The sequence below is a fragment of the Arachis hypogaea genome, chromosome 2 (assembly GCF_003086295.3).
Source record: "Arachis hypogaea cultivar Tifrunner chromosome 2, arahy.Tifrunner.gnm2.J5K5, whole genome shotgun sequence".
Taxonomy (NCBI): domain Eukaryota; kingdom Viridiplantae; phylum Streptophyta; class Magnoliopsida; order Fabales; family Fabaceae; genus Arachis; species Arachis hypogaea.
The window spans coordinates 95,754,085-95,826,173 of record NC_092037.1 but is presented as its reverse complement, the minus strand read 5'-3'; the positions used below and the strand labels follow the sequence as shown (position 1 = coordinate 95,826,173).

The window sequence follows — 72,089 nt, the reverse complement described above, 5'->3', positions numbered from 1 at the left end:
AGAACAAGGTGCGAGCAAAAGAATATAGCGGAGCAGAGCAAACCTCGGCGTGAGCAGAAGAACATGGTGGAGCAAAGCAGAACTCGATGCGAGGAGAAGAACACAGCGGAGCAGAACAACACGGCAGAGTAGATCAGAACTCGGCAGAGCAGAGAGAAACGCAGAATGCGCACATCAGTGTTGTGAAATTGGGGAAATTGTGTTAGGGTTGGGGTTAGGGATTTAAGTTATTCATGATTTTGATTCTGAACGCCGTCCAAGCGTTCGTCTGGGAGAGATCGGAGACCAACGCGCCTCCGCAATCAACCATGAAACTCACATGCGCCGCCCGAGCAAGCCTCCATGGAGCTGGCACATCCACTCGAAAGAACATTCCAGAACAAACTCGAAGGCTCGATCCCTAACGGCGGTGAAGAAATCACTGAATTCGGTAATAAATGAGGTAAATCGAAGCGAGCCACAACATGAACAAAGCATATGAGATCGAATTTCGCTCCTCAAACCACAGTAACTAGCAGCAGCAGCAAAAGAGAAAACAATAACAAGGACAACAGAAAAGAAGAAGGAAGAGTATCACGATTTAGTAACAGGAGTGAACCAGGTGATGAATGTATGCTATGCTGCTTAAAATATTTAGAGGGAAGCGTAAAATTTTAAAAGAAAATATTGAATTGTTTTAGGCAACGATTATAATGAGAAGTCTAATAAAAAATTAAAAGCATCCTTGTAAAGGGTAACATATGAAGACCATAAGCGTTGCTTGATTAATTTACTAAAGTAACGCTTTTTACATGTTTTCTAATTGATCAAAGAGAACGCTTATGACACGTTGGTTAATAAAGAGTTACAATAGCCTTATTCTTTTGCAATAAATTTTAAAAGTTGTTTTTGATTATTATAGGCAACATTTTTTAAGTGTTGTCTGTACTATATGTTGCGATAGCTCAAAAATGTTGTAGTGTCTCTCTCTACTTTTATTACTGCTTTTTTTTTCACCTCCACTAATCCACGATTTATGTACAATACTCTGCCCTTTCTTTTGATTTTCTCTCTCTACTTTTATTATTGCTTTTTATTTCAACCTTATTAATCCACTATGTATGCACAATATTCTGCCTTTTCTTTTAATTATTTTATCTCTCTACTTTTATTACTGCTCTTTATCACCCCACATTAACTTTTTAAAATTTACATCTTTTAAATTTTAAATTTTTATTTTAGAAGATAAAATATAATTTTTTATTTTTAAATAATTTTTTTATATATTTTTTTAATCTTACCTATGAAATAAATAATAAAAGATTATATTTTTTTTCTAAAATAAAATTCAAAATTTATAAAGATTTAACTTCAATTCTATAATAATCAAAATTGCAGCAATTTCTGTATCGTAACTTAAGTGTTCTTCTCATCATGTTTATTTGTTCATAAGTATTTTGAACAAATACATGTTTTTGTTTTTATGTATTCTATGATAAAAATAAACAAATGGAGAATTAATGAAATAAAAAGTTACTACAAAATTAAAACTTTATTACTCTTTCTAATCCAAAATAAATGTTCAGTTTTTAAATTTAATTTTGTCTAAAATAATTAATTCACTTTTTTATTAATGATTTTATTAAATAAAAAAAAGAAAATAATTGGTACGAATTGAAGAAGTACTGGAATAAAGTAAGTGAGATACTATTCTATTTGGTTGCTGAGTTAATTTTTATTTAATACTAGTGTATATTCTCATATTCGGTATAGAATAATACATAAAATTATATAAAAAATTTTATTAAAAAATTAAATAAAAATATATATATATAATAATAATTATTATAAATATTTTATAAAATTATAATGTTAAAAAAGACACACAAAATAACAATGTTATTCCTAATAATGATATTTGTTCATACCCTGGTCCAATAATAAGGGCCCAGGTCCAAATAAAGGGCCTGATCTAAAGAATTAAGCCTAGCTAAGCACCGGCCTTCGTATAAGAAGTCGGTGCCGTCCACGACCTGCTCTAAAGAAGTCGGGCACGAGATTAGTTGGCAGATAAACACTCATTCAAATAAGTGACCACCCCTAAAATCTCTCTAACCGCTTCATCAAGCCATATCTTAACCTCCCTAAGATAATGGGACGGTTAGCACCCTAAAGATATGGCACTACTCCAACGGTGGTTATTGGCTCACCACTATAAATACACTGACACCCCTCAGGTATCTCTAAGCCCAATACTCTCTAGACCTGCTCATACTCTTGCTAACTTAGGCATCGGAGTGTCTTTGCAGGTACCACCCCCTCTCTCTCCTCGTACGAACAAGTCGGACGGAGTCCCCGAGTTGCACATTCATTCGGGAATCTCCTCCTCCACACCCTTGGGCCAACCCACGCCATCCACTCTATTAATCTCTGGTTACCTACCGTAACATTGGCGCCGTTGCCGGGGACCCGAGAGATCATCCATCGATGGCGGACAGATCCCACGAAGAAGGCCATGTGGAGACAGATTCTGAACAAGAGAATCTGGACACAGGCAATAACAATGCGGACCTCGCCCTCCACCAGGAAGTTGACAATCAGCATAGAGAAGACACCTCCGGAGTAAAGAACCCGAAGGTAAATTCCTCAGAAGGGCGCGAATCAGAAAAAGGAGGACCATCCCATGCAACTGAACTCATGGTACTAATCCACAGCCGCCTGGAACAGCTAGAACACGAGCGGGAGCGGCAAAAGGAAATCGAAAAGAGCCTAAAAGAGGAGATGGAACGACGAAAAGAGTTGGAAAGAAAACTCTTGAAGTTAGAATCCTCCCTCAAAGGTCGTAACTCCCGTGATGAACAAGAAGAGCTGCCTTTAGGTGGGGAGGATCCTTTTAGCGAGGACATAATGAGAGGAAAGGTTCCGAAGAACTTTAAAAGCCCTGACATGGACCTTTACGATGGAACCACGGATCCAAAGCATCACCTGAGTAATTTCAAAAGTCGGATGTATCTAGCCGATGCTTCCGACGCTACGCGATGCAAAGCTTTTCCGACCACTCTATCAAAAGCAGCGATGAAGTGGTTCGACAGCCTCCCCCCGAGGTCGGTTACTAGCTTTGAAGACCTCTCAAGGAAGTTTTTGATGAGGTTCTCAATCCAGAAAGACAAGGTGAAACATGCACCGAGCCTCCTGGGAATAAAACAGGAGGTCGGAGAATCTTTACGAGCCTATATGGAAAGGTTCAACAAAGCTTGTTTGGAGATCCAAGACCTGCCCACAGAGACAGTCATAATGGGGTTAGTCAATGGGCTCAGAGAAGGTCCCTTCTCACAGTCCATATCTAAAAGACACCCCGTTTCTCTAAGTGATGTACAAGAAAGAGCTGAAAAGTACATCAATATGGAGGAGAATGCCAAATTAAGAGACCTGAGTTGGCGACCTGGACCCCCTCCCCCAACTAAAGAGAGGGAAAGGGAAGCTAAGAAAAAGGAAGAACTCGGTCTCGAGAGGCCAAGGAAATATCACTCTTATACTCCCCTAAAAGTTTCCATAGTGGATGTATACAGAGAAATTTGCAACACTGAAAGATTGCCACCCCCTAGACCCATTAAGAATAAAAAAGGGGGGAGCCGCAACGATTATTGCGAGTACCATAAAATATATGGTCACTCCACAAACGACTGCTACGACCTCAAGAATGTGATAGAAAAGCTGGCTAGAGAAGGTCGGCTTGATAGATATCTCATAGAAAGATCGGACAGTCATGGAAAGAGAAAGCGAGATGATATGGATAGAAGAGACCCACCACCGCAGACCCCAGAGAGACATATCCATATGATCTCAGGAGGATTTGCGGGAGGGGGACTCACCAAATCCTCTCGCAAAAGACATCTCAAAAGAGTCTACCAGGTCGGGGAAGAGTCACCCGACCTTTCTACCATTTCATTCACAAAAGAAGATGGGCAAGGAATAATCCCTGGGCACGATGATCCAGTGGTAATAACTATGATCCTAGCAAATGCCCATCTCCACAGAACCCTAGTAGACCAAGGAAGCTCGGCGGACATTCTTTTCAAGCCTGCTTTCGACAAGCTAGGGTTAGATGAGAAAGAGTTAAGAGCCTACCCCGACACCCTATACGGATTAGGGGACACGCCAATAAAACCACTAGGGTTTTTGCCCCTTCACACCACTTTTGGAAAAGGGGAAAAATCAAAGACTCTGAGCATAGACTTTATAGTCATCGACGTGGGGTCAGCATATAATGCCCTAATCGGCAGAGCTACCCTTAATCGGCTCGGAGCTGTGGTATCCACTCCCCACCTCTGCATGAAATTCCCGACCTCAGCGGGGATAGCCACGGTAAGGGGAGACCAGAAATTGGCAAGGAAATGCTACAATGAAAGCCTAAATCTGAGAGGAAAGGGCAAAGAAGTTCACACAATAGAGCTCGGCGGCGCAAGGGCCAGAGAAGAGCTGCGACCACAACCGGGAGGAAGAACCGAAGAGATACAGGTCGGTAACGAGGAAGGAAAAAACACTTATATAGGAGCCAACCTAGGGGAAACTCTAAAACAAGGGCTGGCCGAACTCCTAAAAGATAATTCCGACCTCTTCGCCTGGAAGGCCTCTGACATGCCGGGGATTGACCCCGAGCTCATGTCCCACAAGCTCTCGGTCTACCCAGGGTCCCGACCTGTACAACAAAGAAGACGCAAGCTCGTCCCAGAACGAGCCCTAATAGTAGAAGAGCAAGTACAGGCGCTCTTGGAAGCCGGCTTTATCAGAGAAGTCAAGTACCCAACATGGCTGGCCAATGTAGTGCTAGTCAAAAAGCAGAATGGCAAATGGAGAATGTGTGTCGACTATACCGACTTAAATAAGGCATGTCCCAAGGACCCTTATCCCTTGCCAAGTATTGATACCCTAGTGGACTCTAGCTCAGGGTACCAATACTTATCGTTCATGGATGCCTACTCGGGATATAATCAAATCCCGATGTATGAGCCAGACCAGGAGAAAACGTCATTCATCACACCCAGAGCTAATTTCTGCTACGTGGTCATGCCATTCGGATTGAAGAATGCAGGAGCCACATATCAAAGGTTGATGAATAAAGTGTTTTCCCCTCACCTAGGGACCCTAATGGAAGTATACGTCGACGACATGCTGGTAAAAACCCAGAAGGAAGTCAACCTCTTGTCCGACCTCTCACAAGTCTTTGATACCATAAGGCTGCATGGGATGAGACTAAATCCCGCAAAATGCGCCTTCGCGGTAGAGGCAGGAAAGTGTCAACCATGTCAGATGCATGCAAATTTCCACGTAGCTCCACCAGAAGAGCTCATCAGTATCACTTCTCCATGGCCTTTCGCAAAATGGGGAATGGATTTGTTAGGTCCTTTTCCCCAAGCGCCAGGACAAGTCAAATACCTGATCGTGGGGATAGATTACTTCACAAAGTGGATAGAAGCAGAACCATTGGCCACCATCACCGCTCAAAGAAGTCGCAGGTTCCTCTACAAAAATATCATCACAAGATATGGGATACCTTATTCCATTACTACAGACAATGGAACCCAATTCACCGACGCCACCTTTAGAAGCTTAGTGGCCAGTATGAAAATCAAACATCAGTTCACCTCGGTAGAGCACCCACAAGCCAATGGGCAAGCCGAGGCAGCCAACAAAGTCATACTGGCAGGGCTAAAGAAGATACTACAGGAAGCAAAAGGAGCTTGGGCTGAAGAGCTCCCTCAGGTGCTATGGGCTTACAGGACAACTCCCCAATCTGCCACGGGAGAAACACCTTTCTGACTAGTCTATGGCGTAGAAGCCATGATACCAATAGAAATCAATGAGCAAAGCCCAAGGGTAGTTCTCCATGACGAGGTCGGAAATGTACGGGGACACAAAGAGGAGCTCGACTTACTCCCCGAAGTCCGAGAAGATGCCCAGATAAGAGAAGCAGCCTTGAAACAAAGGATGACTACAAGGTACAACAAAAAAGTCATTCGAAGAACATTCGCCCCTGATGACTTGGTCTTAATCAGAAACGACATTGGAGTCAACAAATCAGGAGAAGGAAAGCTCGCCGCAAATTGGAAGGGACCATACAAAGTCAATGAAGTTTTAGGAAAAGGTTATTATAAAGTAACCGACCTGAACGGCACTGAATTACCAAGGTCATGGCATGCTTGTAATATGAAAAGGTACTACAGTTAAAAGCGAACTCTACTCCCTGATGTACTCTTTTCCCAACTTCATGATTTTTTCCCAAAAGGGTTTTTTCTGAAGAAGGGTTTTTAACGAGGCATCATAGTAGAGGCTAAGGGAAGATAGGCTAAAAAAAACCCTTAGTAGCAAGAAGGTACCTCCCCAATAAATAAAGATCTTTTTCATCTACAATATCTCTTATAAAATCCTTTTTATTTTTTTTATAAGTCTTTCTATGAAACGCACCGACTTAAGCTCGACAAAACGTGAAAATCCCATGAACCGACCTAGATGGTCGTCAGGATAAAACGACAAGGTACAAGTCGGTGTAAAGAGGTTATAAAAGTTGAACGTGAAAACTCGGGAACAATCCGACTCACAAGTCAAAATGAGAACCCGAGTAGAAAAACTCGGAAATACTCCGACCCGTAAATCGGAGCGAAGAACCGAGTATAAGAGAAACGTATCGCAAAAATAACCTAAGTCATAAGAACTCGCTAAAACAAAGTTGAGTATAGGGGTAACAAAAAGAGATTGGAAAACCTAGGAAAGGTTTAAAAACTGTCCCAAAGGTCCTTAAACAAGAAGCTCAGAAAAACAAACTAGCCAAAAGGGAAGGTTTGCAAAAGATCAAGGGAACATCAAAAAACCAAAAAGCATGCACGCATAAGGTAATCTAAACCCTTATCCCAAAAGGGTATCCATTTTGTTAACTCAAAAACCCTCGTCAAAAAAGGGGGTACTTTTTAAATATTTTGTTTACGGCCTGGGAAGACCAGAAGAAATTGTTCAAACTGCACAACTGATGAGCGGATAATTTATACGCTTTTTGGCATTGTTTTTAGTATGTTTTTAGTATGATCTAGTTAGTTTTTAGTATATTTTTATTAGTTTTTAGTTAAAATTCACTTTTCTGGACTTTACTATGAGTTTGTGTGTTTTTCTGTGATTTCAGGTATTTTCTGGCTGAAATTGAGGGTCCTGAGCAAAAATCTGATTCAGAGACTGAAAAGGACTGCAGATGCTGTTGGATTCTGACCTCCCTGCACTCGAAGTGGATTTTCTGGAGCTACAGAAGCCCAATTGGCGCGCTCTTAACGGCATTGGAAAGTAGACATCCAGGGCTTTCCAGCAATGTATAATAGTTCATACTTTGCCCGAGATTTGATGGCCCAAACCGGCGTGGCAAATCAGCCTCAGAAATTCCAGCGTTTAACGCTGGAACTGGCATAAAAATTGGAGTTAAACGCCCAAACTGGCATGAAAGCTGGCGTTTAACTCCAGAATTAGTCTCTACACACGAAAGCTTCAATGCTCAGCCCAAGCACACACTAAGTGGACCCAGAAGTGGATTTTTACGTCATTTACTCATTTCTGTATACCCTAGGTTACTAGCTTACTATTAATAGGATCTTTTGACATTGTATCTGTACCTCATGACACTTTACACGTTTCTCATTGTATCTTTTACAGCATGAGTCTCTAAACCCCATGGTTGGGGGTGAGGAGCTCTGCTGTGTCTTGATGGATTAATGCAATTACTGCTATTTTTCATTCAATCATGCTTGCTTCCATTCTAAGATATCACTTGTTCTTAACCCGGATGAATGTGATGATCCGTGACACTCATCATCATTCTCAACTATGAACGTGTGCCTGACAACCACCTCCGTTCTACCTTAGATTAAGTAGATATCTCTTGGATTCCTTAACCAGAATCTTCGTGGTTTAGGCTAGAACTGATGGCGGCATTCAAGAGAATCCGGAAGGTCTAAACCTTGTCTGTGGTATTCTGAGTAGGATTCAATGATTGAATGACTGTGACGAGCTTCAAACTCCTGAGGGCGGGGCGTTAGTGACAGACGCAAAAGAATCACTGGATTCTATTCCGGCCTGATTGAGAACCGACAGATGGATAGCCGTGCCGTGACAGGGTGCGTTGAACATTTCCACTGAGAGGATGGGAGGCAGCCACTGACAACGGTGAAACCCTTGCATACAGCTTGCCAAGGAAGGAGCCTTGCATGCTTGAAGAAGAAGACAGTAGGAAAGCAGAGATTCAGAAGATGGAGCATCTCCAAAACCTCAACTTGTTCTCCATTACTGCAAAACAAGTACTTATTTCATGTTCTTTTACTTTTCACAATCAACCCTGATAATTATTGATATCCTGACTAAGATTTACAAGATAACCATAGCTTGCTTCAAGCCGACAATCTTCGTGGGATCGACCCTTACTCACGTAAGGTATTACTTGGACGACCCAGTGCACTTGCTGGTTAATTGTGCGGAATTGCAAAAGTGTGATTGCAATTTCGTGCACCAAGTTTTTGGCGCCGTTGCCGGGGATTGTTGAGTTTGGACAACTGACGGCTTATCTTGTTGCTTAGATTAGGACTGTTTTATTTTTGTTGGTTTAGAGTCTTTTAGTTGAGTCTAGTTTCATATTCTAAGTTTGGTGTCCTCTTTGTGTTTTTCCCTTAAAATTTTCGAAAAATTAGTGTTTGATTTTCTAAAAATTTTAAGTTTGGTGTCATTTTGTTGTTTCTCTCTTTCCTCTTTTCAAAAATCAAATCTTTTTCATAAAAATTTTTCAATCATATCTTTCTAATTGCTAATCTCAAAATCTTTTTAATTAACTAATTGATTCAGTTTTCAATTTGCTTTGATCTTATTTTCTTTTAATTTTCGAATTTTTTTTTATTTTCCTTTCATTTTTTTATTTTGTTTTGTTTTATTTTGTTTTGTTTTGTTTTTTTTTCGGTTAATTCAAAAAAAAATTAAAAATACTTTGCTTGTGAATTCATATCATATTCCCTTTCTCCATCATGGACCTAAGTGGAATTGAGCAGTCCAGAAGGACTTTGGGGTCATATGCTAACCCCATTACAGCTGCATACGGGAGTAGCATCTGTACACCTCCCATCAAAGCAAGCAGCTTTGAGCTAAATCCTCAACTCATTATCATAGTGCAGCAAAATTGCCAGTATTCCGGTCTTCCACAGGAAGAGCCTACTGAGTTTCTGGCACAGTTCTTACAAATTGCTGACACAGTACATGATAAAGAGGTGGATCAGGATGTCTACAGACTATTACTGTTTCTATTTGCTGTAAAAGATCAAGCTAAAAGGTGGTTGAATAACCAACCTACAGCAAGCATAAAAACATGGAAACAGTTATCAGACAAATTCCTGAATCACTTTTACCCTCCAAAGAGGATGACACAGCTAAGGCTGGACATCCAAGGCTTTAAACAAGAGGATAATGAATCCCTTTATAATGCCTGGGAGAGGTATAGAGGTATGCTAAGAAAATGCCCCTCTGAAATGTTTTTAGAGTGGGTACAGTTAGACATCTTCTACTATGGGCTTACTGAAAAAGCTCAGATGTCTTTAGACCACTCAGCTGGTGGATCTATACACATGAGGAAGACAATTGAAGAGGCTCAAGAGCTTATAGACACTGTTGCTAGAAATCAATATTTGTACTCTAGCAATGAGTTTTCTCCAAAAGAGGAAGTCATGACAGTAGTCACTGATCCTAATCCTCAAGAACAGATGATTGAGCTTAATCAACAATTGCTCCTGATGACAGAACAGTTAGCAGAATTTAAAGAGATGCTCCATGAAACTAAAGTTGCTAACAAGAACATAGAACTGCAGTTGAATCAAGCAAAACAGCAGATATCTAAACAGATAACAGAAGAATGTCAAGCAGTTTAACTGAGGAGTGGGAAGACACTGAATAACACTGCTCAAAAGAGCAAAAAGCCAAATAAGAAACAATTGACAGAGGATAACCAAACCACTGTTCAAAATCCCTCTGAGGACAGTAAGAGCCCAGAGAGGAACACTTTTGGCGTTCAAACGCCAGAAAAGGGGGGAAAGCTGGCGTTAAACGCCCATTCCCTGCCCAGTTCTGGCGTTCAAACGCCAGAAAAGGGGGAAAAGTTGGCGTTAAACGCCCATTTTCCACCCAATCCTGGCGTTCAGACGCCAAGGGAAGATTAGACACCTGAGAGTGCTGACAGTAATCCCTCTAACAAGGCTTCTTCAACCACTTCTGTAAGGAATAAACCTGCAGCATCTAAAGTTGAAGACTATAAAGCCAAGATGCCTTATCCTCAAAAACTCCACCAAGCGGAACATGATAAGCAATTTGCCCGCTTTGCAGACTATCTAAGGACTCTTGAAATAAAGATTCCGTTTGCAGAGGCACTTGAGCAAATACCTTCTTATGCTAAGTTCATGAAAGAAATCTTAAGTCATAAGAAGGATTGGAGAGAAACTGAAAAAGTGTTTCTCACTGAAGAATGCAGTGCAGTCATTCTGAAAAGCTTACCAGAAAAGCTTCAAGATCCAGGAAGCTTTATGATACCATGCACATTAGAAGGTGCTTGCACCAAGACAGCCCTATGTGATCTTGGAGCAAGCATCAATCTAATACCTGCATCCACTATCAGAAAGCTTGGGTTGACTGGAGAAGTCAAACCAACCCGAATATGCCTCCAACTTGCTGATGGCTCCATTAAATATCCATCAGGCATAATAGAGGATATGATTGTCAAGGTTGGGCCATTCGCCTTTCCAACTGACTTTGTGGTGCTGGAAATGGAGGAGCACAAGAGTGCAACTCTCATTCTAGGAAGACCTTTCCTAGCAACTGGACGAACTCTCATTGATGTACAAAAAGGGGAAGTAACCCTGAGAGTCAATGAGGATGAGTTCAAGTTGAATGCTGTAAAAGCTATGCAGCATCCAGACACACCAAATGACTGCATGGGCGCTGACATTATTGACTCTCTGGTAGAAGAGATCAATATGACTGAAAGCCTAGAATCAGAGCTTGAGGACATCTTCAAAGATGCTCAACCTGATCAAGAAGAATCAGAGGAAACAAAGGAATTTTCGAAAATTCCTCAGGAGGAGGATAAGCCTCCCAAACCTGAACTCAAACCACTACCACCATCCCTGAAGTATGCATTTCTGGGAGAGGGTAACACTTTTCCAGTGATTATAAGCTCTGCTTTAAATCCACAGGAAGAGGAAGCACTGATTCAAGTGCTAAGGACACACAAGACAGCTCTTGGGTGGTCCATAAGTGATCTTAAGGGCATTAGCCCAGCTAGATGCATGCACAAGATCCTGTTGGAGGATAATGCAAACCAGTGGTCCAACCACAAAGGAGGCTAAATCCAGCCATGAAGGAGGTGGTGCAGAAAGAGGTCACTAAATTACTAGAGGCTGGGATTATTTATCCTATTTCTGATAGCCCCTGGGTGAGCCCTGTCCAAGTTGTCCCCAAAAAGGGAGGCATGACAGTGGTTCATAATGAAAAAAATGAACTGGTTCCTACAAGAACAGTCACAGGGTGGCGTATGTGTATTGACTACAGAAGGCTCAATACAGCCACCAGAAAGGATCATTTTCCTTTACCATTCATAGACCAAATGCTAGAAAGACTAGCTGGTCATGATTATTACTGCTTTTTGGATGGCTATTCAGGTTACAACCAAATTGCAGTAGATCCTCAGGACCAAGAGAAAACAGCATTCACTTGCCCTTTTGGCGTGTTTGCCTACAGGAGGATGCCTTTTGGTCTGTGTAATGCTCCTGCAACCTTTCAGAGTTGCATGTTATCCATCTTCTCTGATATGGTGGAGAAATTCCTGGAAGTCTTCATGGACGACTTCTCAGTATATGGAGACTCATTCAGCTCCTGTCTTAATCACCTAGCACTTGTCCTGAAAAGGTGCCAAGAGACTAACCTGGTTTTAAACTGGGAGAAATGTCACTTTATGGTGACTGAGGGAATTGTCCTTGGGCACAAAATTTCAAGCAGGGGAATAGAGGTGGATAAGGCAAAGGTAGAGGTAATTGAAAAATTACCACCACCTGCCAATGTTAAGGCAATCAGAAGCTTTCTGGGGCATGCAGGATTCTACAGAAGGTTTATAAAGGATTTTTCGAAAATTGCAAAACCTTTGAGTAACCTGCTAGCTGCTGACACACCATTTGTGTTTGACACACAGTGTCTGCAGGCATTTGAGACCCTGAAAGCTAAGCTGGTCACTGCACCAGTCATCTCTGCACCAGATTGGGCATTGCCATTTGAACTAATGTGTGATGCCAGTGACCATGCCATTGGTGCAGTGTTGGGACAGAGGCATAACAAGCTTCTGCACGTCATTTATTATGCCAGCCGTGTTCTAAATGACACACAGAAGAATTACACAACCACAGAAAAAGAGTTACTTGCAGTGGTCTATGCCATTGACAAGTTTAGATCCTATCTAGTGGGATCCAAAGTGGTTGTGTACACTGACCATGCTGCTCTTAAATACTTACTCACAAAGCAGGATTCAAAACCCAGGCTTATAAGATGAGTGTTGCTTCTGCAAGAGTTTGATATAGAAATAAGAGACAGAAAGGGGACAGAGAACCAAGTAGCTGATCATCTGTCCCGAATAGAACCAGTAGCTAGGGCGTCCCTCCCTTCTACTGAGATCTCTGAGACTTTCCCAGATGAGCAACTCTTTGCCATTCAGGAAGCTCCATGGTTTGCAGATATTGCAAATTATAAAGCTGTGAGGTTCATACCTCAGGAGTACAGCAGAGTGCAAAGAAAGAAATTAATTTCAGATGCCAAGTACTACCTATGGGATGAGCCATATCTCTTTAAGAGATGCGCAGACGGAATGATCCGCAGATGTGTACCCAGAGAAGAAGCACAAAGGATCCTATGGCACTGCCATGGATCACAGTATGGAGGACATTTCGGAAGTGAGCGAACAGCCACTAAAGTCCTCCAATGTGGCTTCTACTGGCCTACTCTCTATAAAGATGCCCGAGAGTTTGTGCGTAACTGTGACAGTTGACAAAGAGCTGGTAACTTGCCTCACGGATATGCCATGCCTCAACAAGGGATATTAAAGATTGAATTGTTTGATGTATGGGGAATTGACTTCATGGGTCCATTCCCACCATCATACTCAAACACTTACATTCTGGTGGCAGTGGACTATGTATCTAAGTGGGTAGAAGCAATTGCTACACCCACTAATGATACCAAGACCGTGCTAAAATTCCTCCAGAAACACATCTTCAGCAGGTTTGGTGTTCCCAGAGTACTAATCAGTGACGGGGGCACTCATTTCTGCAATAGACAGCTATACTCTGCTATGGTTAGATATGGAATTAGCCACAAAGTGGCAACTTCGTATCATCCACAGACAAATGGGCAAGCTGAAGTCTCTAACAGAGAGCTAAAAAGAATCCTAGAACGGACTGTGATGGCCCGAAGAAAGGATTGGGCAAAGAGCTTGGATGATGCTCTGTGGGCATACAGAACAGCATTCAAGACTCCTATAGGAACCTCTCCATACCAACTGGTGTATGGGAAGGCCTGTCATCTGCCCGTGGAACTGGAACATAAAGCCTACTGGGCAACCAGATTCCTAAACATGGATGCTCAGTTAGCTGGTGAAAAAAGATTGCTCCAGCTAAATGAGCTAGAGGAGTTCAGACTCAATGCCTTTGAAAATGCAAAAATTTATAAAGAAAAGGCAAAGAAGTGGCATGACAAAAAGTTGTCATCCAGAGTCTTTGAGCCAGGACAAAAAGTTCTGCTCTTCAACTCTAGGCTCAAATTGTTTCCAGGAAAACTCAAATCCCGGTGGAGGGGTCCGTATGTGATTACAGGAGTGTTACCATATGGATATGTTGAGCTTCAGGATATTGATTCTGACAAAAAGTTCATTGTTAATGGACAGAGAATCAAACATTATCTTGAAGGTAATTTTGAGCAGGAATGCTCAAAACTGAGACTTGAGTGATTCTCAGTGAAGGTCCAGCTAAAGACAGTAAAGAAGCGCTTGCTGGGAGGCAACCCAATCATTAGTAGGTTATATGTTTTGTTTTCACAAAGGCAAGTATCAAAAAGGAAGGAATTCACAGAGTTACAGAAGGATTCAGTGCAAAAAGCAGAGAAAAAGAGCTTACTGGCGAAAAAATGCCAGTAAGGGGCATTTTGGGCGTTAAACGCCAGAATGGGCACCATTCTGGGCGTTTAACGCCAGGTGTGCAGCATCCTGGGCGTTTAGCAAAACGCCCAGTGATAAAGGAATTCTGGCGTTTAACGCCCAGCCAGGGCACCTGGCTGGGCGTTAAACGCCCACAATGGGCAACAAATGGGCGTTAAACGCCAGAATGGATGCCATTCTGGGCGTTTAACGCCAGAAAGGTGGGGGACCAAGATTTTGATTTTCAATCAAATTTTTTTAAATTTTCCTTTTCTTACCCATACTTTTCTACATAAATACATCTCAACCTTTCATCATTCACCTTCAAATCTTCAAAAATCAAAATCATTCTTCAAATCTCTCTCAAATCAATCCCATATCTTACTCAAAAACTCACTCTTTTCTCAAATTCTCTCCATATCTTCTCAAATCTCCTTTCAATTTTTTTCAAAATCTCCTTCCCCCCTTATAAAAACACGTTCGGCCCCTCATTCCCCCACACCATTCCAATTTGCTCTTCTCCTCTCTCTCTTTTTTCCTTTCTTTTGCTTGAGGACAAGCAAACCTCTAAGTTTGGTGTGCTTTTCCGTGATCATTGAGCCAAGATTCATCAAAATCATGGCTCCTAAGGGAAAATAAACCAATTTAAGAGGAAAGAAAGAGAATAATCCAAAGAATCTTTGGAATCAAGAGAAGTTCTTAACCAAAGAACATGAAGACCATTATCACAAAATAATGGGTCTGAGGTCAGTGATCCCGGAAGTTAAATTTGATCTGAAAGAAGATGAATATCCGGGGATCCAAGAGCAAATTCGAAACAGAGGATGGGAAGTTCTAACCAATCCTGAGATAAAGGTTGGAAGAAATATAGTTCAGGAATTCTACTCAAATCTGTGGCTAACAGATAAGCAGAGAATGACTGGAACTGCTTACCATACTTACAGAACCATGGTCAGAGGGAAAGTTATGTACTTCCATCTGGACAAAATAAGAGAAATCTTCAAATTGCCTCAACTGCAAGATGATCCTGAATCCTTTAATAGGAGAATGGTGAGAGCAGATAAAGGGTTGGATCAAGTTCTAGAGGACATATGCCTCCCTGGAACTAAGTGGATAACCAATTCAAAGGGTGTCCCAAACCAACTCAAGAGGGGAGACCTCAAACCAATTGCAAGAGGTTGGCTAGACTTTATTGGGCGTTCCATACTGCCCACTAGCAACCGTTCTGAGGTCACTATCAAGAGAGCAGTGATGATTCATTGCATTATGCTTGGAAAAGAAGTGGAGGTTCATCATGTGATTGCTTGTGAGATCTACACAATTGCAAATAAGAATTCCACTGAAGCCAAATTGGCTTACCCAAGCTTGATCTCCTTGCTCTGTAAAGAGGCTGGGGTAAAGATGGGAGTAGATGAGTTCATACCCATTGAACATCCAATCACCAAGAAGTCAATGGAAGGACAAATGCAAGACAACTCTATCAAGAGGAGGGCGCAAGAATTCCTCCCTGAATTCCCAAAAATTGACTACTGGACCAGCCTAGAAGCATCTATCACCAAGTTGCAAGAGACTATGGAGCAACTTAAGGAAGAACAGCAGAATCAGAACTGCATGCTCTGCAAATTGCTGAAGGAACAAGAGAAGCAGGGGCGTGAACTTCAAGAACTGAAACGCCAAAAATTCTCCCCTCAATTTGAGGGAGCATCCACTTCTCAAAATCAAGGTTGTTGAGTCCTAACTCTGTGAAAACCTCTATCATTAGAAGCCTATTTAAAATTTTTGCTTTCTTTTTTTGTAGTCTCATTTTATATCTATTTTTGAGTCTTGTTCTTAATTCATAATTAATAAAATTTAAAATTCATGTCTTAAAGCTATGAATGTCCTGTGAATCCATCACCTCTCTTAAATGAAAAATGCTTTAATCACAAAAGAACAAGAAGTACAGGGTTTCGAATTTATCCTTGAAACTAGTTGAATTAGTTTGATGTGGTGACAATGCTTTTTGTTTTTCGAATGAATGCTTGAACAGTGCATATGTCTTTTGAATTTGTTGTTTTGAGAATGTTAAAATTGTTCGCTCTTGAAAGAATGAGGGAAAAAGAGAACTGTTATTGAGGATCTAAAAAAATCATCAGATTGATTCTTGAAGCAAGAAAAAGCAGTGAATACAAAAAATAAGAAAAAAAAAAGAAGAAAAAAAAATTTTGAAAAAAAAAGAGAAGAAAAGAAAAAGAAATAAATAAAGTTGTGATCCAAGGCAAAAAGAGTGTGCTTAAGAACCCTGGACACCTCTAATTGGGGACTCTAGCAAAGCTGAGTCACAATCTGAAAAGGTTCACCCAATTATGTGTCTGTGGCATGTATGTATCCGGTGGTAATACTGGAAGACAGAGTGCTTTGGGCCACAGCCAAGACTCATACACTAGCTATGTTCAAGAATCATTATACTTAACTAGGAGAATCAATAACACTATCTGAGTTCTAAGTTCTTATAGATGCCAATCATTCTAAACTTCAAAGGATAGAGTGAGATGCCAAAACTGTTCGGAAGCAAAAAGCTACTAGTCCCGCTCATCTAGTTGGAGCTAAGTTTCCTTGATATTTTGGAGTCTATAGTATATTCTCTTCTTTTTATCCTAATTTGATTTTCAGTTGCTTGGGGACAAGCAACAATTTAAGTTTGGTGTTGTGATGAGCGGATAATTTATACGCATTTTGGCATTGTTTTTAGTATGTTTTTAGTATGATCTAGTTAGTTTTTAGTATATTTTTATTAGTTTTTAGTTAAAATTCACTTTTCTGGACTTTACTATGAGTTTGTGTATTTTTCTGTGATTTCAGGTATTTTCTGGCTGAAATTGAGGGTCCTGAGCAAAAATCTGATTCAGAGACTGAAAAGGATTGCAGATGCTGTTGGATTCTGACCTCCCTGCACTCGAAGTGGATTTTATGGAGCTACAGAAGCCCAATTGGCGCGCTCTCAACGGCATTGGAAAGTAGACATCCAGGGCTTTCCAGCAATGTATAATAGTCCATACTTTGCCCGATATTTGATGGCCCAAACCGGCGTGGTAAATCAGCCTCAGAAATTCCAGCGTTTAACGCTGGAACTGGCATAAAAATTGGAGTTAAACGCCCAAACTGGCATGAAAGCTGGCGTTTAACTCCAGAATTAGTCTCTACACACGAAAGCTTCAATGCTCAGCCCAAGCACACACTAAATGGACCCAGAAGTGGATTTTTACGTCATTTACTCATTTCTGTATACCCTAGGTTACTAGCTTACTATTAATAGGATCTTTTGACATTGTATCTGTACCTCATGACACTTTACACATTTCTCATTGTATCTTTTACAGCATGAGTCTCTAAACCCCATGGTTGGGGTGAGGAGCTCTGCTGTGTCTTGATGGATTAATGCAATTACTGCTGTTTTTCATTCAATCATGCTTGCTTCCATTCTAAGATATCACTTGTTCTTAACCCGGATGAATGTGATGATCCGTGACACTCATCATCATTCTCAACTATGAACGTGTGCCTGACAACCACCTCCGTTCTACCTTAGATTAAGTAGATATCTCTTGGATTCCTTTACCAGAATCTTCGTGGTTTAGGCTAGAACTGATGGCGGCATTCAAGAGAATCCGGAAGGTCTAAACCTTGTCTGTGGTATTCTGAGTAGGATTCAATGATTGAATGACTGTGACGAGCTTCAAACTCCTGAGGGCGGGGCGTTAGTGACAGACGCAAAAGAATCACTGGATTCTATTCCGGCCTGATTGAGAACCGACAGATGGATAGCCGTGCCGTGACAGGGTGCGTTGAACATTTCCACTGAGAGGATGGGAGGTAGCCACTGACAACGGTGAAACCCTTGCATACAGCTTGCCATGGAAGGAGCCTTGCATGCTTGAAGAAGAAGACAGTAAGAAAGCAGAGATTCAGAAGATGGAGCATCTCCAAAACCTCAACCTGTTCCCCATTACTGCAAAACAAGTACTTATTTCATGTTCTTTTACTTTTCACAATCAACCCTGATAATTATTGATATCCTGACTAAGATTTACAAGATAACCATAGCTTGCTTCAAGACGACAATCTCCGTGGGATCGACCCTTACTCACGTAAGGTATTACTTGGACGACCCAGTGCACTTGCTGGTTAGTTGTGCGGAATTGCAAAAGTGTGATTGCAATTTCGTGCACCAACAACTAAGAACAAATAAATAAAGGGTTTAAAAATGGGGGGGCCCACAGGCCGGACCCCCAAATAGCCAAAGATCATTTTTTCACAGCAGATGGGTCACCACCACCAGAATCGGGAGGAGCGCCACCAGAAGCATCCATGGGAGATGAAGAGATCGGAGGGACCGTTGAAGTACTCGGAGCATCTTTAGAGCGAGGAGGAGACTCAATAATTCTCTGCCCCCGAGTCTTCAACTCTTATTCAGGAACAATTACGGGGGCAGGAGGATCTACGATGGCACCATCAATGACAACTTTGTCAGGATGTAAAGGAGAAAGATCCAAGTCGGGAGCAATAACCCTGACCTGCTCCAGGAAGATCCTCCAAGACTCCTCAGCACCATCGGCAATAGAATCCTCCAACTCCTCATATGCCTTCCGAGAATTCAACAGGTCAGTCTTCACAGACACAAGATCCTTGAATAAGCTTTGATAGCTGGCCTGCGCTGTTTTCCTTAGATCCATCTCCATGTTGCATTGGGCCTGCAAAGCCTTCCCTTTCTCCCGGAGGGTATCTCTCTCCTCCCTTAGCTTGGCAATTTCCTTCCTCAACTCTCCCTCATGCTCTTGATATGCACGAAGCCTTCCTTCCAGCTCCTCGACCCTCGAGGTCGTCCCTAAAGAGTTGAGAGGGGCCCTTTCGAAGATATCCAAGAGCTTGCCACAGACCCCCGCCGCTTTGAGGCTCTCCTCGATCATAGTGGTAAGGTGGCCCCGAACAGACATATCATCCATGCCTATACGGGCATGAGGATAGATATTCTTTCGGACGAATGCAAGAGCATCCGCTTTAACCTCCCCAGAAGAGCCAGACTCTAAGGTCTTGCGCTTCTTGGGATCAGGAGAAGGTCAGACGATGGAGGGCGGCTGAGAGGGAGCTGAAGAAGAAATCACCATGGGATTGGAAAGAGTCCCAACGTTCCGAGGAGGAGGAGGAGGAGAGATAACCCTGGCACCACCAGACCGAGCGTGAGACTTAGCTTTAGCCTCCTGGACCCTCTGAAAAGATTCTTGAGCGTTTGTCTTTGCCATTTCTGAAAAAGAAAACAATAGCTAAAGAATCAAACAAGTCGGAATGATCAGTTAACAAGTCGGAAATTTAACAGACCGGAAAAAACTACCTAGCTGTGATTGGACAAAGGTCGGAGACCCTTGGAGAAATTTTTTAGTGTCCAAATATGGGGCCCTCCCCCACACTTCTCGGAGGAACCCCACGACGGCAGCCTCTACTTCATCCAGGTCATCCAGATCATATTTCTCGCAAGGGGAGGCCTCCAGCCAGTATAAAGGAAAGCGAGAAAAAGAATTATCATCCAGAAAAAAGGGGTGATGACCCTCTACAGCTTGCACTTTGAAAAAGAAATTTTTAAAATCATGAAAAGATTCATCAAAAAGGGTAAAAATCCTCCGACCTTGTATGGCTCGGAAGGAAACCCATTGTTGTTTATTATTCAGCCCACTAAAAGGCTTGGTCATATGAAAAAGATGGAAAAAGATTTTCAGAGAAGTCGGGAAATCCAGAGCATGGCTAATAAATTGGTAAATTTTCAAGAAACCCCAGGAGTTGGGATGAAGCTGGGTAGGGGCAACCCGACAATGCTGCAAAACAGACATTTCAAAATCTGAAAAGGGCAGAAAGACGCCCAGACGGGTGATCATGCACTCATACATAAAGAAGAAATGGGGAGCCGTCTCGTTGGCTCTCCCATGACAAATTCGGTCCTCTAAACCGGGAACATGCAACTCATATTTAGGCTCATCCTCATCCGAAGTACAGAGCCGGTGGTGGGTGCGAAGATGAGTAATAAACTCCGCATCAACCAACGGCTCCTCCCCCAGAACAGTAACGTCAACCCAATCTACGGAGGCCATTTTCTTTCTCTAAGAAAAATGAGAAAACCTACAAAGGGAAAAAAGAAAAGGAAAGAATCAAAAACAAAGGTCTCTAGAGAGGAGAAAAATGAACCAGGTACAAGTCTACAAACCTATTTCTCTACAAAGTAAAGCCATATGAAAAGTGCGAAGAAGGAGAAAGAAACTAACCTCTTTCTGGGAATAAAGGTAGGAAGAAGCAAAAGTCTCTGGAGCACGAGAACGTAGTACGAGTGAATACGGCACGAACAAAGAAAGAAGAAGTTTGAAAGATTGCAAAAACGGAAAAAGGAAAGAGAGGGAAAGTATTTATAAACATGCTAAGGGGCATAATGGTAAAAACGAAGCAGTCATTAATGAGAGTGCACCGTTACCAAAGCCATCAATCCCTAAGCGCATCCCTAACGGACACGACGCTTGAATAGACGTAACTGTCAGAAACAAAAGGTCACGAAGATCACGTCGGTTTAAAAACCCGTGAAAGTCGGCTACGAACCCGAGTTAAATACTTGAACCCAGACCCTAAAAGAGATCTTGGGCTCAAGTAGGGGCACTGTTCATACCCTGGTCCAATAATAAGGGCCCAGGTCCAAATAAAGGGCCTGATCCGAAGAATTAAGCCTAGCTAAGCACCGGCCTTCGTATAAGAAGTCGGTGCCGTCCACGACCTGCTCTAAAGAAGTCGGGCACGAGATTAGTTGGCAGATAAACACTCATTCAAATGAGTGACCGCCCCTAAAATCTCTCTAACCGCTTCATCAAGCCATATCTTAACCTCCCTAAGATAATGGGACGGTTAGCACCCTAAAGATATGGCACTACTCCAACGGTGGTTATTGGCTCACCACTATAAATACACTGACACCCCTCAGGTATCTCTAAGCCCAATACTCTCTAGACCTGCTCATACTCTTGCTAACTTAGGCATCGGAGTGTCTTTGCAGGTACCACCCCCTCTCTCTCCTCGTACGAACAAGTCGGACGGAGTCCCCGAGTTGCACATTCATTCGGGAATCTCCTCCTCCACACCCTTGGGCCAACCCACGTCATCCACTCTAGTAATCTCTGGTTACCTACCGTAACAATATTAAAATTGAAATTTAGAATAATATTAGTCTATTTCATATTAAATTTATAGTGATCAAACTTTATTTTTTTAATTTTATATTATTTGACATGATATGAATTTTATGTTTGTATTTTAATTTATGTATAAATTTTAATTTTTTATCTTAATTTATGTATGAATATATAAATTTTAAAGTGTTATTTAATTGTTATAGAACGGGCAGGAGCCTTGCAGCCATTCAACTTAACATGACTAAGATTATCATGGCATTACAATGTTACATTTTAAGTTTATATAGTATTTTTTTAATAAATAAGTTATGAATATTTATCTTTATTTTAAGTTATGTTATGTGGGAGTATATTGTGTTTTATTATCTTGTGTTATTTTTTTAAAACAAATTCAATTATTACTTACAGATATATTTACAGAGATCCGCTTCTTTTAAGTCTCATAAAAATAGATAAATGGTTTCTGTGACGGATATAAAATGTTGGTGGATACAAATACAATGACTACGAGCCTTCTACCAATCAGTGTGCAACATGTGGACATGAGCTATCGGTTTGATTACGGAGGAAATTTGGAAATTGTGGGCAAGTCGTTAATTAGGGACAGTAAATTTCATTGAGTAAGATTAGAATTAAAATAAAAAGAAAATTGGAATTTAATAATCAAAATATGATTAAAAACGAATTAGGGTTTATGTGGTGGCCCCTGACCGATTGGGGAAGTGGATTGACGGCACAGTTCATTGGTGCGTGCAGTGCAGCAACCTGAGTGGCAGTCGTTGCTGCGAATCCGTGGGTGCAATAACTTCGTGAAAGGGGAAGGCAGCGACGTTCGGCGGAAGAAGATCAAACAATTCGTGTAAGCCACGTTTAGATTTGTGTTGTTTATCTCTTTTAAAGGGGACGGTGGTATCTATAGTGATTGCTATTCGAGAGGCAATTCCGAAACTCATGGGTTTATATTGTCGGAATGCTTTAACCAGGTACTGGATGGGCTGAAATGGATAGTAAATCGGAAGGGAGCTCTGAACTGTCGGAACCCTGGGCCGACGGATGGTTTGTGGGAGCAGATGAGGAGGTAGAGGATGCCACTGAGACGGAGTCGCCGAAAATAGAGGGAGGCGATGCAATAATCAACAATCAATTATTAGTTTCTTAAACAAGTAAATTTCATAATAGTTTTTGAGATTTATGCAATTATTTGAATTGGTTTTCGAGATTTAAAATTTTCAATAGTGATTTTTACGCAGAGTTTTTGGCACCATAGTGGCTTTGTATTATTTTTGGTGCTAAATCAGCTATCAAAATAGTGATGTAGTCATCTTTTGTCATGCTAAAAAATTTTAATAATTAGATGATGTAGATTCATTTTAATTTAGATCTAATTTGATTTTTTTTCTATTTTAAACTCTAATTCTAAATGTGTAGAGTATTTTTTATTTTCTGTTTTATTTTTTTTCTTTTTTTCCATCTCTTTATTTTTATAGAACCTATGATTTTAATTAAACAATATTTTTTAATTAAATAAATTTAAAACTACTAGAATCATCTTTAAAATAAGTGAACAACCTTTTTAATGCATCTCCTAACCTTGCAATATTGTGAGGAAAACAAAAAATAAATAATAGAACACTTTACTGATTAAAACTTTCCTTGTATGAAGAACTAAACGATAGCTCATGTTTATAAATAAATCAATGTAAAATTTAAAAAATAAAATAAAATAAAATAAAATAAAATAAAATGAATCCAATTTAAAAACTCAGCTCACAGATTGAAGTAAATCCAAAGCAAACACATGCAGAATAAGTAGATGTAAAAATATTCTAATAGAGACAAATGAGAAAAAAACATACAAATAAATCGAAAATAAAATAGTGCCTGAGTGATGGGCTTCTAGCATTTTATGAAGCATCTCAAAAGAGCAACTAGTAAAAAATTAGTACGTGAACTAAAGAGATGTAGAAGAAGAAAAAAGGAGATGAAGAAGATGATGAAAAATATGTTCTGTAAATTTAGAATTAGGGTTATAAAATGGAAGAGGGACCGATCAATGTCAAAAATAACACAAGAATCACTACCGTGTCCAGAGCTCTATTTAAAATACCAGCATAGAAAATTTGAATCTCAAGAACCATTTCAAATAATTGCATGAATCTCATAGACCATTACAGAATTTACGTTTTCTTAAACTGAATTTTGTTACCGCGCTTACTTTCTTAAACTTATTAAGTTAAACTTCCAAATACACAATCCACACATCATCATTTCATTGGCCAGTTAAACCGTGTAGTCATCGTTAGCCACTAACAATGTGCCCACCATAGATGCAGCCTAGATAAATAGGGACCGGGAGACGAGGGAGGAGCCGGGTAATCCGTCTCATGGAGTCTCATTTCTATTCCTAGGTTCGAGTTATGCTTCAAGTTCATACTTGATAAAAAATCATAATGTTTGGGATAATAAAAATTAGCCAAAATAATTAAAAATTATTTTATTTAACATTTATTAATTATCATTAGAAAATTATATAATTTTAGATATTTTAAATATGTAATTATACATATTATGCGTATAAAATTATAGATATTATGTTATATAAAATAATTTTAGAAATTATTTCTCTAACATTATTGTCAAAAATTGTGTTCTGTAACTATATATACTTCATGGTAAAATTAGTAATAAAAGATTATAATTTTTTTTATTTCAATTAATATTTTTATTTTATATAGTATCGATTGTTTTAATCTTTAAAGATAATATTTATTAATTTATAACATAAAATTTATAGAATTATACACTAATTATAATATTTGGAATTTTTAGAATCAAATTCGAGCCATTAAAATGGTCCCGATAAAATATTAGAATTGGATGTGAATCTAATTAAATAAGGTATGACCCAATTCATATACATTTCTATTTGTCATACAGGAGGTTCATTTGTATTTTGTATAATTATTTAAAAATACAATACTTATATTGTTTTTGGTTCTTCAAATCTCAACAAAATCCTAATATTGAATTTTACACAGAAATACAAATACCTTTATATTAGTTATTTTACTTTTAATTTTAGTTTTTTTTATAGAAAGAAGAAAACTAATGTTTCCAAAACATTCAAGGCACAAATAGAAAATAATATTATTGGGAAAAAAAATCCGATAATTTATCATTTATCATTTTCGGTTTGTTTTAAATTCAAATTTAGATGAATATAGAAAAAAAAATATCAAAGTCATCAAAACATCTTTTATATATATAAAAGTCAATTGTGTAAGGATACCAGAGACTTAAGAATCTTGAAAAAATGGAAGTTAAGTATGAAAACGTAAGAACATAAAAGAGAGATTACAAAGCAGAATTGAAGATGAGTAAATGTATGATTCAACTTGATCCAACAGAAAAGCTACAGACTTATATAGTGAGACTGAGCAGTGGCCAATCTAACAACTTGAGCCAGCTCATCATAATAAACTCTAACCGTTTAACAGAAAGGAAAAGGAGGAAGTATAGCTAACCACTAACTAACTGACTCAGGGACAGAGGAGCAGAGTAACTAACTTGATAGTTACTAACTGAACTCACACTACTTATCATGACATGTATACTTTTCTTTTCTATATTCCTTATCACTTTCCTGCCACGATGAAGCTGTTGAACTTTCTAATTTGTGCACTTTTAATCTATCCCTGAGCTGAGTAAAGGTTGTAGAGGGGAGAGCCTTGGTGAATGTATCTGCAATCTGTACTGAGCAGGAAACATGACTCACTTGCACTACTTTGCTTGTAACATTATCTCTCACAAAATGCAAGTCTATTTCGAAATACTTTGTTTTTTAATGCAGTATTGGATTTGCTGCCAAGAGAGCAACACTTTAGTTGTCACAGTATGCCATAGGTAGTTCTTGGACTGGCCATTTCAATTCACCTATCAGGGTTTTGATCCAAATTAATTCTGCCACTAAGTCTGCAAGTGACCTGTACTCTGCCTCGGTGCTCGATCTAGCCACCACACCCTGCTTCTTTGATTAACAGGACATACACTAGGTTTCTTCCTAGAAATACGCAAAAGCCTCCAACTGATTTTTTGTCATTCGGGTTTCCATCCCAGTCTGAGTCACAGTATGCTGTGATCTTCAAAGATGGGTCTTTGTGAATCTTCAAGCCATAGTCAGCTGTGCCACTGACATATCTTAATATTCGTTTAACTAGCTTCCAGTGAGCAACTAAGGGGCTTTGCATGAACTGAGCCACTTTATGTAAACTGTAGGCTAGATCTGGTCTTGTTACAGTTAGGTACTAAAGGCTTCCGACTACAGATCAATACAGCGAAGGATCATCAAATTCTTCTCCTCCCAAAGCATGAATTTTGAGAGTGAAGGGCAGAGGTGTGATACATGGTTTATAGTTTCCCATGCCAGCTTTTGCCAATAAGTCCTATACATATTTGCCTTGGGATAGCATCAGCCTTCCATCATTCATTTTGGTTACTTGGATTCCCAAGAAGTAGTGCAACTCTCCCATGTCCTTTAGTGCAAAGGCTGAATGTAGCTTTTGAGTAACTTCAGAGAGGATTGTAGGGTAGTTCCCAATCACAAAGATATCATCAACATAGATCAAGACATATGTAAGGGAGGACTTTATTTACTGAACAAAGACAGACACGTCAGACTTTGTTGGTGAGAAACCAAGCTTCAACAGTGCTGAGGAGAGCTTATAGTACCATGCTCTTAGTGCCTGTTTCAGGCCATAAATTGTCTTTCTAAGCTTGCATACCAGATTGCTGTCACTTGAGTTGTACCCCTAGGGTTGTTTCATGTACACATCCTCAGTGAGCTCTCCATGAAGAAAAGCATTGTTCACATCTACTTGCTTCATTACCCAGCCCCGAGCTAGAGCTATGGAGAGTATGACAGGAATTGATGTTGGTTTCACCACCGGACTATAGGTTTTAGTGAAATCAAATCCAGGCCGCTGTGAAAATTCTTGAGCAACAAGCCGGGCCTTGTGCTTCTGAAGACTGCCATCCGCATTGTACTTGAGACGGAAGACCCCTTTGCTGACTATGGCCTCTCTGCCTGGAGGCAGGGGAACAAATTTCCAGGTGTTGTTTCACTACAAAGCCTCAAACTCAGCATCCATGGCCTGCTTCCAGTTTGAGTCAGTCAGGGCTTGCTGTACTGTTCTAAGTTCTATCGATGCATGGAAGGCCCTTGGCTTGAGAGACCCAAATTTTCTTCTTGTTACCATGGGGTGAATGTTGAGAGCAGGGGTTTGGGACTCAGGAGCAGCTGTCCAGGCTAGAAGTATCTCCAGATCTGAGATTGGTATTGGAGTGAGGATGTCAGAAGGTGCTGTGTGTTGTGGGAGTGAAGATTGAGGCTAGGGGTCTGAGGTTGGGGAAGGGTGTTCAATTGGTACTGAGGTAGGTGAAGGAGTAGGAGCTAGGCCAGTTGGCTGTTGGGGCATGATATGCTTTGGGAGAATTTGTAATGGAGGTAGTTGCTGTGAGGGTGGGGTTTGAGCTCAAAGGTTGGTATTGTTAAAGGCTGAATTTGGATCTTTGAAGGTAAATTCTTCCTTATTGAAGACGGCATTCCTTCTTATCACTATTTTCCTTGAGCTTGTTAAGCATTTGTACCCCTTATGGTGGGTGGCATATCCAAGAAAGACACAAGCTGAGGATCAAAATTGCAGCTTGTTTTTGTTATAAGGTCTCATGTGTGGGAAGCACAGGCAGCCAAACACCTTTAAGTCAGCATAATTGGGTTGCTTGTTGAACAATATCTCAAATGGTGAGGCTCCATTTAAGATTTGGGTTGGCAGAAGATTGATGATTTGAGCTGTAGTGGTAAAGGCTTCTCCCTAAAATTTGATCGGCAATGAGGCTGTTGCCATCATAGTCAGACCTATTTCAATAACGTGTTTGTGCTTACATTCTGCAGTGCTATTTTGCTGGTGTATTTGAGGACATGCAAACCTGTGGATTATCCCTTGCTCATGCAGCATCTTAGAAAGACTGAGGTATTCTACTGCATTATCACTTTGAAAACATTTAAGTTTAGTATTTAATTGAAGTTCAGCCATACATTGAAGATGCAAAAAAACTGATTTTAATTGAGCTCTACTTCTTATTAGATATAGCCAGGTGTATCTGAAAAATGCATCAATAAAATTAACAAAGTAGTAGTTTCCATTAGAATCAGGTGTTGGGGCTGGACCCCAAATGTCTGAGTACACTAGTTCTAGAGGAGAATTATAGACTATTTGAGATTCAGAGAAGGGTAGTGTGTGAAATTTGCCAATGCAACATGGATTACAAATTGACTTATTTGGTGAAGATTGAATATTACACAGGTTTAGGACTTTAGAGACTACAGCTGCTGAGGCATGTTTAAGCCTAGCATGCCAAAGCTGATGTTTATTTGTTGCTGCCTCCACTGAACAGTTGGGGGCAAAATATGTGTAAAGTGGGCGAAAGTTGAGGAGTCTATACATTCCTTTGAACACATCTCCACGAAGAATGATTTCTTTAGTGGCCTCCTGGGATTTGACAAGACAGCCATGAGAGTGAAATTCGAAAAAAAAAAATTGTTGTCACAACAAAATTGATATATACTTAGCCGATTTTTAGTTATATCTGGCATATGTAGTAGTTTTTGCATTATCAGATGTTTAGAGCTCAAATCAGTTTTAAAATATGCTTTTTCAACACAATTTATAGCCAAACCTGTACCATTACCAACAACAACTTGTTCTGAGCTTGCATAATTTTTTTTTTCAGCCATCACTTATGAGTCAGCAGTCATATGATCTGTAGCCCTAGAGTCAGGGTACCAAATTGGATCTTGGATGGTTGTAGGATTAGCCAGGACACTTTTGAAATTAGCCTTTGGTTGCTCACTTTGCTGTTGTCTCTCTGCATAATCTCTCTTGTATTGAGGCTGCATGTACTGAGGCTATGAGTATTGTCCACTTTTATCATCATCATCACATCTGTACCAACAGAATCTAGCTATGTTACCATATTTGTTGCATAGTTGGCATTGTGGCCTCTCCTGCATTCGTTCATAGCTTTGGTTTCCTGGCCTGTTTGAGAAAAATTGCACTTACTGTGCTCTTTCATGATCTGATTGTGCAGGCTGATTTCTGCCATAGAACTGCTGTCCTCTTTCATAATCTGGTTGTCCTGATTGACTCCTCCCATAGCCTTGTAGACTTCTTTTGTTTTTAAAATTCTGGTACCTGCCTCTACCACAAAATCCTCGTCTGAATCCTCCCCTTTGCACAAAATTAGCCTAAAATGTTTCTTGTTCGAACTGTCTTGTGTGACTGGACTGAGCAACATTAGCTTGCAACACTTGATCTAAGTCTGGTTTTCTGAATCTTTCAAGTATACTCTCGTGAGCAAGCAATACAGCTTCTAGTTCACCAACTGTAATTCCTTGAGATCTCGTTAAGATTGAAGCGAGTACAGGTGCATAATCTTCTATTAGGCCATGGAGAATTGAATTTATGTGTTCACTTTCACTAACTATCTCTCCCACTGAGGTTAAGGCATCAATTGTACTTTTGATCTTAAGAACATATTCATTTATTGAAATACCTATTTTCATGCTGCTGAGTTGATTTCTTAATTGAATTATTCTGGCTCTAATTTGTGAGGTAAAGTGACCTTTTAACCTGTTCCAAATTTGATAGGTGTATAGGCATCCAACCATTCTGGTCGTGTATGGCTTGGTCATTGAGGCTAATAGCCAAGATTTCAACAGTGCATCTTGTTTCTTCCATCTCTGGTATTTTGAGTTGATTTCTCCATTTTCAAGAAATTTCTGTGGAATCCTTGATCCTGTAACGTGATCCAGTAAATCGTTGCCTTCGATCATTGCTTCAACCTAGTCCTTTCATTATAGAAAATTATCATCGTCAAGCTTCATGTAAATTGGAGTTTATGTAAATCTAGTTGCACTTGCCGTTGGAGCTGAGTTCACCATCGGAGCTAGATTATTGATTGCCGCCATGAGAACCAAGCTCTGATACCATGTAAGAATATCAGAGACTTAAGAATCTTGAAGAAATGGAAGCTAAGTGTGAAAACGTGAAAAGCAGAAAAGAAATATTACAAAACAGAATTGAAGAAGATGAGTGAATGTGTGATTCAACTTGATCCAGCAGAAAAACTACAGACTTATATAGTGAGACTGAGCAGTGACCAATCTAACAACTTGAGCTAGCTCATCATAACAGACTCTAACCGTTTAACAGAAAGAAAAAGGAGAAAGTGTAGCTAACCACTAACTAACTGACTTAGAGACAGAGAAGCAGAGTATAACTAACTTGATAGTTACTAACTTAACTCACACTACTTATCAAATTGATTTAATTATTTGATAGATAATTTAATTCCAGAAAATTATTATATTCATTGATCAACAAAAGTTAAGCTATCAAAATAGTATTATCGCTAACAAAAATAATACCAAATGTTACTAATGATAAATATGCATCTAGAAGATTTATAAATATGATAAAAATGACAACATATTAAGTGTATATGTGATAAAAAAAATTAAGAGATCAGATTTTAATATAATTTTTTATAAATATTATTAAAAAAATAATATTTTTTATTTTTAAATTTTGATAAATTTATGTCAGATAAATTTTTTGAAAATATTTTTTATTATGAATGGCCAAGTCTTTTAGAAAAATAAAAAAATTGTAGATAAAAATTTGCTCTATTTTTTATGAATACTTTTTAAATAATTATTTAAATATTTTCACACAAAAAATAGATACAGATGAATAAAATGTTTATTAAATATAAATATTTTTTTATCACTTATAAAAATCTAATATTTATTAATTATTTTTTATCATGTCTTTAAATTATTTGAGAGTTTATTTATTGTTTATATCTTTAAGCGTTATATTTATCAGCGGTATAAACTTTTAAATATTATTTTAATAGTTTATTTGATCAACAAAATATCATATATGTATATTGTATATATTGTCAAATCAATTGATCTAATAAACTGTTTCTAGAAGTATTATATTTTAATTAAAAGGATTGAAAACTCAATATTTAAATAAAAAATCTTTAATATTTGTTTCGAGGATAAGTTTATATTAGGTAAATAATTTGTCAACAATAATGTGAGATAGCAGCATTTATAACCCCAGATCCACCTTATTAGCAAGACCCTATTTATTATTCTCATCATAATTAAATATCATATTAGGTTTAATTTATTTTTGCAGGAGCCTATAAATAAATTGATCAATAGAGTTGATTATTCATATTCAATTATTCATTCAAAGAAAGTAAGAGAACACAAAGTGAGTTTAGTAGAATGGCTACTAATATTACTCTAAAGCTTTTTTTGTGCATTCTTTTGGTGGCTTTGCTTTCCACTTCAGGTAGTAAATTTTTCTTAAAGCTTTTTCTTTTTTTTTTTTTGTCAAATTACATTTTATAACAAAGACCATGCTGGTTTCAACTTTTCTCTTCAAGAAAATCAATAAAAATATCTAAATTATCTATTCCAAATTATTTTTAGAATAACTTTAATAAAAATCAATTACTCTTAACCTTTTTACTTACGTAAAAGAAAAATTTCAGTTCTAAAAAAAATCAATACATCCTAAAATGAGAGAAATAGTAGATTTCTTATTCTGAATTACTTATTAAAAAAAACCATACAAATATATTATTGTGTTCATATCACATTTGGATGTTACACGAAAATTCTAGTGGGCTATAGATATTATTATTGTTAGAATATGTAATAAAATTACTTATGCTAAAAATTGAAGTTATTAGATAAGACTACATGAATAGTTATATTTAACATGCTTTTTAAACAAATCTTTTTTATTTAATTTATTTAATACATAAATTTTGTGTTTTTTTAATTACCTTAAACAAAAAACTTTTTTTTAAACAATGTAAAAAAATTTAATTCTATATCATAACCTTCTCATTTCAAACATTTAGACAATTAAAAATATCAATATATGAATTATTATACTTAACTGAATGAATATAAAATATATTAAAATAATAAATACTATATTAAACTATCAAATACGTTGATTATTGCAGACGCAAGAAGTGGCACAATGAATAGGATTGAAAATGTGGGTTTTTGCGATTACAAAGGACAATGTAACAGTTCATCATGCAGTGTTTTGTGTACTAAACATTATCACTACCAAATTGGTCAGTGTATTGCCACAGTAGGTTGCTGCTGCTATAATAATAATAGGTTAACTTAAGAGCTTTTCTCATTATGTTTGTAGCAAAGGGAGAATTAATGAAATAAAAATTATTGAAGTTTATTTTTTGCTTCAATATGATATATGCTTAATTATTATAAAATTAAAATTTTCTTACCCTATCTGATCTAAAATAAATTTTCATTTTTTAAATTTAAGATTGTCTAGAATAATTATTCACTTTTTTTTAGTGACTTTATATAAATGAAAAGAGAGAGTAATTGGAATGAAGAAGTATTGGAATAAAGTATATGAGATAAGATTCTATATGATTATTGAAATAATTTTTATTCGCTAATTCGTTTAATTCTTCAGTTTTATAACTGTAAGTTACGTTAATCTTTTAATTACCAATTTTTGTTAACTGTAAGTTTTGTCTCTCCCCAAGCCCACGAAAATAGATCATTTTAAAATAAAAGTATTTTCAACTTTTGTCATCGATAATGTGGTGATAATAGAATAAAAATTAATGCATCATAAAAATATCAACGATTTAACGGTTAATTTTAATATTTTATTTTTAATTATTTTTTTAAACAATATTAATAGTAAGTTGTCGAAAAATATCCACAGCAGAAATAACCATCAATTTTAATTTTGGTGTCGAAAAAACGTTTGCTTGTAGTGTTGGGTTTCTTCCATCTATCTATTTAAACATTTTTTTAGATTAACTCTTGATTGTTGCTATTTTAGAGTAATAAATAACCGTAATACACAGTCAATACAATTATAGACAATAAATTATAATAAGTATTAGACAATACAACAACAACAAAGCCTTATCCCACTAAGTGGGGTCGGCTACATGAATCAAACGACGCCATTGTGCTCTGTCATGTATCATGTCTACAGAGAGACCGTTTACATGTAGATCTCGTTTGACCACCTCATGGATGGTCTTCTTAGGTCTTCCTCTGCCTTTCGCCCTTTGTCCATCTTCCATCTCATCCACCCTCCTGACTGGATGTTCTATCGGTCTTCTTCTCACATGTCCAAACCACCTGAGACGCGATTCAACCATCTTTTCCACAATGGGTGCTACTCCAACTCTCTCCCTTATATCTTCATTCCTTATTTATATAATAAGTATTAGACAATAAATTATAAAAAATATTAATAGAAATATTAGATTTGATATTAAAATAAAAAACATATAAATAATGAATAAAAATCTGAAATTAAAATTAAAATATTTAAGATCATGGAAAGAAATAAATAAGAACTTTTAATAAGTAACAGGTCAAATATTAACGTGACAATAAATTGAATCAATTAACATATATATTTAAATTAATTAAATTAAATATTGATATAATAAATTAATTATAACTGTTTGGTTCAATAAAATAAGTTAAATAAATAAAAAAATATAAATATGTCATGTAAAAATTATAATATTTTTAAAAATTATTAATCAAATATATAAGATAAAAAATTAATATAAATTAAAACAAAATTAATTTATTTATTTTAATCAAATAAATTAATTAATATAATTGATTAGTTATAGTTAATATAATAAACTACAATATTAAATAATTTAATATTTATTTTAATCAAATCAAATAAATAATTAATTATAACACTTTTAAAATTATTAATCAAAAAATATATATGACAGAAAATTAATACAATTTAAAATAAAATTAATTAATTTATTTCAATCATATTAAATAATTAATATAATTAATTATAATCAAATAAAATATTAAATAATTTAATATTTATCTCAATGATATTAAAAACTTTCTTATTTAAGGGTCGTTCTTATTAAAGCAAAAGATATTATACTAGTAGTGTTAAAAAGATAAGAAAAAACAATAGAAAAAAAAATTTGTGTTTATCCTAGTTTTGTAAAATAGTAGAATATAAAAAAATATTTATAAGTGTTAAGAAAATCAAAATAATAAAAACGTGATATTTTATAATAAATATTTAAAAATATTAAATAATTTTAATAAATATTAATTAATCTTAATATATTCTAACGTGTAAAAATTAGTTTTCATGACACTATAAATAATCTAAAAAATACATGAGATGGTATTCGTATTCTTTTATTCGAAGAAAACAAAAGAATATAAAGTGATTTCATAGAATGGCTCCAAAAATCTTCTTGTGCATTCTTTTCGTAGCTGTGCTATTGGCTTCAGGTAATAAAACCCATTTCAAAGCTTAATCAAATAAATATTCTTTCAACACGAGAAAATAATTTTTTTCATAAAGTTATTTAATTTTTTGTTAAAGAGCCCCTTGATTTCTATGTACACGGAAATTCTAATGGCATTGGGTTTAATTAAATTTTACCAATTATTATTGCAGAAGCAACAAGTGGCACAATGGCTGAAGTGCCTGAAATGAAGGTCTGCAGTAAAAGACATGGAAAGTGTCCAGATAATAAAGTTTGCTCTGCATACTGTATAGAAAGGAATTACCAAAGAGGCCAGTGTGAAGGCTTATCTTGTTGCTGTTTCATTCACGACTAGAGTTTAGAGTTTAAGATTTTTATTATTATAATAATATCCCTAGTAATAATAAACACAGCTTTTGTGTTTTTCTTGTTACTACTAACAAGTGGAAAAATGATGAAATAAAACTTTTTGAAGTAGTTTTAAATTAATGATATATGGTTATTACAAATTTTAATTTTTAAATGTGATGAGATGCGATTACTTAGTAAAATCAAATAATTATTATTTTAATATTCAAAATATGGATCAAGATTCTCTTCATCATGATCTAAAATAATATGAGAAGGTTATATTAATATTTTAAAAAAAATTTAAAAGTTTAATTATTTTGTTAGTTCTTATAATTTTACTAAATTTATAATTAGGTTCTTATATTTTTTTAATTGGATCTTTCCATACACACTGCTTTCAATTTCATAATTAGGTTTGTTTCATATAAAAAATATTAAAATTAACATAATATTTTCCCAAAAAATATATGATCAAAGATTTAATTAGGTTCTTAATTATATATATCTTTAATTTACGAAAAATATTTAGTTAATTTTAATATTTTTATACTAAAAAAGATCTAATTACAAAATTTAAAGCAGTATAATGACTTAATTAAAAAGAAAAAAAATATAAAGATCTAATTAAAAATTTGATAAAACTGTAAAAACTAACAGAATAATTAAACCAAATTTAAAAAGAGAGAGGATCCTAATTCTCACAATATAATACTTTCATTTACTTATGAGATATTTGAGAATTATGTTTAACTAAATAAGAGGGGAAAAAACATCTACTATGTATCAAAAAATTACTTGATGATGTTATACTTAATATCCTTATATTTTATTTGTAAAAGATAAAAGGTCAGAATAAAAATCATAAATCAAGAAAGTAGATGTGATACTAGGTAAAACAATCATGTTACTTGTAAAACTTTAAGGAAACACATCGATCTTTAATTTACTGTTATATTTATGTGCTTGGTAAAGCTGAAATATGTAATAAATATTTTCTCTCAACTTTCTTTGATATCAAACACATTATCAACATTTTATAGATTAAGGTATAAAAATGCTGTGTATGTGCACAAAACAAAAAAATCACAAATTAGTTACTAATTTACTATATATTTGTATATAAAATTATAGATACATGTGCTGTTGGTATCATTTTCAATGTATATTTATATTTCAATATATATTTTATATCCGTGATTAATTTAGTACCGAGTTTTTGTGTAAACATAATAGTCGGTAGTCAATAAAGCATTTATTTGTTTTTTCAGTTACTAAAAACTATTGATTTGTTAAGATGAAAAAATGCATTTAAATGTTGTTCATATATAAGGAAAGTAATTTAATTGGTTTTGACTAAATATACAAGGAAAGTAATTTTTTGGGTGACTATTTCATTTTATAAGTTTAAAATAAAACTATAAAACTTTGATATCTTTTAGAATATTCTAAAAGATAAAGTTAAATTTTAGAGGAAATGACAAATTAATTCCTAATTTTTTGGTTTGCGGACATTCAAATCTCTGGAGATTTAAAAATGCATTTAAATCCCTGACTTCTTCAAAATTTGGACATATCGATCCCTAAATCTAATTTGTCCAATTTTAAAAACTCTCTCATGTGTGCATCTGTATCAATCAGGTCAGTACATGTGAGTCACATTTGATTTTTCCATTGAGTCTGACAGACCCAAGTGAACATGAGGGATCAATATGTCTAGATTTTGAAAAAATCAGAAACTTAAATGTATTTTCAAATGTATGCAAATCAAAAGGTCAATGACTTATTTATTCTTTTTTCTAAATTTTAAGAAATGGGTTAAATTGTTAAATGGGATAAAGGAATTATTTGAGTAACTTATAAGTATTAAAATTATTATCAATAAGCCCGTCTAGCTCAGTTGGTAGAGCGCAAGGCTCTTAACTTTGTGGTCGTGGGTTCGAGCCCCACGGTGGGCGAAATTATTTTTTTAACACACCATTTTTGCTGTGTCAGAAGTTATGGTTAGTTAAAAACCTAAAACTTTAGATTGTTACTACTGATTCCAATATTCCATTTCCAACCATCATCATTAGATGAGGTGTAAAATACATATTACAACTTTGATATACTAAGATGTAAGGATACTTAAATAATTTAATTTAACTGTGTTTTGAACGTAAAAATATTCCAATCACATTAACCATACAATGATGCCTCCTCAAAATATGCTGATACTCCTAGCTTCACCAAAATAATCACGTTTGGCTCATCAGCAACCAAACCCAACTAACTTTCTTTTTGATCTATTCCATAACAAAATTCCTAGCAACTACATCAAGATACAAGTCTGAGAAGCAATTCTCTGTTGAGGAATTATCAATGTGATTTAGATATTCCCTTAGACTTTTTCTTAGAACTTGTCTTCCGAGGGTGTTCTTGTGTCTCCCTAAGCACTTCGCTTAGCATTTGTAACCATAACTCTTCAAAGTAGCTGTGAAAACTCTGCTGAAACCAATCCAAGATTTCTGAAAATAATTCCTTTGGATTCTCCTTCCACACAGTTCGCAACGTAGCAGCACTATCGATTCGCCTGCTCCTTAATTTGCTTAAAAGATTCCCCACCCTCTTTTGACCCAATGCTTCATTCTTCAAAATACTGTCAGGAGAGGCTGACATATATCTGCGGACAGATTTTAAACAAGGACAAACCTGGCCTTCAAGCAAACCATAGGCGAACACTTTTACCTGATGATCATAATTTTTATCTTTGTTGATGGGCAAAGGATGCATTGGAAGCTCCCAATTGAAACGTCCAAAGGTTGGGATGACCCACTGCTTTACTTGGTCAGTCTGCGCGTCGTAGAAAGGTTTGGGATCCATGACGGATCTAGATAAGTCGCAGTTCGATTTGGCGTGCTCAACAAGCCAAGCTGGCTCCACGCTTGTTACTCCATGCATGTATGCTCTGATGGAACTTGTCACCCCATCTTTGTCTGGCCGTTTTGTCTCTAATAATTCATTGTAAACCAAAAACTCGGGGGCTACGATGGACACCGATGACAACCTATGAAGGAAAACAGTGTCTTTAACAACGCATGATTGATACCGAACAGCACTTGATCTTTTCTCTCCATTGGAGACTCGGAACGCTGCTGTAATTCGTCTGGCAACTCTGTCTGCCCAGCCAGCACATATTGCCTGACAAACAAGCCTTTCCTCAACCACGGAAAGAGGATATTTTTCAGAAGAAACCCGCCAAGCATGTTCTATGTCCTGTAGAGTTCCGTGAATCCAAGAGTACTCTTCAAAACCAGCTTTGGAACTCTGATAGAAGACCAGTTTAAGTAGCTGTTGCCTAAGCTTTGACATTTCCTCCATCGTTTTGAAGTGCAAGGCATTAGCATCACAGAATTCCAGCTTCTTCTGTGACTGCTCGAAACACTGCAACGCATAGGCTGTGGTCAGGGCATCACTCGTGACAACTCGAAATTTTTCACGTGCCTGTTTAGCAGTTTCTTTTAGTTTCTTTCGCCTAGACTTTTCTTTTCTATTGGTGTCTTTTTCACTATCCCCCATGCCAGATTTCTCACACATCTCTGAATCTTTTCCACTTTCATTTCCTTCATATTGCATAATAAAAGGATTTGACAAACTCAATGCGGCAGCAGCTGCAACAGCATATGCTAAAAGCAAACTTGGATTACATTTATGCCCATGACTTATACTCTTGATAACAGTGAGCAACATTCGGGAGTGCCGAGGACTCAAGGGATAAAGAGCCATGGCTTTTCCCAAAAGTGTAAGTTCATCATTCTTATCCACTGCTTCCAGAGCTTTCAAGCAATTCTCAGCTTCAAGAAGGGAATCCTTCTTAAGAGAAGTAGGAAATGGGAACTTTTTAACCTGGATGAGAAGTAATACTATTAATTATACAATGATCTCAAACTTACAAATGAAAAGAAAATAATTCCAGTTAGACAAGGAATTGAGTAAATTTGAATATAGGAAGAAGAAAATGATGTCTTGGGGCCAATTATTAATAATCTAAATAAATAAATTCTAGTCAATGCTATGTATGGAATAAGACCTTTTGGATTCAAACGGAAACCATTTTTTTCATTTAGCCAAAATTAATTAGTCACCATCATACTACCTTCCCCACTTTGCTAATGATAGCCCCCCAATATAAACAAGCAGGTGGAGAGAAAACTCGGAAAAGGAAAAAAGAAAAATATTAAACTTACATCCTTAAAATGTATCGATTTTAAGAGGAGGACAACACCATGAACAGGAACTTTCTCAACTTCAGCTGGAGAGTACTCAGGACATTCGTTACTAAAGGCCGCAGATGAATACAGACGATAACAATGTCCAGGTCCAGTTCTTCCAGCTCTGCCAGCACGTTGAGCGGCCGATGCCTTACTAATCCACTGTATGTCATATGTCTCCATGCCATTGGAGGGGTTATAATTTTTCACTTTTTCTCTTCCAGTATCAACCACATACTTTATCCCTGGAATAGTTAATGATGTTTCAGCAACATTTGTGGCAACAACAACAAGGCGCTCTCCGTCCTTGACATCTTCAAATACACGAAGTTGGGCTGCTGCTGGCAGCATGGCATAAAGAGGAAGAACAAAGAGTGCACCTGGAGAAGAACTAGAATTTTCTATAGCTCTGCTCTCCCTGAAAACTTTTGGTTGGTCTGAACCACCTTCTGTATTCACAGAAGTCTGCTCCTTATTCAAGGTGCTTGATGGGGATTTCCCAGACAATTTTTCAAAAGCAGCCTTCAGAGAAGCAAGGCCTCCTTCCTGCCTTAAGACGTTTACAATATTACTGTCATTCTCTGATTGTTCAACATTATCATCACCATTAAATTCCAATTCACTCTCAGTTTCTGAATCATAAGAAAAGTCAGAATCATTTTCATCTACATCAATCTCTTCTTCATCATAGGCGCTAAACCTATCAGTTGGCTGGATAGCTGAATTTCCAGGAATGTCAAATGCTTCATTGATCTCATTAATATTTACTCCCTCAACAGGATTTGTGTCGGGGACTGCAGTCCCATTACTTTCTGCAGACCCCTTAACCTTTTTCATGACAAACTCCTTTGATGCTTTGCGTAGCTTCCTACACAAGTCTTCTACTTCCCTTTGCCCAGTAACAAAAACAAGTATGCCCCCAGGAGGCAACTTCTTATGAATTGCCAAGACCTTCGTGTATGCTGCCCCAATATAATCTGTTATTTCAGTTTTCTTTGCAAAGTACACTGTTACTGGAAATTGCCTTGTAGGAACCTCTATCACAGGTGGAGGAGAAGGAAATAACCTTTCAGAAGTGAAGTCTTGTACTCGCAAAGTAGCACTCATCAGCACAAGTTTTAGTGGAAAAACAAGATCTTCAGGACTTAAACTCTGCCCTGATTGTATCTTCTTTTGCTGATCATTATAAACCTGTCAATATAGAAAGATAAAATCATAGAGGTTAGAATGCCAGTGGTAATTGGCAAGATTATGAAAGAGGATCTAATATAAACTTAAATTTCATCTGTGAAATTATTAATAGAATAAATAACTCACCAATTGGCGAACTTTTATAACACGTGAGAGCATCCCGACCAGAATATCTGTGTTCAAGCTCCTCTCATGAGCCTCATCAAGAATTAATACTGAATACCGCCTCAATAAAAAATCATTCTGCACCAGAAGGTATCCAACATTATTTATCAAAACAAGTGTGTTTTGATTTAGTCATTCAATTGCTTGATTATATGTTAAGAAAAAGAGAGTTAAATCAGGCATTGTATCCTTGCACAGTAGGCAATTACCATCATAACAATAATTAAAAGTTGCAACAATGATAGCAAGAATGTCTGCAGCCACTAACAATAACAACCAAGCAATGAAAATATGAAAGAGGAAAATTTACATTCACTTTTCAGTTTCCAATCAAAAGTGCTATGGAATATGTAGAACCCATTATTGCACTCACATGCATCCATAAACAATAAGTTCCAAAGCATTTAAACGAAAAATAGAAGTTCTCAAGGAGAATGGTTTCTTCAAAATGATAGATTAAAATATGCCCACAATCAAATGTAAAATGAACCTAAAGATCCTATCATGCATTGAGCTTTTGAGTGATCGGTACTATAAACAAAAGGTTGAGTTTCTTGATTTATCAGCACTTAAAAGTGAACCAATTTTTTCTGTGAATATATCACTTATATTACACAGATAAGTTTTCAAAATGAATAACTAGAAAAGCAATGAGGTGAATAACAACCTGAACTTCTCTTAGCAAAATTCCATCAGTCATAAACTTGATAGAACAACTATCTCCAATCATCTTGTCATATCTAACTTGAAAGCCAACCTCCTTTCCCAAATGAAGACCAAGCTCATATGCCACACGCCTTGCAGTGGAAAGAACAGCCACCCGACGTGGTTGAGTAACACCGATAATACCACTGTGAATATGGGACTTACTTGAACCATAGCCAGCTTCATAAAGAAACTGATAATTTTTTGGGGAAATACAATAATCGAAGTGTCAGTATAAAATGACAGTAAAACATCACCGTTAACCAAGCATAAGACATACTCACCTGAGGAACTTGAGTTGTTTTACCACATCCAGTTTCTCCGCATATGATAACACTGGAATGGTAATTTATAGCTTCCATTATCTCTTGCTCCATCATGACTATAGGCAGATCCTTCCTTTTTTCTTCAACCTCAGCTGGTCTGTAAACATGCACAACAGTAGGGGTAGTTGAAGGTCTCTGTGCAAAAGGATCTGCAGGGTTGCTTAATTCATTGATTCTGTTACCATTTTCATCTGTCTTATCCTGTTCCATGTTAAAAGGTGCCCAAAAGCATTAAAAGTATAAACAAAAAGGTCATCTCATGAATGATAGCAACATTGGAAGAATGATAACGATGAATAATATTTTGTATATTGATATAGGGGAAAACTGAGCAGGATCAATACCCTTGACTTGGTGCTTGCTATTCCATTGGTAGAACAAGATGCAAGACAAGCACTTCTGATTTCATCAAGTTGCTTCTCAATAGGAATTTTAGTTACAGGTTTATTAATAGATTCATTGGCAGGAATTGTTGCTTGAGAGGATTCCAAAGCAAGATATGTTGGACTTGATACTTCTCTTTCTGTTCTTGTTAATTGAATATCAACAATTCCATTCTCCTCAACTTCCTGCACCAGATGAATCCCTTCTGTCTCAGGTTCAATTCCATGAGGAAAATCCAGTTTCTTAGGTTCATCATTATCATGTAAAACCTCCAATCCTTGTTTCAGTAAGTGTACAGCCCTCATACGTTTCTCCTGCACAGTCTCAGCCTGCACAACATGCATATGTCGTATGAGCAAACAGTCAGTCAAGATTTGTCACTAAACTATCACTATTCCATTAAATACGAACCCGCCCAATCTTCCATGAAGGTTTCAAAAGAGAATATGCAGACTCCGGAAGTGAGTTCTCTCTGCAAAGACAGAAAATTCCAAATTTTTATCAATAAACGAGTGCTAACAGACAGAACAACAAAAATTCATGGCATACTTTAATGTCTCAATGCTTTTTTCCATGAGAAGTTGTTTCTCCTTGTCACCCTGCATAAAGTAAAGGAAACAATTAAAAAAATAGTAACACTGAAAACAGTCGGGTAGACAATATTTTTTTGAAAAACAAAGTCCTCCTTTTTGTTCATCTCTCAAGTCTCAAGCATTAACCTGCAACTTCTTCAGCTTCTTCTTCTGAGGTTTGCTCAGCTTCTGTTTCTTATTTGACCCAACTTTTCCACGCTCCTAACACCAAAAACCAGAACTACAATCAGTATCACAAGCAACTTTACAAACATAACCACACAAATCGAACATACAAAAAGAAGAAAATTGTGGAACTTCCTGTACCTGATTATTTCCTTTCCTTTTCTTCTTAGCTGGCAAGATCAGTGCATTACTATCTCCTCCATTTCCCAAACTACTCATTAAACAAACAAAAATAACGAAGGGTGACTCATATGACTAATCAAACATAAATCATGCACCAAAACAAAAATGATTTTTTAAGCTATTTACAAATGAGTTTGATTTACCTTTGAGCATCAATCTCGATATGGCTCCCAAAACTTTCCCAAGTTTCCATCTTTTCTGTAATTAAGGAAAAAAAAAAAGAAAAGGGTTAATCAAATTTGACCTTCAATTAGACTAAGAGAAAGAAGGGAGTGCATAGCCAGAAAAGCATATTGATTGTTCTAAAAGGTAGCTTTCATGGCTAAGGGGGAAAAAATTTATTTCATGTATGCTATCTTTTTCACTGGTTAACACCCTCAACTTGATGAATCTCTTTAATCATTATACTTCCTTATGTTTGAAATCTACCACTTTTGGTTAAAAATTCAAAGGGACTGATTTCTGCCAACTCTCCTATAAAAATTTTGAACTTTGTAGTCCACTCTATTCACTTCCCCACACAGCTCCCTTTTTATTTCCTAGAATCATGCTATCAAGAAACATATGAAGTATCAGGAATTGGGAGTTGCTTCAAAATCGCTATGCACTCAATCCACACTAAATTAAATAGCTAGTTAATAGTTACGCTGATGCTTCAACTATTCAGATTCTAATGGTGCATTTATTGAGCAGAAAAAAAAAAGAAAGAAAAAAACAAGGGAGCAGAAGCAGTACCTTAGCAGCGAGAAAACAGAGGCGGTGAACCGGAGAGGCAGACGCGGCGGTGGCTAGGGCAGAAGCAGAACAGAACGAATGGCGGGAATGGGAGAAGCAGAACTCACCTTGCAGCGGGACAGCGGAGCCGGCAATCAGAGAGGCGGACGCGGCGGTGGAGAGTGCGGAAGCAGAAGAGTAGGATTGCAAAGGAAAGAAAAATATAATGGTTTTAAAATGGGCCCCACCCTAGTGCTAATGCTGTTATTTATTTTGAGAGTTTAGCTAAGAGCCTAGGACCATCAACTAAGGTTTTTTTTTTTTTTTTGCGCTTTTTTATTTGTTAGTATCATTACTTATTTATTTAGTGTATCTGAATATACTTTTTACCTTGAATATGAAAGCAAAAGTGGTGTTAGATTCGGATATGGAGAATATAGGTATTTTAGAATTACGTGGTGTCAGTAGAACAGAATTCAGATCATGTAAGTTCTTTATTTCATAAAAAAATTGACAACAACAAATAATTTGGAGGGTCCGTTTTCTAGTTTCTAAAATTCATATTTGTCCAACCACAAGTTGGATCATGCAATTTCTTAAGCAAAATTTTAAAATCAAACAACTTGCATGGTCCGATTTGTGTACTCTAAGTTTTTTCAATTTTTTTTATACAAATCGGACTCTCCGATTTGTGTACTCTAAATTTTTTTAACTTTTTAAACACAAATCGGAGAGTCCGAGACCCGATTTGTGTATTCCCACAATTTTAAAAAACACCAAAAATTATTATGTTAAAGTGTATCACTCATTTTGTTTTCATATCAAAAATTTTTAACCGATCTAAATATATTAAGTTTTAAAAGAATATCATATAATTTATTATTTCCTTTAAATTATAATATCTGCTATTTTATCTATTTTTGTGTTAATTATAAACTTTTTTCATCAAAATATTATTATTTTAAAACTAATTTTAGTATTTTTAATATTTTATTATCTATTATATTTAGTTTTTTTTCTAGAATATACTGTACTTAAAATTGTATATAAAATAAATCTTACTCTTATGAACTCTTTGGGTTTTTTATTTTTAATATTGGGTTGAAATTAGTGTAATCCACTAAAATAGTCATGACGATTTTCAATAGCTATAGAAAAATATTACTGTCGTTTTTTCATCCACCATTTTAAAAACATGCTTTCAAGCAAAATATCACTGATATTTTCTTTTACGTCACTTTAAAAAATAATAAACATACAATACGTCTCTGACGTTTTGTACATAATGAAATTAAAAAAATAATTTTAATATAATCTATAAATGTTGTTTTATTTTATTTTATTAAAAAATTTTCACTCATCCACAAAACGTCATAGATGTTTTGTTCTTTTCAAGAAATTGAAACAGACTCATAGCAAGGTATAACACAATATTACTAAAACATCATTGAATATCACACACAAGTTTATAATATAAAAAAATGAGTCGAACTTAACATATCCAACAATTCAGTTTAAGGAGAAATTCCTAATTCAATTGTCATGTTTGTCTCAATAAAGGCGCTTCTTGCAGTAGAAAACAAATTAGAATGTGAGGTTCCCATGAATTTTCTAACATGAGCAGCTTAGCATTTGTTAATCTTTTAATGAACGAGTTATTTGGATCCATTGCGCATATAGTTTTTTATCTGTATATTATACGTTTAAAAAAAATCCTCTCTCAGATCATATATTATAGTACACATTATTTTCAAGTTCAAACTTAGTATTTTTAAATTGAAGAGACAATCTTTTTCGAAAACATTCTGAGTTGGATGGATAATTTGTCAAGATTACAGATTCTTTGGTTAGAAAGGTAATGGGTTTTATGGTGAAATTTTTAATCAGTTATGTAAACCAAATCATATCACTATGATATATCTCTCAAACAACATAAATGACATAGTCTCCTCATACTCAATTAAGAAATTGCGGATTCGAGTCTTCTATCTTTAATAAAAAAAAACAAAAAAAAAACATGATATACAGTACAAATACAAACTTGTTTCTCAAATTTGTCATTGAAATGGAAAGATATTATGATAATAATATGGATATATTTAGAATTTTGATCTTTGGAAGAGAAAAATGAGAATAAAAAACTATGATATGGTGTAAAGTGATGAAGACACTTAAACAAAATATAAAATACAGTAAAAATATAGGAGATTAATTTTTAATTGGTCAATATTAATTAATGTTTTTTTATTTTAAAAATTCTTATACTTTGGAGAATTTAGAATTTAAAATGTCTTATTTAAATTTTTGCATTAAAAATTTATGATTTAGAATCTAAAATTTAATATAAATAAAATAATTCTAAAAGATTGATTGATGTTAGCATTGATGTGCATTGACAAAATTATAGTGGGATCTTTAAAGAAGAAAAAAAAGTAACTACTACTAATATAACACTATTAACCTCAAAAGCACATATGTAAAAACTATGGTTTTGAGATAAAAATAATGTCATAACAAATTAAGAGTAGCATACCCTAGCATAATGGAATTCCCAAAATATACCTATGAATTATGACTCAGTCATAGTACTCTAGGAAGCTCAGATACTTCATTAAAGTGTCGTGTTTGCGTGTTGGATATATTTTGGATACAATACTTATTGATATTTGTCTGACTGTGTCTAATCGCGTTTTAATAAAAAATAAAAAATTATTCTGATACATTTGGACACACTTAAATATCATTAAGTGTCTGTATATCTAGCCTTATTATTAACATGTATTCTTGAAATAAATTTAAAAATAGTATATATTATTATTTATTAAAACAAAAAATATTTTAAATACTTTATATAATTAAAATAAAATATTAAAAATAATTAAAAAATAATTTATATTTTAATATCAATAAAATAATAAAATATCATTATTATTTATCTAAAATATACGTTATATTTTATAACTCCGCCTATGTTACACTTGTGGTACATAGTCGGTCCCAAACCCGGATAAAGGAGAAGGATTGTGTTAGATCATCGACAACCAACATAAAGATATAGTCGAATCCCCATGACATAAACCAAAGACATTATTGCGCTAAAACTATGTCGTTGCCCGGAAGCAACGCGCTGTATGGCTCAAGTACGGTGTCAAATGTGCAAGAATCACTGCATCGGTGCCCGGATGTAGTGTTAAAAATGAGTAAGGTTCTCGCGTTTTCGTGAACGGACGAGGGTAAATAAACTAGTTCACAAAGTTAAAGGTAAAGGTCGGAGCGATAGAAGGTTGAGATTTGAGACATGGAACATAGGCACTCTAACAGGAAAGTCCATGGAGGTGGTGGACACCATGACAAGGAGGAAAATTAACATTATGTGCCTACAAAAAACAAAATGGGTTGGTGTGAAGGCTAGGGAGTTAGATACTTCTAGTTTCAAACTTTGGTATACAGGAAAAGTGAAGAATAAGAATGTGGTTGGAATTATTATGGATAAGCAGTGGAAGAAGAACGTAATGGATGTCAAGAGGGTGGGAGATCGGATCATCTCTATCAAACTTGTGGTGGAGGGAGATGCTTTTCATGTGATTAGCGCCTATGCACCGCAAAGGTGTTCGGACGAACAACACAAGATAAGGTTTTTGGAGGATCTAAAGAGTTTGGTTCAAGACATACCTTCGGAAAATAAGATTTTATTAGGAGGAGATTTAAATGGCCATGTTGGGAGAGAAGTGACTGGGTATGGGAGTATTCACGGAGGCCATGGTTTCGGGGTGATCAATGTCAAGGGAAAAACTATTTTGGACTTTTCCTCAACCTTTGATCTTCTCATTGCAAATACATGTTTTAAAAAAAGAGACGAACATCTTATAACCTATAAGAATGGCATGACAAGCTCTCAAATTGACTTCTTCTTGTTGAGGAAAGTCGACCAGAAATTTTGCATTAATTGTAAAATTATCCCGGAAGAGGGTTTGACAACACAACATAGGGTGCTTGTCATGGATTTTCGGGTTAAGTAAAAGTTGAGGAAAAGACAACATACGAAGAATCCAAGAACGAGGTGGTAGCGGATGAAAGGTGAAGAACAAATAAGCTTCCTAAGACAGGTAGGAGAAGAGACAAAGTGGGATGGGAATGGAAGCGCGAAAGAGATGTGGAGGGAGATGGCAGAAGTTATTAGAAGAACAGCAAAAGAAAGTTTTGGTGAATCTAAAGGAATAGGACCAAGAGACAAGAAGTCCTGGTGGTGGAATACGAGTGTACAAGAGAAGATAAAGATAAAAAGGGAGTGCTTTAAAGAGTGGTCTTTATGCCGCAATGTAGATAACTGGAAAAAGTATAAAACGGCTAAGAAAGAGACAAAAGTAGCTGTAAGTGAAGTAAGAACAATAGCATATGAGGGTCTCTACCAGTTTTTGGGCACGAAAGAAGAAGAAAAAGGCATATATAGAATCGCAAAGAGTCGTGAAAGAAGAACGAGAGATTTGGATCAGGTTAAGTGCATAAAGGATAAAGATGGAGAGGTGTTGGCTCAAGAGGAGAAGATTAATGAAAGGTGGAAGAGCTACTTCTACGAGTTATTTAATGATGGATAGAAGACTCTTCCGAGCCTTGGTCAGCTATGCATAATTAAAGAAGATCAAAACTTTGACTACTATCGAAGGATTCGAGACTTCGAAGTAAAAGAGGCTCTAAAGCATATGAAAAATGGCAAGACAGTAGGACCTGATAATATCCCGATTGAGGTTTGGAAGGGCCATGGAGAAAAAGGTATCAACTGATTAACCAAGCTTTTTAATGATATTTTAAGGTCAAAAAAGATGTCTGATGAGTGGAGAAAAAGCATCTTGGTACATATCTACAAGAATAAAGGGGATATACAAAATTGCGGAAACTATAGAGGGATCAAGCTAATGAGTCATACCATGAAGTTATGGGAAAGGGTAATAGAACGGAGGTTGAGAAAAGAGACACAAGTATAAGAGAACCAATTTGGATTTATGCCAGGCGGATCTACCACTAAAGCGATATAACTATTAAGAAGGATGATGGAAAGGTATCGTAGTAATAAAAGGGATCTACATATAGTATTTATTGATTTGGAAAAAGCGTATGATAGGGTGCCAAGGGAGGTCTTATGGAAGGTTTTAGAAAAGATGAGAGTAAAGATCACATATATTCGTGCAATTAAAGACATGTATGATGGGGTCACAACTGGTGTGAAGACTCAAGGTGGTATGACAGAAGAATTTTCTATTGGTATAGGATTACACCAGGGATCATCCTTAAGTCCATACCTTTACACATTAGTCTTGGAAGTACTCACAGAGCACATCCAAGAGCCTGTGCCATGGTGCATGCTTTTTCCCGATGATATCGTCCTTATGTGAGAGTCAATGAAAGACTTAATTAAGAAGTTGGACTTATGGAGAGAAGCTCTAGAAGGGTATGGTCTGTGCATAAGCCGTAGCAAGATGGAATATATGGAATGTAAGTTCAGTCTGAGAAGGGAAAACCCTAATATAGAGGTGAAGATTGGAGAAAATATCCTACGAAAAGTTAAAAGTTTTAATTGGGTGCATCATACAGGATAATGGAGGGATTGAACAGGATGTAAATCATAGGATCCAAGCAGGTTGGTCAAAATGGCAGAATGCATCTGGTTTTATATGCGACAAAAAAGTGCCTTTAAAACTTAAAGGTAAATTCTATCGTACCGCGATAAGACCGGTTATACTTTATGGTACGGAGTGTTGGGCGGCCAAAGGGGAGCATGAACACAAGTTGAGTGTGGCAGAGATGAAGATGTTGAGATGGATGAGTGGTCATACGTGATTGGATAAAATAAGGAACGAAGATATAAGAAAGAGAGTTGGAGTAGCACCCATTGTACAAAAGATAGTTGAATCGCGTCTTAAGTGGTTTGGACACGTGAGAAGAAGACCGATAGAACACCCAATCAGGAGGGTGGATGAGATAGAAGATGGACAAGGGGCGAAAGGCAAAGGAAGACCTAAGAAGACCATCCATGAGGTGGTCAAACGAGATCTACATATAAACGGTCTCTCTGTAGACATGATACATGATAGAGCACAATAACATCGTTTGATTCATATAGCCGACCCCACCTAGTGGGACAAGGCATTATTGTTGTTGTATACTTTATATTATATATATGGAAAAGTATAGGTAACCAACAACATTTTTGAACAATGTATGAATAATGTGAATTAATAGGGTTAAAAGAATAAATTTAATTAATAGCATTAAATTAATGTATAGCGTATTTTTATTTGATTAGTAGTTATTCATGTTGTTCAAGATAGCCATTATTGTCCTTATGTCTTATAAAATTTTAAAATTCATATGTCAACATATTCTATGTCGTGTCGTATTTGATATCCGCCTCCTAAATTCTAATAAATAACCTTAAACCAAAAACAAGAAAGCAAACTATATTCAAATCACAAGCAAAAAAAAAAAAAAAAACAATAAAAAAACAACACGACTAAGAAAGGCATAAGACTAAGGACTAGTTTAGATAAGATAAGTCTATAAGTAACTTTTTTTATTTTTAAGTTTTAACTTATAAAAAATTATAGCATTAATATTTTGTAATTTTCAAAATCAAATTGTAATTTTTTAAAAAGTTATTTAAGAATTCATGAAAAAGTTAAAAAAATAACTTCTCTTATAGTAGAAATTTTTTTATCATTCTTCTTTTATGATAGTTTATCAGTGGCTAAGAGAATGGGGGGTTGAATCTTAGCCCCTTTTTCGCTTAGTAACTTTTGCTGTCTTTTAAAACACTTGAGGAGATATTTTTTGTTTTTGTCTCGTGTCTAGTCAAGAGACTTTTTCGTTTTGTCTCCTTACCAGCCATGAGATATTTTTCAGTTTCTATGCAGCAGAATCAGAAATGGAGTAGAAGAGAGAGAAAATCACACCAAGATATATCCTGATTCAGCTGCTAAGTGCAGTGTTGCCTACATCCAGTCTCCATCATAATAATGATGGAATTTCACTATAATCATATTTGATTACAAACACCAATTCTCCCTAGGAACTACCCTTCCTATCCGGGACAAGTTCAGAATCTAATCCCAAACTAAACTTGACTTGGTCACTGCCAAACTTTCAATTGTTAAGTGCTAACCCAATTTGCAAGAGGATTCCCACAGAATCATGAAACACAACACAGATGTACAAATGACCTCTAAGGACATCTGTGGCTTTTTCTTTTAATTTTGCACTCTCTGCCTTTTTTCGCTCTATGATTTTTTCTTACAAACCTCACTGTTTGCCTTTTTTCATGAGACTCAAGACAGAAAAAATTAAACAAAAAATTACAAAATAGAAAATATTGAAGGAGAAGAACTTCTGTTAGTTTAGGTAGCTATAAGAACTCTGCACTTACTCTCCTTGCTTCAAGCCCTGGCTGTTCTTCCTTATTTATAGAAGGGGAAGCCTCCACAATTGAAGTTGTTGAACCAAGCCAAACTTCTTCTTCAAGTAAAACCGGTTCGACCAGAGAGAGATGAGAGATAACCGAATGTTAAAACCAACATACAATTACCTCTGTGTCTTCCCTTTGCACCAAGCTTCATCAATCCAATCCATCCATCTTGACTTGCACTCCAAGAAGGATTCCTAGCCCTTGATGCTTCTTGATGCATGATGGCTTCATCTGCCCTAACTTCTGCATCTTCCATCACGTAGCCACTGTAGCTACCTCCTGTGGTGGTTGATCAAAAGCAGAGACAAGCCATGCCTCCAAGGATCTTCTTCCTCTGACCAAAATCTTCTTCTTCCATTTTTGGGTATGGAGAGCATGAGCTTACTTCACCAAATCTTACCTTATTTTGGTGAAGATCTCAGCCACAACATACTTTTTGTTTTCTTTTTCTTGCCATCATTACAATGATCTTGTTACTAGCTCCTTCTTTTTCTTTGTAGCTTGCTAAAACTTCTATGTTTTCTTGTGTGAAGTGACCGAAAGAGAAGAAAGAATAGAGAGAAAAGAAAGAAAAAGCAAAGCATGAGAGTAATGAGTGTTATAAATTAATTAAGATCAACTCTCTATGCTTCTTGTGTAGTAGCGTGTAAGCTACACTAAATGTCATCAAATCACTTTGATATTTTCTCTTTCATGTTTCCAAGGCAATTAACTCAAGCAAAGAGAATTTTGAAATCCACCGTATCATGAAAATGGGATCTGTTGGAAGCATTTTTTGCTTTCTCTCTTTCTTGTTTTCGGACCAAGCAAGCTAGCTTCTAGCAAAATTAATTTGGGCTCATAGTAATGATTAAATTCTGGCCCAACTAACACAACAATTCAGCCAACATTCATATGATTATTTTGCACAAGGCTGAAAGTTAGCATCTCATTGGGCTTGTTGATTTTTTTCTTTTTGGCCCAACAAAAATCTGCACAAACAAAATTATTAATTAAATAAGTATGAATTAAAATCAAATTAATAATTTTGTAATTAATTGTTTTAATAATGTTTGTTCATCATCAATTTAAATTTAGAATTTTCTAAACTCATCATTTTAAAATAAACATTTTTAGGACTAAAAAACTAAATACAAAATAACTTATTTATAAATTATTTTTAACATAAATATTTATTATTTAAATTTTTTTTCCAAAAAAAAATTAATTAAGCTGTTTACCAAACTCAACCTAAGTCATATATAAAAGTTTGAAAAAATAAAGCATCTAGATTTAAATGGAAAAAGAACATTAGATTTATTTGAAAAAAAAAATGAATTGTCATTGATGGATCCAACCTGTTGCAATTCCTCAAGAAGACTAAGTGATGTCTCAAGCCGTTCGAAGTGAAAGTAACACTTGGATATCACAGTGACCACCTCCACAATTTTACATATGAGTAACTATGAGATGTGGAAATTAAATGTTGAAATTGTATGTGCTATTTACTATGTCAAAATTATTTTTCCATAGGATACTAACTCTGTTCACAAAGCTGAATTGTTTCATCATATTTTTGCAGCTGCAAGATGTCAACATTTATTAAACATATAAAAAGTGAAGCTTAAATTGTAACTAAAATAAGTAACCAATTGTTAAGAAAAACTTACTGTCAAGGTTTAAAGCCACACAAGCACACAAGAGGCCAAAAAGGCAAAATTCTCTAAATGCACTTGTGTCGAAAATCAAATCATGATGCGATATATATAGTAAAAAAGAAGAGAATATTAATTTGCAGAAAATAACATCACTTATCAACAAGAGGTATATGACTATATGCATAACAACTATCCAGAGCGTATTGGTTCTTTACAAAATTAGCTCTAACCAGCTAATAATGGGTTTAAGTACATTGTACTACTGATCAATTATTAAGGAGCTTATGTATCAGGGCATAACATCAGTATGTAACTAATTTGAATTTATTAATATCGTCATCAAATATATATTTATATACCAAGTGGTGGGAGGTAAAGTTTGTATAAGGTAAAAAAATAAATAGAATAAATAAAATAAAAATTGGGTGCCTTTGTCATGAGGACATACACTAGCTAGGTCACTAGCTATCTATAAGTTTAGGGATACAAAAGTATAGCCAAACTGTTTTAACTTCCTGCCAGCAATCTTCATAGATAATTACTTATATCCCGAGACCATTCAGTGTAGGAATATCCTCTAACAATAGCTTCAGTTTCTGTAACATTTCACCACAATTAGAAAAATGAAAATTAACCAACAAGAGAACCCAAGGAGACACCAAATAAATATGAAAGATAAATGTTTTGTAAACAACTATTTTTTATGACTGCACTCAAAAAGAAATGTAAAATGTTAAGTTTGTAATACAAGTGTAACCACAAAAATGAAAAATCGTTATATAAAACGCAAAAAACACATCTTGTTTTTGCATTTACGTCCCTATTAAATAAAACTGGTTATTTACATAGGAGTTTCGAATATGAAATATCCTCCTTCTATTTAGTGCCTTAAGTAAGCGATTAACGTTAGCAAGCAAAGGTCAATTCTATAAAAGCTGCTAGAAAGAGGAAATCAAAGTCATAAACGTTAAAAAGATACCCCCTCCATTTTAAAAAATGAGTAATTTTTCAATAAACCAACATGTAAAATTTGTGGGTTAGTTTGAAAAGTCAACATATACAATTGTATTGTATGTTCCACTCTTTACTTGTGTATACAGATTTTATTTGTATTACTCTATTTCAAAAATATAGTACCTAAGAGTGATATTATAATCAAGTTATTGATCATTGTCTATAGAAATAAATTAATGTTAGAATAATTTCTATTTTTAAATAAAAGGAATATATAAATTAAGCCATATTTATATTATTATGTTCTAATTTACTAAATAGTTTGAAGATAAAAATATAATGTACACCTCAAAAAGTAACCTCTACATTTTTATTCTTTTTAACATTTAGATGTAGATGTAGGATTTATTTGAAAAGAAATATATATTACTAAGAGAAGTGTGTAGAGGAAAAAAAAAATCCTTTGAGAAGGAAAGAATTTCTACAAAATTCACATAATGGTCTTTCACTTCATTTTATTGATAACACACGTTAAATGATACCCTTCAAAGCTGATTAGAACATTGCATAAGTGATTAAAGCTCTTAAGCAATTATACCATGTGGGAGAATTTGCAGAAAGTGATTAAGAAGGGTTATTATTACCGTAAGATATTGTGGAGGATCATCCATGCAAGAAGTACCTAAGATTATTTCTCTTTTGAGTTTTGTTGTCAACTTGTGGCAAACTCGTAGCTGAAAATTAACAGAATAGTTTCATTAGCTGATATTGGAAAATTGCAAAATCCCATAGATATTTACAGCAGTACCCGATCGTATTCTACCTCAGATCGAGTAGCTCCACCAATCATAAACACAAAGATTCGCTTTCCCATCTTCTTGAAATCAGCACCGCCGGTGTTCTTCAAAGTGGAGTCACTAAAGAAGAAACAGGAAAGCTATAAGTTGAGGGTTGAAACAAATTCATATCAAAGTACAATTCATTTTCTTTAAATACACAAATTTGTGTTAAGGGTATGCTAGGAGGTGAAAACAGGGAAATGAAAGGCTTCATGAGTAAAATGCAGTTTACTTTAATATTTTAAATCATTTTCTTTCCCTTTTTTTCCTCGTATCTTAGCTAACAAAAATATCTTGCTCTCATTCTATGCAATGAGATTAATATTTCTCTATCTTTAATTTAACTTTTTATGTTGATTCAATAATAGATTAAAAAAAAATAAACAATACTTAAACACCAATTTTAAGATAATTATAACAATTTCACTCAAATATATAGCTGTTATTACAAAATATCTTGTGAATTTTCTGCCACTTTCATGTCACTCATTACAAAAGGTTTCTATATGATGCTAACATATTTGTTTGTCAAGAGGATCGGAACGATTTAATTATTTCCTTTTATAAAAGGAAAAATATATTACTCGAATTTTGTTCCTTGCGTTACAATCATGATCTAAATCTAGTTTATTTGAAAAAGAAAAGTGTATATAATTTGCTCAATACAATTGCTTTCTCTTTTACATTTTGTTTCTGTATTTTCTGCTATGATACACGTTAAATGGGTTTGATATTATTTTTAGGAGGAGAATTGATGCTTTTCATAAGTATAAACTAAGATATCTGTTCTGCTTGGCAAACTTAAAACCTAACGAACCCAGATGTTAGCAAATATTTTTTTTGGGAAAAAATTGTTGGAAACGTAAGTGGCTTGCCTTTTGCCATTTTTTTCAAACAATGTTGGCCACCAAATAAAAGAAAATTCAAAGAAAGTTAGGCACCGTATTTAGAAGAAATTTGGCACTTTAAGTTGGTGATAGCTGGCGTTATAGTACTTGTTTTGAAGCCTATAAAAAGAGGCCTTTGGTGCATGAGTTAAGGGCATCAAAACAGTATCAATAATAAAAGCTTTTTGTGGTTTTTTTTTAGTGTGATATTTTATAGTAAATGCAATATTGTAAAGAGTGTGTAATATAAAATCACATTATTGTGAGGAATAAACACTGAATTATAGGTAGACTCTCTAGTACTCATTAATACTTATAACAAGAGGTACCAGAGCCACTTAGTTTTAAGATAAAGTTCAATCTTAGCATGCTTTGCGGTTATAGCACTGTCTTATTTTCTACATCAGAAAAAGAGTTGTTCTTTGTTATTAGAGAGTTATTTTTGGTTTCATAAGATTTTGGAACCAAAATTTGAAAGAGAGAAATTTGACAGTTCAAATGATTTAAGCTTATTGACCATTATGGTAAATACACTACAAGGTGAAAGTAAATTGCCAGCATTGTTTTCTGAAAAAGAAAAGAAAGAGGCAATGGCTAAAGCACAGAATATTATACCACTAAGTCTTGCAAACAATGTCTTGCAACAGGTTATGAAAGAAACAACTGTTAATTCCATATGGAAGGCTTTAGAGAATAAATATTCTATAAAGACCTCATCCAACAAGTTGTATCAACAGAAACAATTGTACACCTTCAAGTATACTGGAAACAAGATGATCCCGGAGCATATAGATGACTTCAACAAAATGATATCCAATGTTGGAGCATCCGGAATAATAGTAGAAGATGTTTGTCAAGCTATAATCCTATTGACGACACTACCTTCCTCGTACGATAATTTCTGCGATATCATACTATATGATAGATTCGAAATCACAGTGCAAAATGTCAAAGATGCACTGATGACAAAAAAAATCAGAAATTAATATCTGGATTCACTGTTAAATCACCCGCAGATGGATTGTTTGTGACAAGAGGACGTAGTAAAGAAAGAGGATCTACAAGCTCGAGTAAGAGAGGATCAAAGTCTAGGAAGCACAAGTATGTTAAGTGTTTCCATTACCAGTAGCCAGAATACATTAGAAGAAATTGTCCATAAAGGATGAAGAAATTAGGAAATTCTGCCAACTTAATAATTGAGAGTTTTGATGACAGTGACACTGGTTTCTCTGTAACCATATTTACTGGTAACTACAGAGACGAGTAGATCATAGATTCTGGAACATGTTTTCACATGACACCTAGAGTAAAGATCTTTTTACTTTCTACAAAAATATGAAAGACTGGGAGATAAAAGACTAATTCTAGTTATAGATGAAGGAGAGGTACGAATCGGATCAGATGATGGTACCAGAACGGGATAAAAATCTGATTTCCTTGAGTGTCTTTGTCAAAAAAAAAAAAAAGTACAAATTCACTTAATGAAGGTGATTTTTTGAAGGTATTCAACGGCTCAATGGCGGTGATGAAAGAAAAGCTTCATGGTGGGATCTATCTTTTGCAAAAGAGCACAGTTAGTGAAAATGTTGTCGTCGTATCCTTAGAGAAAGGTGATAATGATGCTACAAGACTGTGGTATATGATACTTGGTCATATGAGGGAGAAAAAAAATGTCTATACTTGCTAGCAAATACTTGCTGAAAGGATTAGAAGAGTTGTAAACTTGGTTTTTGTGAAAACTATGTCTTTGAAAAATAGAAACGAGTAAAGTTCAACTCTGGTAAACATAATAGCAAAGGAATATTGGAGTATGTCCACTCAGACGTTTGGGGTCCTGCCCCAATCAACTCACTAGGTGGAACTCATTATTTTCTCACATTGATCGATGATTATTCCAGAAAGGTCTAGGTTTTTTTCTTGAAGAAAAAAGATAAAGTGTTTGGCGAATTCAAGCAATGGAAGGCCATAGTTGAGAAGCAAACTGGACGGTTAGTTAAGAGATTAAGAACCGACAATAGTAGAGAGATTTTGCAGTCAAGAATTCGCAGAGTTCTCCAGATATACTAATATAGTGAGGCACCATACTGTACATCACAGCAAAATGGAGTTGCAGAACGTATGAGTAGAACACTTCTGGAATGTGCACGATGCATGTGAATCAAAAAGAGGGATTGAATCTCTTCACAAAGATCAAATGTGGAAGTTGATGGAACTTCCAAAGGGAAAAAAAGGATTAGATTCAAATGGGTCTTCAAAAGAAAGAGAGGTATTCCTGGTATTAAACCTCCCAGGTCCAAGGCAAGACTAGTAGCAAAATGCTATCTATATTCAGAAGGAGGTATCAACTTCAATTAAATATTCTCTCATGTTTCTAAAAATAGCTCTGTTCTTGGCATATTAGCTACTGTAAGTACGTTTGACTTATAGCTTGAACGGCTTGATGTAAAAACGACTTTCTTACATGGTGAGTTAGAGGCAACAATCTACATGAGTCCGCTAGAAGGATTTATAGATCTTGAGAAAAAAGATAATGTTTTCTTGGTGAAGAAGTCATTGTACAATTTGAAGCAATTCCCTAAACAATGGAACAAGAGGTTTGATGCTTTTATGATTAGTATTGGTTATCACATAAATCAATATGATAATTGCATCTACTCTAAGAAACTTCTAGATAGTTCACGAATTTATCTGTTGTGTTTTGATGATATGCTAATTGCAGTAAATGATAAAGCTGAAATTAGTATGTGGAAAGTTCAGTTGGAAAAGGAATTCGAGATGAAGGAGTTTGGTACAGTAAAGAAAATTCTGGGAATGGAGATTCATAGGGAGAGGCATTGTGGTAGGTTGTGTTTAACACAACATAGTTACATTACAAAAGTACTACAACGCTTCAATATGGATCAAGCTAAACCAATTGGAACTCCGTTAGCTACCCATTTTAAGTTATCCTCAAAAGAATGTCCGAAAACAAGGAGGAAGTGAAGCTTATGTCTCGTATATCATACTCTAGTATTATTAGCAGTCTCATGTATGTCATGGTATGCATTAGACCAGATATTTCACAAATAGTAAACGTAATCAGCAGATTTATGAGCAATCCTGAAAAGGTACACTGGGAAGCTATGAAATGGATTATGAGATACTTGAGAGGCTCGACGAATGTATGTTTGGTGTTTGATGGTCAGAAGAACCGTGAAATTGTTGGCTATATTGATTCTAATTATGCAGGCGATTTAGATAAAAAGGAGGTCATTGACATCTTATATCTTTGCAGTCTTTGGATGTACAACTGAAGCTGGAAGGTGATGTTGCAATCTATAGTTACATTATCTACAACTGAAGCTAAGTACATGGCATTGACTGAGGCTGTAAAAAAGGTATTTGATTGCCTGGTCTTTTGGATAGTTTTGGATTGAATCAAGTAGTAGTACCAATCATATATTGTGATAGTCAAAATGCTATTTACTTGGCTAAGAATTCAGTCTATCATGAAAGGACTAGGAATATTGAGTCTGCTTCATTTTATCAGAGAAAGTATAAATACTGACGTTGTTATTATTCAAAAAATAACTACAGCGGAGAACTTAGCAGACATGACGACTAAACGTTTGTCTCTTGACAAATTTAAACATTGTTTAAACTTAGTCAATGTTTGCAGAAGTTGAAAACTGTTGCAAAATGTAAGTCAAGGTGGAGATTGTTGGAAACGTGGATTGCCTTTCGTTACTTTCTTCAAACAATGTTAGGCACCGTATTTAGAAAAAATTTGGCACTTCTGTTAGTGATAGCTGGCACTTTAGTATTTGGAGACTATAAAAGGAGGCCTTTGGTGCATGAGTTAAGAGCACCAAGACACAAGCAATAAAAAATTAAAGCTTCTTGTGGTTTTCTTTGAGTGTGATATTTTTTAGTAAGTATAGTATTGTAACGAGTGTATAATATAAAATAAAAGTATTGTGAAGAATTGGATCTTAGGTAAATTCTCTACTACTTATTAGTTACTATAAATTATAAAAGAAAAGTGTCTATTATGATCATACTATATTGTAACTACGATTAAATATAATGGATATTTTTGAAATTTGGCCCGTGGTTTTTCACTCGATAATTTTGGAGTTTTCCACGTTAAATTGAGAGTGTTATTTTGTTGCTGACATAGTACTATTTTATTGTTCACTGTACGAGGGCTATTTACTATATAGTCCTATCTACCTATACGGTTACTGTTCACATGTACTAAATTACCGCACTTATAATTCTGTTAGTTGTATTTACTCGTGATACTCTATATCAAACCCTTTCACTCACACTCATAGTATGTAATATGCTAGAGGTGTGCCTAACTCTGATTATCCATAACAAAAATAAGCTATCCTTACTAAACACAAGGGAAGAATTTCATGTCACCTTGAATATCCATCGTCTGATCCTCGACGTGCCCAGTTTGCGGTCCTCCTTGATTTGGGTCCGCCAGTAGTTGCAGCTGCCGCGGTGCGTTGGTTGGTTCCAACAGGAGCCTGTTTGGGAACAGGGGCTGGTTCATTTTTGCATGAATAATCATTCTTTGATAACTGCCCCTTATTGAGATCTTCAATGATCTCCTGCCAAACGCAGTACAATCTATACTTCAATTTACATTGATCATATAACGTAAAGAACATTTGAATGAAGATGGCATTGAAGTATTTATTAGGAAAATATAAAGATTTCATGGCTCACATTAATTGGTCATTCGAGGACAAATGCCACTATATGATAAGGAAGTATACATTCGGTGATAACATAAATGCATGCATAAAACGTAGCTTAGGAAGCCTCATCTACGGTTACATTTTCATATGCCACAGAATCTTTGTGCTATCATTGGTATAAATTGCACTATATATATGAGAAGAGAATACAAATATGAGAAAACTAGTTTTGTCCAGATTTCAAGTGTGATACTCATTATGGTGCGCAACAGATAATTAACCAATACATTTGGTACTAATAAGACAGAGATGAAAATCAATTATGTCAACATCTATGTAACATAATCATGGAATTTAACTAAATTAACATGCAAAGTACTTGGAGTAACGATGTTTTATCATCATGATAGGAAAATTAATTACGCAAAAGTTATTTAATTATTATTAGAATCGAATGATTTTAATTTAATTCTAAAAATCAATCTTTTATCTAGACTTAAAATGTGAAATTTGGTTAACAACTTAACATGATATACAGGAGTGGGCTAATGACAAGAATAAAATAACAAAGACTTAGATATCATACAAAAATTGAAGGATGTTATTTAACCGTAAGAATTATTATCCAAGATTTACCTAAAGTTATCAACATGTAATCTCTAGTGACGGAGTTTTCTAGTAAATAATCATAAATGGAAAACAATCAGGGAGATTAAAGCAGAGCACTCATGATATTTAGTCATACCTCTATCATGGGAAAAAATCGAACTAGTTGCCATGTTTCTTCTTCCTCGTCAGAACGATCTTTTCGTGCTGCTTGTTTTGTCTATGCAATACAAAAAGTTTACACATTGATCGTGAAGAGATTTTTATTACAACAGGGAATGCAAGGGAGCATTCTCTAATGAAAATATTAGTTTCATCCAGAAACATTTTAAATCCGAATTATTGTCCCTTCATAAGCATAAAATGACTACTCCATTTATCCGAAAATAATAACTCATGTATATAATTTTTTCATTAACCACTGTGAGAGTTATTAAGCCTAGGGAGTAAAAAAAATTACCTTTTGATGATTACTGAATTTGAGTGAGAAACCACTGCTGCTGGTAGTCGACTTCTTGTTTGCTGATCCCGCAAGTAATTGCACATTACTAATTACTTTCATGTCATCGGGTGATAATTTTGCCAACTGATTACAAACACAAATCAACCATTTAATAATATTTGATAGCCTGAACTTCTATAATATAAGTTATATACAGTTATACACTTTTGTAAAAGAAAATTCTGTAGGGCATATATAATTGTATATGGTAACTTCTTCCGTTTGACTTACAAAAATTACAGGTTGATAAATTCACAATGCCTGGAAAACCAGAACGGTCCACAAAAATAAAACATATCAGACTTCAAAATCTGATTTAATTTATTCACTTGGTATTTTTTTTTATTTGTTCATCTTGGTCTTGACAAATTTCATTTATATACCAAGAAAACTAATGATGTGACATCCAGAGGTAACCTATTCTTTTTGGTGTCTTAGACAACTTAGCTGGGTTTATGTAAGAGCGCGTCATAGATAAGTGTGTGAAAGTGAAATGATTTCCTAAGTTCTAAAAATGTGACATGAACATGTAGCAGGTCAAAGCTAGGCGCCCGCACATGAAAGTTCAATTCCATGATGAATTTTATCCACTAAACTTCAGACGGACATTTATCTGATCATAGTACTGAACGTCTTGTATTATAACTTTCGGAGGTATGCATAGAAAGAAGGATTTTCATGCTTATTGTTAGGAACTTGTATCCATAACTTCCGTATAAGTAAGTTTGGAGTTGAAGAATAATGAAAGAAGCATATTTTCAGAGAACCTGCATTAGTTTTGTGGCTTTATCACCCTCGAACTTATCAGGATAGACAATTGCATAAATCATCAACAAGCGCAATTTATATTCCGGATTTAGATCCTGCATGTGGTGCAAAATGTAAATAAAAGAAACTAAGGAAGTGTACATTATTGTATGTTAAGCAACAAATGATGTTGAGCCTTCAGTAAAAGACCTGCTTTTTTAGAAGATAGTTGATAACTTCCTTTGCTCCAGCATCCCCAAATACAAGATCTTGCTCTAATTGTCCTAGATCTCGAAGCTCATTTTCTCTTATAATTGTATTGATCTTTCCAGCTATCTGCATTGAATTTATCAAGAACAATTGTCCGTGTAAGGATATATTTCTCTTATAAAAGTTCAATTCCCATTTATTAATAGCATAAAACTCAATGCATCAAAATTAAACCCAGCTAATTAGTAACCTTTATCATCATCTTGGAATAATCATATAATCTTTTGCTAATGTCGTCTAACACTACGCTCAGCATGGATTTTCATAGAGGGTGTCCTTTGAGTCCTCTAAACACTATTGTTATAATTAAAGCTATACCCAAATATTGTTTCTAAGCAGTTCTCATAAAATTAAATAAACATAGAAAGTAAAAATAGAAGATGGTAAAAAAAGAACCTCCACATGGAGCGAAATCTTTTCCATTTGCTCAGTGTACTGAGGCAAGGCTTGAACCATTTTTTGCAAGTCACGTGTAGATAATTCATTACCATCTCTGCAGAGAATGAAATTTATACTTAAGTATGTGGCACTAGCTTCATGTTTAAAAGAAATAGTCAAATAATTAAGTGAAAATGATAGAAGGGGAAAACTAATGAAAGCTTATAAAGAGAAGGTTTGATATGTAACTGTATTGATGCCTCCAAAAAGACTATAATGTAATTCCAGGCCCCCAATCCCCCTTTTTCCGAGCAAAAAATAGTTTATCTATGTACCTCTAACTAGAGGAATAGGGATTCAATTCATTTGAACTATAATTCATCAGAAGCTGGTTATCTTGAATTGTGACTTGAGAGAACTAAATTAAGGTTTTGCATGTCTTTAATATCCCAATATCACTGAAACTCCAGACCCGTATAAATTTCCAATGCTGAAGTCTAAATCTGCATTATCTAATTAGTAATAATAGGAATAATTACTTTACAATATATATATATAAGGCTGATGCACACATTCATCACCATTGGATTGGGTGTTTCAGCAGTTCAACCCAATGATAATTAATTGTGAGTTCATGACTTGATCCAATGTACAATATAAACACGTTTAACATTTCTCTAATTAATTCCTGTACTGTCGAAGGATTAACCATTAAAGGCGGATTCAGTAATATTTGTAGTTACCTATGCTAACTTTCGTCATATAATCCTATCAATTGATAACATTCACACAGAAGATAACGTTTAATGAAGTTGAGATGGAAGACAAAATCAAATGAATGATAGCAATAAGGACCTTAGTTTGACCTTGTATTTTATGAATTGGCCAAAATTTACTATAAAGTATAAATGAAGGAGAAAGGTGTGAGTGCAAACCTTCCATGGAGTTGGGCAGCTTTGTTCTTTTGCACGAAGTTGGTAAACTTGTCATGCAATCTTTCACTAGCCTGAAATTTTAGGTTGTAAAAGAGCATTGGTACTTCACGCATTAACTATATTTGCGTGTAAGCTGATAACAGTGAACAAAAAACATACATCTGCTATATGTGTATTGCGAAGTTCAGCCCAGACTGAATCATTTTCATCTAAAATGAACTCTTTTGTCTCAGGTGGGCCTCCTGATTTGCTGGGAATCTGAAACAAAATATAAATAGTAAAATGGACGCCAATAAGATACATATATGCCAATATTTAGAAAATATAATATGTGAATTCAATTAAAATTAATATAATATATAAAGTTTAGTAAAATAAACAACATAAACAATAAACTTTTCATTAGAAGAAAGACATGTTAACCTCACTATCTATCTATTTATCTATCTATCTATTTATCTATTTATAATATATAAAAGCTAATATCAACTCTCTTCATAATGAGTTTAAGTCATCTTTTCTTTGCTAATGATGCTACATCAGCAATTCTAATGACTTGGCAAAAGATGAAAATCAACCAATTATTATTTAGTAAAATAAAATATTTTAAAAAAATTAAAACAAAAAACTCTTTTCTATTATTATTCAATTGAAACATCAAGTATTAATTAAATGCAATAAACATACATTAAAAGTGTCATAATAATAATAATTATAAAAAAATTCAGTTATAAATATTTAAATTTTACAACTTATACATATTAAGACTCTTACTATTCTTCATTTCTTAATCTCTCATACTAATTATAAAAGATTTCTTAAATTTAATATAACATAACTTATATATATTAAGACTTTTACTATTCTTCATCTCTTAATCTCTTATACTAATTGTAAAAGATTTCTTAAATTTAATATAATATTTTTATTTACAAACAAACAAAAAAGTAAGAAAAGACAACGTGTAGCAATAATGCAAAAAAAAAGATGAAAATGCAATTTTATATAACTCTAATATAAATAACTTATGTCTTTTTTAAAAATAAATAAATTCAAAATCTATTTATATTTTGTTCTCTAACATATTTTTAATATAACATTTATTAAAATATACTATATAGTATAAATAATCTATCTCTAGTTTTAATTAAACATAACTTATTATAAATACAACTAAATGTATTTAATTATTGGTTGATTGTATTATATCAATTAATTTATTTAAGTCTGAACTTTGGAAATTAGTATGAAAAGTAATAAAATATAATTAAGAGTATAACAAAATATTGCTATCAAATGTCCAACAGCAAAATGTAAAAACTTGTGTAAGGGAGGAAGCGGAGAGGAAAATTATACCTCTTGAACATATTTATTTCCATCCAAAGTCAACAAATCATGGCACATAGCATCATACGTCCATTCATGAATGACAGGAGCAATCTGTGAATGTTTTTCCGAAACATACATTTGTCAAACAGTGAGAAGCGTTCACAGCAAAGTTTTTAGAATTTTGTAGCACTTTTTTTTTTTTTTTTTTTACATTTCTCACATGTATATTTTTCTTTTTTTAGTATTAAAAGTTAAATTGCTCATAATATGTAATCTTGCTCATATTTTTAACCTGATCTATGGACCTATCAACAATGATAAGGTCGCAGGTTTCGCTTTGTGGAAAGTTGGGAATAGTTGTTTTATATTTAGTAATCAAGTCCCAAACAGCATCTGCTAGCTTGGTAGGTACTAAATCACGATCTGTTGGTGTATAATCATCAGTTGCCTTTACAGAGCGATACCTCACATGTGGAAACTCCTAACATGATGGGAAACATTAGGATAGTATAATTAGATCAACCGTAATATGCTTGAACTGAAACTACGAGAACAGGTAAAATTGAAGAAGCTGAAAATAACAAAAGACAAGTAATTAATCCATTATAACCTCGATCTAAGTTCGTCACATACAGAATGGGACATGCGAAAGTAATACCTTCATTGAAGCGAAAACTGTAGCTAGTCGAGTTGCCATACTGTTCAAGCATGCATTGAATTTGCGAGTATTCTCCATCTTGCCATAAAGTTCTTGCAATGCTGTCTCATGATCGGTGATAAACGCCTGCGCGATATAGATCTCCGTTGATAAATAATTCCTTTATTGCATACTCAGAACATATTGTCAAAATGTCAAGAAAACATTGTTTAAAAATAAATTAATATAATAACTAGTGTCAATCACACTAATAGTACCAGTATATAATAACGTAATTACTACATAAATTATCAGAAAAAATACTCTACTGCAGTGGTTTGCATCCTATTCTTTGTGTCTGATCTCTCTTTTCCTCAATGAAAAACTTAAGTCTTAACATTTATAGAACATAGGGACATCAAAAAAACCATATAGTTAATTATTTTGGGTTATATTTTGGACATACTGTACAAGAAATTTTGGAGAATCAAAGCAGGCTTAGAGTATAGTATATATTCTCCTAAATATAAATTTATTTTCCATGTATCAAGGACATAAATATCTTGTTAGGTAATATTATAAAAGCGTTATCTCAATTCAATCGGAACACAGCTATATAGTACATCATGTAATTCAAGCAATATGCATGCTCCCATGCACTGAACTGAAGCATGAACAGTTCTATCATTCCATACCTGACTATCTATAGGAAAATATTCCAAATTCATCTGAAAAATAAAATGATAAAAGAAAAGAACAGTTTTAGTAATTTGATGAAGAATATACCTTGATAGCTTAATACAAGAGAAATAAAATCCTTACCTCTCTCAAGGCCCCTATGCGGGGTAAAACACTTGTATCACACTTGATATGGTTTACAAGTTCCTTAGGGATTGGGTGACTGAAAAATACATACGCTCTGGAAAAGAAAATGGATTGGAAAAAGAAGAAGAAAAATTAAGAAAATAAAGGGAAAAAAATAAAACAATTAGTTTGATTCTGATTAAGCTCATAAGTACAATATTTAAAAGTTGGAAAAAGTAGAATTCTCCTCATACTTTCTGTATAGGGGCTCCCTTCCAGACATGTCAGACAAGAACATGACCACACTGCGTGCTAGCAAAAGAGATGTTTAATATGGATAAAAAATATGCATGTGAAAATGAAAGATATAACAGAAAAAAATATTGTTAAATATTTAAAATATAGAAAAAGTTACCAGCACTTTGCAAGTTTCAAATACTGATACTATAGCAGATAATTATATATGTTCAAAATTGTAAATGAAAGATCTATTTTAATAGAAATTATAAATTTATATTTATTAGTCTATTTCTATGTTGTGCTTGTTTTCAGAGTATGTTTGGATGTTGTTTACTGAGGAGAAGAATGGCCAGCAGAGAAATCATAAAAAACTAATATACTATATATCGTTGAAATTGGTGATAAGATAGACACGAATACAAACTCCAATACACATTTACAAGTGGGAATTTGCAAAATGAATACCAGAAATTGTAACATTATGTTATAATCGAAAACTAGTCCTTCAAGAATTAAAAAATAATTTCATTTTATTATATGATTCTTATAATACTACCTTTTGGCAACTCAAGGAAAAAAAAAATATAACTAAGACTAAATTACTTCTCTTTTGTAGGCTGGATGAAATAAACAGCATCCATAGATGGTAACGGCTGCCTTCTCCGAAAAAGGTCTTCCACCACTGCAATGAGATGTCTATAGTTTATATAATACCATATTTTGACAGTAACCAGAAAGCAAAATGTTGCACTATATTCTATATATAGTTGACTCAATGAATATTTGAAGAAAACTTCAAGGAAAATGAAAAGCAGAAAGCTAAGAAATTGAACAACTAAAGTTCAAATGAGCTTAACAAACATGGCTTAATGCTTGAAAAATATTAACGCAGATGATCTCAGCGTGCAGACTAGAATCAAGTGCATCATGTTTGATTTCTTGAAATTCTTGAAATTAAAGTGGCATTTGGTATCAATGGCATGTTTTTGCTTGTGCCATCGATCCGAGTAATTGAGTACTAAATAAGAAAAGCAAGAAAAAAGTACACTCAAAAAAGGCTATATATTATAAGGGTTCTTACAAGAAACGTCTTGGTCTGTGATATCCGCCATTTTGCATGAATGTGACATTACTTTAACTGTGACCTTGTCCATTATGAGCACCTGCCAGAATTAGAAAAAAAACAAATGGTTAAAATCAGCTATCAACTTGAATTAGATCAGAATTGAAGATATGCAAATATAAAATGTTAAGACACACCTTCCATGCTTTCGAATCCCCTGACTTTGCTGATCTAAGCATTTCATACAATAACCCTATGAGCATCCAGAACAACCATGAATAAGTTACGGAAGTAAAGCTAATTCATGGACATCTTGAATATATCCTTTTACATAGATTTAAATGATTTGATTAAATATTTAAAAGAATCTCCTATTAATTATTAGATTTTCCTATAGGTCACATATATGGAATACTATGTTCTGTCTTCTTCATCGGTGAACAAATTCCTTCCACGGCCAATTTATAAGAAGATATTTCGCATGCATAATACTGTGTATTCTATTTTGAGCTTAGCATGAAAAATATGATTTCAGATGTAAATCATCTAATATTCCTTCCCAGGAATTTTTCTACACTTAAATCCTCCAAACATTTCAACAGGAAAAGCATATACCTGTTCATTTTCTAGAAAAAAATTGAAAAATGAAGCATCCAGAAATTCAATAAATTCGCTTGGAGAAAAAAGAAAACTATCCGAATTCGAATTCAAGATCAAATGCATAGGAAATGAATAAATCTAGAATTCTAAGTGAGGATGCTCCGATACTGAGCTCTGCCTGGAGAAAGATTTGTCATATAAAGAGAAACTGGTCATCGAAGCTTCACAGCTAGCTAGCAAGGCAGAACCATAATGCATCTACGATATATTTTCTGAGCTAACATTTCTCGAAAAACAAACATAAACAAAAGAGAACAAGGAAAACTAAACTAAGTGAGAGACAGAAGGAAATGGATCTCACGATCGTGGCTGATTTGCTTGAACGGCTTGTACTCAGGCGTGTTGCTGTTGGATGTCTCCGAATCCGAAAGCGACATTGTTGTTTGCAGAAGCTGGTTGCGATTATCAGCTCCGGATGCAGATTCGAGAATCGACAATGGCGAAGAGAGATAGAGATAGAGAGAGAAAGAGAGGAGAGAGAAAGAGAGGAGAGAGAAAGTCGTTGGAACCGTTGAGGGAGAAAGAACGAGAGCGCTGAGAAAGTCCTTATAAGTGTGTGAGAGTTGGGGGGTGTGAACGTGTGATTTGGAACTCGAGTTTCGGTTACGTTTTTGCGCGCGTTGAGTCGAGCCAAATCCACTTTTATACTTGGTTTCATAATCATTGGTAATGGCTGTAATGCCTGTAATGCCCATTCTCCAATCTATTATATGATTTTTTTTCTTTTTTTTTTCAATAAACTCAATGGATTTAATTTTGACATATTAATTTTTTTTATATTATCATTTTTATGTTTTTGATAATTCTTTAAGTAGTTCATTAGATTCACTGATTATATTAGTGTGAAAAAAAAATTTTGTAAAACTTTTTTTGGTCTGAATATATTTTATGATTTTAGCTACTGTTTTCTTTTGTTTTGGTATTATAAATTTAACTTTTTTATTTCATTAATTTTTCTATTTTTTTTTTAAACCAGGATATTTTCCTTCGAACATGTATACTTACTAGTTACTACTAACTTTTTTGGTTGATATGTAGATACCTCAATGATTGGAATAACAAGCCCAAATTCTTATACTAAATCAAAGATTAAATTCTATACACACTTAATTAAATTAAAATATTATTGACTTGACATAGATGCATACACTTTTTAAGTAGTGCAGTAGTTATTTAAAAAATAATAATTGATGAGTTTGAAAACTCTAAATTAAATTGATGATGATCAAACATTATTAACAACAAAATTATTAATCTAATTGATATATTAATCAAATTGATTTTGCTGTGTAAGTTTTAATTGGGCCGAAAAATAAAATGTTGTTAGCCCAAATTAAAACCAACAATCAGCATTGCTACATGTTTCTTATTATGTGGCTGAATTGTTGTATGAATGGGCCAAGCTCAATGTTGTTGCAACCAAGCCCATATTTAATTTTGATGAAAGTTTTCTATACTTGATTCGAAACCAACTTCATCAGGAAAGCAAATGTTATAAATAGGCCAGTTTTATTAAACTTCAACATTAAGCACATATCAAACCAAAGATCCAATGCTTGGTCCGATACATAATGAAAGAAAGCAAATTGGCTCCATGCTTTCTAACGGATTCCATTTCTTGTTAAGAGATGGATTTCAAATGTAATAATCTAGCATTGGAAACATGAGAGAGAATATGAGTAACTTTGATTTGATGGGTATCAATGAGCTACACGTTGCTCAGTAAAAGGGAAGTGGACATTTATTTTTTGTTTTATCAAAACACATTAGTTAATGTTCAATTTCTCTTTCTTCTCTCTCATCTCTTTCTTTCTTCTCTTTCGGTTATTGTCCAAGAAGCCATGGAAGCTACACCTACTCACCGAAAAGAAGAGGCTGCATGCATCAAGACCATCAAGCTAATGATGGCAAAAAAACATATGAAAAGAAAAGAATGCTGTGGCTGAGATTATCACCAAAAAGTGGTTAGATTTGGTGAGGTAATCTCGGATCCTTCATACTCAAAAAGAAAGAAGAAGATTCAGCTAGCAAGGTGAAGATTCTTGGAGGCATGGCTTGTCTCTGATTCTGCTCAACCACCACAGGAAGTAGCTAGAGTGGCGAAGTGATGGAAGAGGCAGAGATTGGAGCAGATGAAGTCATCATCATCATGAAGTATCAAGGGCCAGAAATCCATCTTGGAGAGCAAGCCAAGGATGGAGCGCCCGGATTGATGAAGTATGATAACCAAGGAAGAACTAGAGGTACTTGCATGTTGGATTTTGCACGAGTTACCTCTTCTCTCTGTGTGGCGGAACCGGTTTTGTTTTGGAGGAAAAGAAGCTAAGCTCGGTTTTTGTGTTTCAACTGTGAAGGCTTCACTTTTTTATAAAAGTGGTGAACAGTCACGGTTTGATTCAAGGAAAGAAATTGAGAGTGCAAGGCACAGAAGTCTTATAGCTACCTAAACTTACAGATTTTCTTTTCCTTCAATGTATTCTGTTTTGTAATTTTTCTGTTTAATTTTGTCATGTCTTGAGTCTCAAGGAAAAAGGCAAACAGTGAGATTTGTATGAAAAAGCCATAGAGCGAAAAAAGACAGAGAGTGCAAAATTAAAAGAAAAAGTCATAGATGTCCTTAGAGTTCCTTTATTCATCTATGTTGTGTTTCATGATTATGTGGAAATCCCCTTATAAGTCGGGTTAGCACTTTACAATTTGTAATCTGGATAATTATAGTGAAATTTCATCATTGTTGTGATGGAGACTGGATGTAGGCTGCACTGCACTTAGCAGCTGAACCAGGATATATCTGGGTGTAATCTTCACTCTCTCTATTTCTTCATTTCTGTTTCTACTGCATAGGAGCTAAAATAAAAAATGTCTTGTGCCAAGTGACGAGACAAAAATAAAAGGTCTCGTGACTAGGGACGAGACAAAAACAGAAAAGCCTCCTCAAAGACAAGAAAGTGTAGTAAAAAAAAAAGAGGGCTAAGATTCAACCTCTCATTTTCTTAGCCACTGAAACCATCAATAATAAATAATGATCGTTTCCGAGAAAAATTGTCAATTATACTAAAATTAATTTAATTAAATTAATATTTAGGGGAAACTATTTTAGAATGTAAAAGAAATTAATTAAATTAAGGACAATAGTGTAAAAGGATTCGTAATTGAGTGTTTAAATAAGTAAAATAAAGATCCTTATCATGGAATGGATGCTTATGATCATATTACTCAGTTTTTTTTTTTAATTCAAATTCATTAAATTTTTTAATTTATTTTTTAGTCTCTTGCGGTTAAGAATCTCTCTTAAATTCTTATAGCCGTATTAATCTCTTAACTATAACTCTATAAGTTATGCGAATAAAACATTATGTTTTTATGAAGCTTACATAACAACTACATAAATTACATGTAAATAAGTAATAGCTCAAATGGCAACATATCATTTAAATGGTAATACTAACGAGTTATTATAAAACATATCATATATGATTCAAGTGATCTTTTTTATGTCGAAAAGCATTGTGTTGCATTTGATCAAGAAAATGCTAATCATATGTTTAAACGATATTTTTAAAGGCAGAAACTCACCTACAGTCGACTGCAGGTGAAGTTGCTTTTGGATGGCTAATACGTGTTACTATATGGTTTAAAAAAAATCGATTTATTTATATAAATGGTTTATTTAAAAAAATCGGTTTGAATTGGACCAAACAGTTACTTTTATTCTCTTCTTCTTCGTTTCGCACGTAAAATTCGTTTTCTTTCAATCCCTTTTTCAGAACTAATATGAAACTTTCAATTAGGTATGTTCCTTTTATTTATATTTCTTAATTAAATTTATTATTTCAAATGTATTTCTTAATTTATGTTTTTATTCATTCCTCTGTGAATGATGAAAATTATTCAATAAATACGTACATATTTATGTCATCACACCATTTTGATGTTCAGGATCATAAATACCAAGATAATTCATGGCAATTTCATGTGATGGAAGACAAAAATGTAATTATGGTATAACGTAGACTAGTTGATAGCATGAGCATTGTTGAAATTTTGGCATGATCTCTTTCATATTTGTTATATGTCTCTTTAGTTGGTGATGTTATAGTTTATTATGATGATATGATGGTAGTTTAATGGTATGAGTTAGGTCCTTTTTATTTGGTTGAATTTTTTCTATGGCTATCCTATTCTTGATGGCAATGTCAAAATAAATATTTTCATTAGTTGTTCTTTTTTTTCTCTATTTTTGAATCAATTTTATTTTGAAAAAATTTATTAAAATTTTTTGTTGTAGACAAAACTAATAATATTATGTTCAATTATTTAAGGAGATCAAATTAATATTTTGATTATATACTTTTGTTTTATTGAAAATAAATTCTAATTTCATTAAAAAATAAATTCTAGTTGATAAGTAAAAACACAAAAACGTTCATGACAGCGAAATCATAATTTCTAGACAAAGTAAATTATAGTCTTATTATCTTAAAAAAATAATTTATTTATAGAATAATATTGAAAAATCAACAATAATTTGCATGAAAATAGTTTATTAGTAAAATAAAAGTTAATTGATTGATTATCATAAAATTTAATTTAACG

At 34.9% G+C, this 72,089-nt stretch overlaps 2 protein-coding genes, 3 long non-coding RNA genes and 1 other non-coding gene across 8 annotated transcripts in view; 3 read left to right on the top strand and 3 right to left on the bottom strand.

Moving 5' to 3' along the window:
• The window catches only part of LOC112753233 (uncharacterized), a 1,797-nt gene extending 1,112 nt beyond the window's left edge, over positions 1 to 685 (bottom strand). For both annotated transcript variants that reach the window (XR_003177636.3, XR_011874498.1), the window contains exon 1: positions 44 to 685. This is a non-coding gene — a long non-coding RNA (uncharacterized lncRNA). The remainder of the gene's footprint in view (positions 1 to 43) is intronic.
• Positions 686 to 21,961: 21,276 nt separating this feature from the next.
• LOC112720270 (uncharacterized) lies at positions 21,962 to 22,831 on the top strand. The gene is made up of 2 exons (XR_003162105.3): positions 21,962 to 22,276; positions 22,401 to 22,831. It is a non-coding gene; the product is annotated as an uncharacterized lncRNA (long non-coding RNA).
• Positions 22,832 to 27,163: 4,332 nt separating this feature from the next.
• Positions 27,164 to 29,252, top strand: LOC112753222 (uncharacterized). The gene is made up of 3 exons (XR_003177619.2): positions 27,164 to 27,273; positions 27,368 to 27,446; positions 29,124 to 29,252. It is a non-coding gene; the product is annotated as an uncharacterized lncRNA (long non-coding RNA).
• A 6,815-nt stretch (positions 29,253 to 36,067) lies between these two features.
• On the top strand, positions 36,068 to 36,140 carry TRNAK-CUU (transfer RNA lysine (anticodon CUU)). Its single transcript has one exon. It is a non-coding gene; the product is annotated as a tRNA-Lys (tRNA).
• A 71-nt stretch (positions 36,141 to 36,211) lies between these two features.
• LOC112753206 (ATP-dependent RNA helicase DEAH13) lies at positions 36,212 to 43,133 on the bottom strand. 2 transcript variants are annotated; one of them, XM_025801597.3, is made up of 12 exons: positions 42,880 to 43,133; positions 42,288 to 42,342; positions 42,103 to 42,172; positions 41,923 to 41,997; positions 41,753 to 41,802; positions 41,615 to 41,675; positions 41,164 to 41,532; positions 40,778 to 41,020; positions 40,456 to 40,686; positions 39,750 to 39,866; positions 38,409 to 39,623; positions 36,212 to 38,067 (listed from the first exon to the last, which is right to left on the bottom strand). In XM_025801597.3, exons 2-12 carry the CDS (start codon positions 42,335 to 42,337, stop codon positions 36,541 to 36,543), a joined length of 4,008 nt encoding a protein of 1,335 aa, XP_025657382.1. In that variant the 5' UTR covers positions 42,338 to 42,342; positions 42,880 to 43,133; the 3' UTR covers positions 36,212 to 36,540. The 2 variants fall into 2 exon arrangements, with proteins under 2 accessions (XP_025657382.1, XP_072077216.1); XM_072221115.1 differs by lacking the exons at positions 42,288 to 42,342; positions 42,880 to 43,133 and having other exon boundaries at positions 42,103 to 42,180.
• An 8,971-nt stretch (positions 43,134 to 52,104) lies between these two features.
• LOC112753190 (protein transport Sec1a) lies at positions 52,105 to 67,996 on the bottom strand. The gene is made up of 21 exons (XM_025801596.3): positions 67,795 to 67,996; positions 67,031 to 67,086; positions 66,852 to 66,933; positions 66,374 to 66,452; positions 65,785 to 65,835; positions 65,549 to 65,645; positions 65,422 to 65,454; positions 64,748 to 64,873; positions 64,382 to 64,570; positions 64,117 to 64,200; positions 62,920 to 63,018; positions 62,761 to 62,831; positions 61,844 to 61,940; positions 61,388 to 61,513; positions 61,198 to 61,293; positions 60,389 to 60,514; positions 60,068 to 60,148; positions 59,039 to 59,232; positions 53,729 to 53,822; positions 53,550 to 53,639; positions 52,105 to 52,547 (listed from the first exon to the last, which is right to left on the bottom strand). Exons 1-21 carry the CDS (start codon positions 67,868 to 67,870, stop codon positions 52,494 to 52,496), a joined length of 2,001 nt encoding a protein of 666 aa, XP_025657381.1. The 5' UTR covers positions 67,871 to 67,996; the 3' UTR covers positions 52,105 to 52,493.
• Positions 67,997 to 72,089: the final 4,093 nt, after the last annotated feature.

What these genes read in the sequence shown, in the direction of transcription:
- LOC112753206 (XM_025801597.3), bottom strand. Translation starts at nt 42,337, where the DNA reads ATGGAAACTTGGGAAAGTTTTGGGAGCCATATCGAGATTGATGCTCAA. An exon ending in AGAAGCTGAAGAAGTTGCAG is followed by an intron (nt 41,803 to 41,922) that starts GTTAATGCTTGA and finishes TACTTTATGCAG; the next exon opens with GGTGACAAGGAGAAACAACT. An exon ending in AAACAACTCAAGTTCCTCAG is followed by an intron (nt 40,687 to 40,777) that starts GTGAGTATGTCT and finishes AAAAATTATCAG; the next exon opens with TTTCTTTATGAAGCTGGCTA.
- LOC112753190 (XM_025801596.3), bottom strand. Translation starts at nt 67,870, where the DNA reads ATGTCGCTTTCGGATTCGGAGACATCCAACAGCAACACGCCTGAGTAC. An exon ending in AAGCCACAAAACTAATGCAG is followed by an intron (nt 60,515 to 61,197) that starts GTTCTCTGAAAA and finishes GTTTGTAATCAG; the next exon opens with TTGGCAAAATTATCACCCGA. An exon ending in TCAGACGATGGATATTCAAG is followed by an intron (nt 53,823 to 59,038) that starts GTGACATGAAAT and finishes TTTCTTCTTTAG; the next exon opens with TGACTCCACTTTGAAGAACA.